Genomic DNA, 72,089 nt, shown 5'->3' on the forward strand with positions numbered 1-72,089 from the left:
TAACAATGAATATCCAAGCAGAGACAACCCCCAGCAAAAACAGAGGACAGTCCTAACATTCGATGAAATAATCGTTATAAGGGCATCTGTACTGACCAAATAATTCAGGTGACTATTAAACTCTACGTAGGGAATGCTCACAGAGATACAGCTTATGATCCTCGTAATACAGTGAATTTTAAGGAGCCAGTATGTTATCAAATGGGCGGTGGGCCTTCCAAAGCTCAGCAAATATCCCCAAACTTCTGACAGCTGTGCAACGTGGAAAGCAGACCCAGCCTTCCACACAATCCGTGATCACACAACCACCTGTGATCACACACAGCAAACGCAAACCAGGAGACAGGGCACACAATGAAAGGGCGAGCAACAGAGGACAAAGGAACTGTGCTGGCTTCATGTGTCCCACGCTGGGAAAGAGCCCCAAGACCAACTGAAGAGACGCACGTTCAGAAACAGACACGCGAGAGAGCGGAGACTTCCTGCTGCCAAAAGGGCAGGCTTTGCTGGCGAGAAATCAAAGTCGGAGATAAAAGTAAGAGGTAGACTGCGGAAACGGAGATGCTGCTGACGTCAGGAACGAGGTTCCTCTGTGGTCACGGAGCCGACCACCACCTGCCTCCGGGCCCCTGCTGGCTGGAGACCCGACACCTGTCCCGGGCGCTGTCCTGAAAACACAGGGGGGCGGGTGCACCCGGCACCTGCAGCGGGAGTGGGCGGGGTCTAAGTGGTGGGTTCCCGGGTCTTCCCTACTCCATCCGGTTCTCGACCACCTCCCACTCGTAATAGGGACCGGGAGCCTCCGAGCCCTGGGCACCCCCTGCGGACGGCAGGCGCCCTGGGCACCCCCTGCGGACGGCAGGCGCCCTGGGCACCCCCTGCGGACGGCAGGCACCGGCTCCCTCCACCTTCCGCCGGGCCGTGGCTGCCTGAGTAACAAGGCTTCGGCTCTGCCAGCTGCTCCTCCGCTGGAAGCCGGCCCCGCCTGCCCGGCCAGCCCACCTTTCCGTGGCGCCCTGCACGGACGTGGCCCGGGAGCGCTGGATCTCCTCCTCCAGGCGCCGCCGCTCCTCCTCCAGCCGCGCCACGTCCTCCGCCGGCCTCCTCTGCTGAATGATGAGCTGCAGCTCCTGAAGCAGGGCCTCCTTCTCCTTGATGAGCTGCAGCCGGTCCCTGTCGGCCTCGGCCATGCCCGGCCAGGACTCGCTCTCAAACTGGGCCAGCTGCTGCTGGATATTTGAGACTCTGCGTGAGAGGGACACAGAAAAATCCATGAACTTGATGAAAAAAACATCGGCTTCACACATCCTCAGCACCATCACACGGATTCTAGAAACTCAGTCCGATAAATACTGGAATGATTGCACTGAGTAAAACCTCACACGACAAAAATAAAGGATCTGGAAATGAGGTGTAACAAAAATGATGTGTAAGTCCTCTGCGACATACGCCCCAGCCTATGAGATTCAGGATGACAGTAACCATATCATGTTTGTTTCAAAGAACTGACCAAAAGGCTGGCAGACCCCAACTCGCCCACGTGCACGGTGCTGTCTCCTCTGTGTACTGTTCTGGAGCGGGATGGAGCCGGCTCATTTCTCTCCGTGCCCCCTCCCTCTGCAGTAGCTAAACACCGTGCTGGACACATGAGAGATGCTTCTGGCCTCCTGCCTTCTCTGCCGTGCCTAACTCCTGAGCCCGCCTTGAGAAAACCCCAGGAGAGAAATGCGCCCATCACTGGATTCTGTATAGTGCCAGAGGCCTTGACCACGCATGAAATTCAAAACGCCTGGCAGAGAGCAGATACTCAACAAAAGCTAAATGCATGAAACGGAGAATAAACACGCCAGCAAGTATATGAAAGAATGGGAGTCAGCCCTGGTGAGAGTAGACGTGGTGTGGGGTAATCTGCGTGGATGCAAACCGGCCAGCTGCACCGTGTCAGCACGGCCATCCTCAAGGTGTAAAACTATGGCTCTCGTCACTCCCCGTGTGCCTAAATGTCCGCGTGCCCGCTTGGCAGACAGACTGGTGCCCTGAGGTGGTGCTGAATGCAGAGTAAGTGAAAGAGATGTGACGTGTTTTCAGAGCATCCTTTCATAGGAGGAGTAGAATGTTTTAAGCCCTTTAAGTTTATATGTGGCTAAGGATGAGGGCTGTTTCCGGGCAGAAACAAGGAACTCCAGACCTGACCAGAACCCACCGCTGTGGAGGACAGATATTGGCACACGGGCCCAAAACCAAAATCCAAAGACTTCTCTGAGGTGACAGAGAGCTGTGAGGCCAGCTAAGTGGCAGGTGCACATAGCCCTCTAGCCTCTAAGGCAGCGGTTCTCAAAGTGGGGTCCCTGACTGGCAGCCTCAGCATCACCTGGGAGCTTGTTACAAATGCAAGCCTCAGGCCCCACCCCAGACCTGCTGAATGCCACACTCTGCGGACTGGGGTTGGGCAACCTGGGTTTTGACAAGCCCTCTAGGAGTTTTGATGCTTGTTTGACACCCTCTGCTTTCAGGCAGTGCAGCCTGGTCTGGAGGATGCTAATTGGCCTTGGAGCTCTTAGAGGCTTGCATTAGGCACGGATGGGATGATCCTCACTAAAACAGGAATGGCAAGAGTGCTTCTGAGACTGCGCCGTCCCATGCCCAGGGCACATGTCACTAATCAAAGCTGGCATCCTTCCTGCTGGGTCCAGACTTCAGAATCCTTCTCAACACTGTGCTTCCTGCAGATACTGCCAGTCAGCTGGCATCGGTCCGCGTGTTAAGGGCCGTCGGCCAGCCCTGCACCAATCCACGCTCCTCCTGAACTAGACATAAGCACGGGACTAGTCAGCCTGGCTGTAGGACTGGGCAAGACTCCTTCTTCAAGTACCAAACCAATCGGATAACCCCCAGTCATGAAGAGAAAAGAATATACAAGTTATAGTTTAAATGCACACATTTTACTCAAGCCCAGTTCCCCAAGAAGGTAAAGAAAATAGCTGAATGTCAGCAGCTTTATTAGGCAAGTTCTTTTCTAACTTAAAACGAATTTCCTGAAAATGTGTTGGAAAATGGTGCCAAATCATGTCACTGAAAAAACTAATGACAGATGCAGCTGAACAGGGTTAGGAATCCAACTGGGCTTAAGCGTCCACCTCTGTCCAATTAGTGTAATTTAAATTTATGGCAGGCATATAACTGAAGCCCAAGGAAACACTCCAAGCAGACTCATAAATTAGCGCCAAATCAGATGTCAGACCCAATGAAATTTCCGGAACATTCTACTGTAGATCAAGCCAAGTCAAAGGTAAGGAATAAATATAAAAGAGATGTACAATGAGCAAATGCACTGGGTCCTCATAATTTTTCATTTCAATGTATCTGATCCACAGGCAAGCCTATTTGAGCCCAACTAAAGTTAGCAGTATTACCTGGTAATATATACTAATAATTCTCATACTACAAGCAGACATGTTTTTAAAAGCACTCCTTTTGAGTTTTCTGAAGTTTACATGTAAGGAGAGCACGATTCCATTTGAGTTGGCCAGCTCCAGGTTAGCTGCCATTTCACGGGCATTCAAGTTGCTGAGGGAGGCTGGAGATCCAGTCCTAGATAATCCTACTCTTTCCAGGAAAATCTCAGGTAATATCCACTACCAGAAAAAAGAATAAGGAAAAAACTGAATTATGAGAGGGAGGAGAGGCAAAGGGCAAATTTCAAAAGGTCTGCCCACTGTGAGCATAAAAGAAATAGTACAGTGGCCAGCATTAAACAGTGTACTGTAACTTTCCAGAGCTCACAAGAAAAACACATAAGGACATATGGTGAGGGATGACTTCTATAGCAGAAACAATCTGGATGAAGTTGACTTCATGTAACCCATCTGGAGAAGTTGTTTGGGCTGTACTGAGTACTAGGCAAGCACACTGTGCTTAAGAACAGTGCTCTTTTAATAATTAAATTTCACAACAATGTGAATGACTGCATACTCATCTCAGAGGTACCTAAGAATCTAGAAGGATATTGGCATATATTGGAAAGTGCAGTTTCTTCCTCTAGATCCATACTCCGGAGGTAGACATTTGGGTTATGCTCTCAGCCAGGTTGAGAGAAGCACGTGTCTGTCTGTCTGTCTGTCTGTACTGGGAGCCAAAAGCTCTAAAAGGATTCCTTCAGCGGTTCCTAGTACAGTTGCCAAGGAATAGGTGGGATGGCTTTACCTTTAAAACAATAAGCCCTGTCTACCGTGCTGCTGGCCGGGAAACGAGCCACCTGCAAGGCGGACCCTTCGTGTGTTAGGGTTACTGCAGGGAACAGACCTTCCGCCTCAGACCACATACAGATGTACAGTTACAATGTTCCTTCTACACCCACGCCCAACAGCTGATGCGTAGTGCAGGTTGGAACCCCACTCCTGCAAGCGCCATCACTCCAATTCTGGGTAACACAGGAAAAACCATTTCCAGAAAGGCTGTCTTCTGAAATATCTTTTCAGGGAAATTAAATACATGGAAACAAAGCAAGGTCACGACTACAGTTTGTTAAAAAAAAAAATCTTTTCCAAGTTCTTTTTTTTTGGGCTGTGCTGCGCGGCTTGCGGGATCTTAGTTCCCCGACCACGGACTGAGCCCAGGGCCACCGGCAGTGAGAGCAGCAAGTCCTAACCACTGGATGCTTAAGAGGTGGACCGCCAGGGAACTCCCCAAGTTCATTTTTAAAGAGAACCGAGATCAATTACCCAGCCATAAAAAGGAATGAAATTGGGTCATTTGTAGAGATGTGGATGGACCTAGAGTCTGTCATACAGAGTGAAGTAAGCCAAAAAGAGAAAAAGAAATATTGTATATTAACACATATATGTGGAATCTAGAAAAATGGTACAGATGAACCTATCTGTAGGGCAGAAATAGAGACGCAGACGTAGAGAACAGACACGTGGACACGGGGAGAAGGGGAGGGTGGCACGAACTGGGAGGTTAGATTTGGCATAAATACACTACCATGTGTAAAATAGATAGCTAATGGGAACCTGCTGTATAGCACAGGGAGCTCAGCTCGGTGCTCTGTGACGACCTAGATGGGTGGGATGGGGGGGAGTGGGAGGGAGGTCCAAGAGGGAAAGGATATAGGTATACATATAGCTGATTCACTTCACCGTACAGCAGAAACTAACACAACATTGTAAAGCAATTTTACTCCAATTAAAAGAAGAGAAAAGTAAATAAATTTAAAAAAATAATAAAGAGAACCGAGATCAATTTAAAACTGGCAAGGGTTTTTTTTTCCCTGCGAGTCAGCTGTATTCTTTACTGATTCTTATTTTTGATAGGTAATCCCTTTTATGGCCTATATATATATCCTCTCACAAATGCCTTTAAAGGCTTTAAAACACATGTCCCTGTGCTCAGGATAGTGAAGAAATGAAAGCAAGTCCTCAATCAAGCATCCTGGTCTCATATTTATTGTGTGATTTCTAAATTCCATCCCCCTGAACAGGCCTAATGTAGACAGAAGTCAAATATGAATCATTTTTCCCTTACTATTTTTGCCCAAACACCTTTTCTGTTACAACCCAGGCACCATTAAACCATGAATGGAAACCTGCATTTATGCCGCAGAAACTGCTCAGACCCTTACAATTCACATGGAAATCTTAAATATGACTTCTTTTTCGAAGAAGAAAATGCACTTTTAACATTACACAGTTTTGAGGCATATTTTACATATCCAGAGTAATCCCCAGGTATTTGAATTTATACCTAAATTCTGTGACCTACAATATAAATTCGCATGTTCCTAAAATACTGCTGCTTTCTGGAATAGAAATGGAACTCCAGGCAAACCACGGCCCTGACTGGTCGTGATGGGACGTGGTGGATCCCAATGCCATGTTCCAGGACACGGTGCCAGCTTGGAGCCTCGTGCCTTCAGATGTCAATTACAGCTACAGATTTGATACTTTTATGTTTTCTCTCCTTAGTTTTCTTTTTTGCAAATATCCATTCAAATGAAAAGCAAAAGTCCACCAAAGTCTCAGCTGAGATCTGAGTCAGATGGATGGTGATATCACTTCAGCTCACTGAACTAAATATCGATAAACCAGTGTCCATTCGGCTCAACTCTTTATCCTACATTGGAGATTCACGGAGTCTGAATCTAGAAGTGTGGCATAAGAAGGGCCTACGAATACCCCCAACATCCCTCCCTGCCCTCACATCTTGTCCCCTCTGAACGAACAGATCTTCAGAGAGCGACTTCTTTAAATGAAAAGCAGATCGTCTCCAGGCTTCTTTCTCTTGGCCTGAATGGAGAAGATGCGTTCCTTTGTTTCTCACAGCCGTGCCCCACTCCCAAACCCAAACACACAGTCACTAGAGAAATGAAGGGAAAATCCAAGGGACTGATCAAATTCAGCTGGAACCCTAATACTACACCAGTGACAACTGAAGAACAGCAGGGCCCATCCTGGCAACAAACACTGAGACACGGAGAAACCGGACGGGCCGAATGTTTTGTTCCTATCAGGAACGCGAGTGTTTCTATGGAAACAGCTAGTTTGTGCGCTGTACAGTTCCAGTTTCTGGAACAAGTGCTCTTAGGTTAAAAATAAGGAGCCATCTGCGTCATCAGGATTGCTTCAAGAAGACTAGCTCCTCCAAACTGGCTTTGAAAAATTCTCAAATTTTTAACCAATAATGTGAAAACATTCCTATCCATAAGGTCTGCCTTGGGAATCCAAAGCCATGTTCCTAAAGGGAAAGGAATACGCAGTTGTTTGGGTACATTTCACATGACCTAGAGTTGAAAACACAAAACTAGTCACCATGATAGTGGTGGTTTGGTCTAGAGAATTCTCTAGAAATCATACCACTGCTTGGAATTATGAGTTCCACTTCCATAAACTTCCTTTAAATCTGAATGTACATGAAACCCTCATTGTCCAGAACATTCATTGCATTTTGACGATTTCCCAACTCTGAGAAACAATCTTGAATCTAGATATACAAGGAAATACATAAGTGCTTCAACTTCTCTCCACTTAGAAGTAGCAAAGCCCAGGAGGTTTTGCAGAGGGTAGGAAAGCTAAACTTCGCAGGATGGAATGATTTCAGAAATGGGAGCTGGGAGACTGACGTCTAAGGGTGGGGCAGCAGAAGGAAAAGACAGAACGCTGAACGTGGCACTAAAATAATGAAAGCCTTGGAGTGGAAGAGCAGGGAAGGATGCGTTTTTCTGGGCTAACACTGCCTTTAGAAGTGACGCCTTCTCTTCCACGCACTGGTGGGTGAACGGGGGGACATGATGCTTTCCTGTATGTGGGACACCCTTCTCCAATGATGCTGGTCATGGAGGTGGCCATGTGGAGAGTCCCTGGACAGAACCTCAAAGCCACTGTGCTTTGACTGTGGTCCTCATTACTCAGGTTTTGGAACATTAACGTTGGTTCTAGATTTAGTTCTTGGCAAAGACCTGCTTGCTGTTGCTCCCTTCCCAAGTCTACGCTGTTCTAATCATGTGTCTCATTTAGAGGCAGTCTGAAAAAACACCCAGAAAAGGCAACTGGAATAAAATCCCTGACCTGGTGCTGGGTGGCTATGCTCCTGACACCTGATGACCTTGACCCTCCCTAACTGTCACATGTATACCAGGAGCGGGGATCGTAGGGTTGTCCTGACCACACTACAAGGGGTATTGAGTCTAGCGTCTTGCCAGATGTGGCTGGCACTTGTAGGACCACAGCTGAGTAGGTTACAAGTCAGGAGCTCACTCACTTTCCAGTTAAGCCTTAACTGTAAGCAATTTCAGTGACTGGAGGCCAAATATGATTACCCCACGGGGACTGGAGCCAGGTACTGCCACCACGTCAGGGGACCAGATCCAGACTGCCAAACACAGGGTGCTGTAATCAACGACTTGGCAACAACAAGAACGCTTCAAGGATGTTTTTAAGCAGGAGAAGGTCCAATGAAAGCACCGAACTGATTATCAAAAATTGAGATCCATCTTCTAAGTGGTCGACCATAAAGCGAGCCCCAGAGAACTCTCTCAGGGGCCGTTCTTCCCTGACCCCTAAGAAACTTGCCATCAGACAACTTTCCGCCCTGCTCCCTGCTCCCCCTGGACTGAGAAAGCCCTTCCTCAACATATGGGCAGCCGGAATTCCAGCATCCCTCAGGGCCCAGCTCCAATGCCATTTTCTCCAACACCCAAGAACAGGACGCATTACAGGGGGGTCCAAGACCACAAGCCCTTTCCAATGACCATGAAGGCCCAGGAAGCATAAGCCGAGCTTGGAATGATGATGTATGAGGTGACTGTGCCCTGCCTCCGTCAGATCCCTAAAGACATGCATGTCTAGATGCCCTTTCTCCTCTTAAGTCAAGGGGAAATATCCCAAGGCTCACACCAGGACGAGGGCCTTGGGGAAGGGAGCCAGGAACACAGCAGTTGGCCTGGAGCTGACTGGGCCCCAGGACTCTGTCCACTCGCCCACTCGCAGGGGTGAAGGCCAAAGATTAAGTGTGACCAAAGCAGACCCCTGTTTACTCATTCAATAAATATTCACCAGGTACTCAGCTGCTGGAATTATAGCAATGACCTAAACAGACAAAAACCCCTGCCCTCATGGGCTTCCCATTCTCGCAGGGAAAGACAGACGATAAAAAAGCAAACACATAAGTACAGAACAGGTTGGGTGATTACATTTGCTGGGAGAATCAGGGTGATGGGGGTGGGGATGGGAGGGCAACTTTATTCAGGATGATCAGAAAAGTGTCTCTGGGCTTCCCTGGTGGCGCAGTGGTTGAGAATCTGCCTGCCAATGCAGGGGACACGGGTTCGAGCCCTGGTCTGGGAAGATCCCACGTGCCGCGGAGCAGCTGGGCCCGTGAGCCACAACTACTGAGCATGCGCATCTGGAGCCTGTGCCCCGCAACGGGAGGGGCCGCGATAGTGAAAGGCCCGCGCACCGCGATGAAGAGCGGTCCCCGCACCGCGATGAACAGTGGTCCCCACTTGCCGCAACTAGAGAAAGCCCTCGCACGAACCGAAGACCCAACACAGCCAAAAATAAATAAATAAATAAATAAAGTAGCTATAAAATTAAAAAAAAAAAAAAAGAAAAGAAAAGTGTCTCTGACACAGTGACCAGAAGGAGAGCAGAGGCCACGTGACCATTTGAGGCAAAGCATTCCATTGCAGGCAGAGGAAACAGCGAGGGCCAAGGGCACTGTATTAGTTTCCTTTTGTTTCTGTAACAAATTACCACAAACTTGGTGGCTTAAAACAACACACACATGATTACCTTACAGTTCCAGATGTCAGAAGTCAAAAATGGGCAAGCAGGGCTGTGATCCTTCTGGAGGCTTCGGGAAGAATCCATTTCGCAGGTGTTTCCAAGGGCTGCCCACATTCCTTGGCTCGAGGCCCTGAATCACTCTGATCTCTGCCACCCTCACATCTCCTTCTCTGCTTCTCCCTCTTATAGGGACCCTTGTGATTACATTGAGCCTATCTAGATAATCCAGGGTCATCTCCCCATCTCAAGATCTCTAGCTTGAGGCCATCTGCAAAATTCCTTCTGCCATGGAAGGCAAAGAGTCACAGGTTTGGGGATTAGGACATCTGGGGCAGCATTATTCTGCCAACTCCAAGCACTAAATCAGGAGCGTGCCTGGCAGGTTTGAGGCCTGGCATGCAAGGGGGCCAACGTGGCTCTGGACGAGGCTAATGCCCTGAGTCAGTGGAAGACCTGCTCCTGAGCCCCTGATGTCCACACACAGTAGGGATTTCGGAGCAAGATACGAAGCTCAAGAGTACGGTTTCTCGAAGGCAAAAAGAGACTCTGGGCCACCCACATGTTTGCTGTGGGGGCCGTCCTGTGCACTGTGGGTTGTTTAGCAGCGTCCTTGGGCCCCCCCCCCCCGGATGCCAGCAGTACCCTCTCTCCAGTCACGAGAACCAAAAACATCCCCCGAGGGGGCGCAAAACCCGCCCCCACCCCTTAGCGGATGATGGGATCTAACATGTTTTGAAAGGAGCACTTGTCTGAAAAAAAATTCAGACCTGGCAATTTAACTAACCAAAAGTCACACAAAATTATGCTGAACTGCACCATCACTGCAAAAGTGCACCATTCTCACCAGGGAAAAAGCACATGACAACTGAGAGAACGTCTTTGCCCATCACTCCAGTAAAATTTACAAAGAATGGTGATATTTAACGATGATGAGGAGACACAGAAATCAGGGCTCTCAATCGCCATCGGTGGCAGTGTAAAGTGTATAAGTTATTTTGGAAGACGATTCACTGGTATCTATCCGAACTTTGAATGTACATGTCTTTAGACCCATACATTTCCTTGCTATGTATCTGTCGAAGGAAACAGCCATCTCTGCAAGGCTGGGGACTGTAAATAGATGTGCACCATTTGTGAAAAGGAAAAACTGGAATCATCTAGATGTCCATCCGTAGAAGATGGCTATAACCATTATAAAAGCTATGCATCATATACTGTATTTGACTATATTGAGCTTAATTTATTTAAATGTTTAGGTAAAAACTGGAAGGTTTCACAGCAAATCATTAATGGTGAGAGGTAGGATTAGAGAGGAGGATAAGATGGGACGTGTCTAGTGATCGCGTCTTTGACAAAAACAATGTATTCATGTATTATTTATGTGTACATAGATGTACAAGCATATATGTGCATGTTTCTGAACCCTGTGTCTATACATATATGTAGTGTGTGTGCACACCGCCCCCCCCCAGATACTGCCTGGGGTATCCCCACCCCCAGGCAGAACCACTGGCATCCTCACATATTTCTGTTAGCTGTGGGGGAGTTTATCTCCCAAACAGGTTAAAGACCATATTTTTTTTATTTTTCTTGGCCGAGCTGCACGGCATGTCGGATGTTAGTTCCCCGACTAGGGATTGAACCCGCACCCCCTGCACTGGAAGCACGGAGTCTTAACCACTGGACCGCCAGGGAAGTCCCAAAGACCATATGTCTTTATGACATCACATAAACCACAGAATTTCTTTGAAATACCTGGAACAGGGCAGGTGCTGGGCAGAAGTATAATCTCCCAGCCTTCCAGCAGCTTCTCTGCCCACTGCTGCGGGGTGTGTGTGAAGCTGCTGGGGTCACCCACACAGATCTGCCATGGGGAAATGAGGCAGAGATGGCCCGGCTAAGACGTCACAGTCCTCCAGCACAGGGCAGGGGTCCTCGGCCTCAGCACTAGTGAATTTGGATGACTCTCTGCTGGGGGCCGTCCTGTGCGCTGTAGGATGTTGAGCAGCGTCCCTGGTCTCCACCCACTAGATGCCAGGAGCGCCCACCCCAGAGCTGTGACAACTAACAACATCTCTAGACATGGCCAGAAGTCCACCGGTGGGGCGGGGGGGGGGGGGGGGGGGGGGTGAAGTCGGGCCGTCGTACCCCTCCCCCATTCCCCACCCCACAATTGGGAACCATTGTGCTAGTGGGAAAAGAACAAGGCAGTGCTTGTGTGAGCCAACCCAGGACGTCTTTACAACGCATCTCTGATTTCTAAATGCGGCCAACGCAGCCCAGAAAGGCGTTTCTGAGAAGCCCCTACTGTCCCACAAAGGTTGAAGCGCTGGGGACAGGACCCTCCTCTGCAGCTGCAGTGCATTTCCTAACAAGGTTCTGGTGACCTCGAAATACTCCTTCCATTTAGAAGATACTGATGAAGTGCAGTGTCCTCCCCTGCATAATTTTCTTAAATAATAGACTTTCCGCCCAAATGTATTATCTCGATATTTAAAAAGTTACTCACTCTGTACCGACATCATCTCTGGAAAACAAAGAAATCACTTGCTGTGGTTGGTAAATGTCACAGCAGAACAGTAACAATGATGTTAAGTGTAGCAACCGTCAATTTTCTGCAGTTTAATACAACACAGCAAATTCCCATACCCACACAATGCAGCAGAAACATGCAGGAAGGAGCCGAGGAATACTGAGGAGAGACAGCAGCGGCTGACAATCGCCAGCCAGCGAGCTCCTGAGAAGGGATGCGTGAGGCCGGGGAAGCAGGTGCGGGGGGAAGCGGTCTGCGTGGAAGTGCAGGGCCCGCCTTGAGCACATCAAGGACATCGTGAAGAACAAGAGCCGGGAGGACCGGGCAGAGGGGCTTTGGGCAGAGGCCGCAGCAGCTCAAGCCGGCCCTCCAGCAGGGAGTCAGATGATCTGCTTCTGTTGCTATTTTTACATTTGCTAAAAAGGTAACAAAGCAGATTTCCAGACATCCCTGAATGATACACCATACTGAGCAGGCCCGACTATTTCGCTTCCAGAACTACGCCCTCACCCTGCTTGGAATTCGCTCCTCCTCCCCCCGCCCCAAGACAGCAGTTCATATGTGACTAAAGAAACGTTTTTGTGAAGCGTTCCATATTTTTAAAAAAGAATTAAAAAAAAAAACTTTTTGAAAAAGATAGGCTTCACAGCTTTCCGAAGCACATATTTTGAAATAATTTGGTTTTAAGACTCTTTCCAGAAGGCACAAAAGAGAGAAAGTCCCTAAAAAAAGAACATGAAAGCTAGGGCAGGGTCAGAATACTGAACACGGTGCACATGGGGAGAAAGGTGACAGGCTGAAAACACTGTGCCTGCGAGGCCGGCAGCCGCCTGGCAGTGCCGCCCATGAATCCCGGATGAGACCAGGAGGGAGGGAAAGACACATTTTGAAAATGCACAGACAAGGTCAAGTCCCGATTTTCAGAAGGCGGCTGATGGACAACACAGGTCAACAGAAGCGACTGACTTTCAATTCTCTCCATCAAAATGATGTAGATTACGTACCGCTATCACCCGTTGACCTAATCCTTTCTAAACTGTCTTTTAACCCAAGATACGTGGCTTTTTCTGTTAACCTATGGAATAAGCAGCCACATATTCAAAAACCAGGTTTGCTTAAGCTGGTCTGAGGGACTGATGCTCAGTCGGAAGGCAGGGAGGGGGTTCTGAGCTACCTGAGAGGATAAGGAGAGCCGGAAAAGTCTCTGTTTTTATTAAATCCCGTCTTCATAACTGTTTGCAATATTGAGAGTTTCACATTTTAATGCACATGAAATTTTGTCACATGTATTCAGAAGCTACACATAAATGAGGAACCTTAATTCTGTACTCTATCAGACACTGCTTTCTGATAAGAAGTGGATAAATCACACATTGGAACTCTGCAAAACCGCTTTCCACAGGAGAAAGGAAGTAAGCAGGAGGCAAGGTTTGAAAAAGGAGCTTCTTACCTCTTTCTGGCTTCCTCATACTGCCAGTTAAGCCTGACTCGGTCCACAAGCCTTGTTTTATCATCAAAGACGAACTTTGTGGAACAGAAGAAAGAAAAAAATGGGGGAGACACATTAAAAACATATTTCCAAAATAGAAAATTCACTTAAACTTCCAGCAACAATGAAGAATATTTTAATTTGCCTCCCAATTTCCATTTTTCAAAGGTCTGGAAGGAAACACACCAAATAACAGCTGCCACCTCTGGTCAGTGGAGGTTGGGAGTGGGGCTGGGAAGACTTTTGCTGTCCCAACACTGGTGGATTTTTTTTAAAAAAACAGGGGAAGTATATTCATCTGTTGTGCGATTCCAAGCAACAACAACAAATTAAGCTTTAAGAGAAATAGGGAATTCCTCAAAGTTGATACAAAAGCAAAAAAATTCATCCCGCCTAGTGTAGTATATGCTCCCATTCCTCAATAAACAAGAAACAATGGTGTTCTCCTAAAAAGTCACAAGATCTGAAGAAGACAGACTAGCTGTGTGAGCTGTTGGCTACGGGACTCCTTCGACTGCTATGCAGTCCGTTAAAGAATCAAAGGTGAAAGGACGGAAGGAAGGCACGGAAAAGCCTGGGACTGGACGCCTCACCTGAGGAGCCAAGAGTTGAAATGAGGAGCTCTGATGCGATCACTAGTTGTACCTAAATATTTTCATACCAATTACACTGAAGTCAACAAATTCCCAAACAAAACAAACAAGACCTGTATGAGAGGTAACTGCAGCTCACCTTGATTACTTCTTCCTTCATTCCTGGAAATATATGACTCTAGTTTCTATAAATCGGTTCCATCTGTAGATCTGGCCTTACTCGGCCATATCTTACGGCCACTAAGTCTTTATTTTTTTAAATGACCTCGTGTCGACAAATATTTGGAAATATTCTACTTGTATGAGTGGCGATGAATTCACTGACACGAGTTTTGAGACAGGTCAATGGGGAATTTCCTTATATCTTTATCGCCTTGAATGGCAAGAAGAAATGCCTTATACGAGACTAAGCATTCGCCAATGAGATGTGTCACGATTTTACACATTTCAGTAGCCTCACCCAAGGCCTCTCTCCACAGTGTCCTCAATATAAATGCATTTAGGCTGCAGCACCGCATCTGCAGAAACTCTCTACAATGGAAATGAGCTACTTGTCACCTTGTTCATTAGAGACCCCTAAAGCTGACTCATCATCAAGACAAATAAATGTCATTTCTTAAACCTCTTCTCAATGCTATTTATGAACCTCTAAGCTCTGATTTTGCACTCTTCTGTGAGAATAAAATGGACATTTTAATTTAAAAAAAAAAAGCCTACAGCCAAACAGATCCAACAGGTTCCTGCTTCATGGATCCTACATAGCCCTACAACATGTACGCCAACTGCTAAATTCCAACGTTAGGCTTGTACTGCTTACAAATCTGTGCTTGCAAAGCCGTGGGCTCCAAAAGCATGTTTGATTCCATCAATGCCCATCCCACAAAACTAACTCAAAGTGATAACTACGTGAGGTAGGCAGACGTCTAAGATGGCCCCCAATGGCCTTCACCTCCTGGGATTCATCCCCTGTGAAATCCCTTCCCTTTGAGAGTGGGCTAGACCCATGACTTGACTCTAACCAACAGAATACAACAAAGATGATGGGAAGTCATCTCTGTGATTAGATTACAAAAGACTGTGACTTCCTTCCTGCTGGAGACTCTCTTGGCTTCCACACTGTGACAAAGCAAGCTGCCGTGCTAGAGAGGTCTATATGGTAAGGAACAGAAGCCCTCAGTCCAACAACCTGTGAGAAACTGAATCCTGCCAACAATCATGTAAGCCTGAAAGTGGACCCTTCCCAGTCAAGCCTTCCGATGAGGCTGCAACCCTGGCTGACACCTTGACTGCAGTTACTTGAGAGCCCCTGAAGCAGAGGACACAGCCCAGTTTCCTGGTCCACAGTATAAATGTGAGATAATAAAAGTGTGCTGTTTTAAAATGCTAGGTTGGGGATGTTTTGTTATGCAGCAATAGCTAACTAATGCAGTTATACCCTTTTGATATATTTTTCTATAACATGATGTAGTAGAAAACACAGAGGTTTAGGGATCAGAGACATTGATTCAAACCCAGACCTGCCTCTTCCTGGCTACATGACCTTAGGTAACCTGGCACCTTGACCCCCTCATCAGTCAAAAGAAGATGGAAACCACTACTTAAGTTGAGGTAACAGCCATGAAGCTGCCAGGGCCAGTCCCAGTAAACTCATAAACAATGATAATTTACTGCTGAAGTTATTATAGCTGTATAACCAGCCACTTCCCACCTGACATTTTTAGAAAGTCTTACCTAAATCATTACAGAACCTTCGATCTTACCTGTTGCTCTCAAACTAGTTAAGAGTCTCTAAAAATTCTAATTCTAACCTTATGTTGAGCAGCAATGAATTATTCATGGCATTCAATAAGTATCATACTTCTTTCCTTCTCTCATGCCAAAATCTTTAGGCAAAACTGCCAGACATTTTTGACTTACAGATTCTTCTCTGTTTTAAACCAAAGATACCTAGTCAAAAAATGTCCAAGTGTACTTTTGAGAACAATGAGGGGAACACAGCAAACAGGGCAGTTCAGGACATCCAAGACACAGAGGCATTATTTCCTATATTATACTCCCCTCAAAGAGGCACTATTTGTCGACATTTTAAAATATCAGCTAATTATTTAAAATCCAGAGTTTTTTAGTCAATGGTTTTCCTTTCTTTTTGTTTCTTTTTATTTATTTAATTTTAGGAAGGCATTCTGCATTCCATTGATATTTCATCTTTATTTAGTAAGCCCTAAGAAAAAGAAGCCATCCAAACTGTTTTTCCATTTGTAACAAATAAATGTAAAACTTCACTCAATGACATTACAACAGTAGTGTCTTTAAGTAGTCACCACCCTGCTTCAAATGATGGTTGCCAATTTTGTTTTTGTGGCTAACTCCAGGCTTTATTAATTATCAAAAGGGGCATTATGAAATTCTTCCAAGTCCCAAACAAAATTAATTTCAATTCAATTCAATTTCCTGACATTCTCTTAGAAGAATAAGAAATAGCATCAAAGTATAACCCAAGAGTGACACAGCCACAAAGCCTCTGAAAATCACTGGTCTAAGCCAAAGCTCAGCAAACTATGGCCCGAAGGCCAAATCCGGCCCGCCACCTCTTTCTGTAAATAAAGTTTTATTGGAATTTTACTGGAACAAGCCCCACCCACCCGTTCACATATGGCCAACGGCTGCTTCTGCACTATGACAACACAGCTGAGTAGCTATGGCAGAGACTGCATGGCCAGCAAAGCCTAAAACACTTATTATCTGGACCTTGGCAGAAAAAGTTAGCTGATCCACGCTCTAAAAAGTCATATGTCTGCCAAGAAACATCTAGACTCAACTCTCAAAAGGATTCTGCCTTTTTTAAGAATCCGAATCACAAGGATAGAGGTAATAAGCCATTCAATTGCCTCCCAGGCCCCTGAACCTTCAAGATGGCTGGATGTGAAAAACAATATTCTTTCTTCAAACTTAATGGCACAAAAGCCAAAACATTTTTGAAGGGAAAGTGGAAAATTTAAAGAAATGGGTGACGGCCACACGAAAGCAGTCCTTTTCTCTCTGGGCACACTCGGTTCCTCCCCCTGCCCAATGAGCGTACCTCGCCGATGACCTCGGTCTGAGACCCAGCATCGCAGAACTGGTGAGGCAAAGACTCGCCCAGCGCGCCTGCACTGGGAGGGAACTCTTGCAGAGGGTCGGTAAGAGAACAGCTATTCCTGAAGCCATCGGTCAGCTTGGCCAGGCTCTGGAACAGAATGAAACAAGAGACTTGAGCAGCGATGGCGACGCTTCTCTCCCCTTTCACAGCGGTCATTTTCTTCCTGTTCCAGGTCGGCAGCTTCATCACTGGAGAGCGGGCCGGCCCCAACTCCATTCTCATGAGATTCAAAAGAAATGTCGATCAGCACATGCACCTTTCATGAAGCTCGTAGTAATTTAAATCAGACGGCAACTGAGTCCTCCTGGCAGCATGTGAATAATATAGAGAACATCTGTGGTACCATTTTTACTGTTTTTTTAAACCTTTGTGTTTCCTAAAGAAAAAATAAGCATTCCCTCCAAAAAAGCCAAATTCAAAATAGAGAGTAGAAAGGCAGTTGCCAGGGGCTGGAGGGCTGGGGGAAATGGGGAGACGCTGGTCAAAGGGTACCAAGTCCCAGCTGTAAGGGGAATAAGTCCCCGGATCTTGTGAACCTCATGTCCGCAGCATGGTGAGTATAGTTAGCAATACTGTAGCGCATATTTGCAAGTTGCTAAGAGAGTAGATCTTACAAGTCCTCACCATGTAAAAGGAAAGGTAACCGTGTGACGTGATGGATGTGTTAACTAATTTTATTGTGGCAATCATTTCACAATAGATGTGTATATCAAACCATCACGTACACCTTAAATTTATACAATTTTATTTGTCAAGTGTACCTCAGTAGAGCAAAGGGGAGGGGGGAAAGTATTTCCATCCAAAATAGTCTATCAATAAATAAGTCCAACAGAGATGAATGCCGCCTTGAGATCTTTAGTACCACACAGAAGGTGAAAACAGCTCCCAGACGATATTTACATATTCTTATAACCTGGCTTTTCAGTCATAATGCTACAGGGTCAAAAGTCATCTTATATGGATGTCAGTTTGCCAAAAATTAGAGTAAGCATAAATTCTGGTACAGGGAACCCTTTTGGGTGAAAGTTAAAGAGAAATCAGATATTCTAAGATTTTTAAAAGACCTGTGAAAAGCAACTATACCCCCATAAAAAGAAATCTTAAAAAAAACAGGAAAACATGAAAAAAAAATTTTTTTAAATAAAAGACTTGGGAATGCATTCACGTTCAGCAGATATTCCTGCAGACACTAGACGCCCACGTGCAGTGTACCCCAGGTAGCTGCCTCTGGATCTAGACAAAGGCGTCTTGGAATGGGCCAAGATTGCTACAGTCATATAAGAAGGATGAAACAACTTATTTGATTTTACTAGATGAAGACGTTGCCTGTGCGTCTCCCTGGAGCGTCTCAGAGAAGATGCTGGGGTCTGAAGCTTCTTCCAGAAATTCTATCTCCAGCCTCCGTGGTGGGGAACCCACTCGAGGCAACGGGGTGGCTTGGCCAGCTCTGCACTCTCAGAAAGAACGGGGCAGGGACACCAGCTCCACGTCCCGGGCGAGGCCTCCGTGTCCCTGGGGTGAAGTACCACCTGGTTCACGCCCGGGTTTGGGCTTGGATCACATGGGTGATGTCCGCAGAGCGCCTCGCCCAGTGCGGCGCACAGAGGCCTCGGCAGACGGCAGCTGTTCTCCTTGCTACCAGGCCTCGGAGAAAATCTAACAATTGACCATTGACCTCTCACGACCTGGACATACAGGGCATCTGAAAATACAGATTTCTGGGTCCCAACCCCAGACAGTCTAAGCCAGGAGACCTGGGGTAGGGTCTGGGACTCTGCAATTGAACGAGCAGCCTAGGGACAGTCCAGCCTCACGCCCGTGACATCAGGAAGCACCGCCGGGCAAGGCAGTCACGTGCGCGCCTGCTGCACTCGGCCTACGAGTCTGAGCTTTGCTCCCATGTCCTTCTGTGTCTTACGTGCTACAGAATCGAGACAAATGCCTCCCAGCACCAGGTGCTCACTCGGTGTGCTGAGCCGAAAAGAGAAGCCACAACAGAGAGCATCAGATGCATTCCGGCACGGAGCAGGAGCCCGGCATAGGAGCCCGGCACGGGTCTCCGCAAAAACTCAGCTTTTTCTAAAAATAACAGAAACTACAGGAGTTCAAGGGGCAAAAAAATAAAGCAATATAAAGCTACAATGAAAAAAAGTCTGTCCTCATGGTGGAATACTGTGCAGCCATATCCAGGAAGGAGGGAACCCTGAGTGCAGAGACGGGAAAAGGTACAGGGCCTAAGAGTTAGGTGCGGAAGCTACCGCGGGGCAGCAGGCACAGGCCCGGCTTTCTGCGAGGGCAGCTGGCCACGTGTTCACACTTTCAAGTGTCTGTATAAACACTGGAAGGGTGTACAAGAAGCTAATAAAAGCAGCTACAGGAGGTGAGAGAACGGGGTGACAGCAAGACTCTTACAACAGACGTTGAATTATTTCGATTATTTAACAATACAAATGTATCACCCATTGTTGTGGCCTGAACTGTGTCCTCCAACAAGATATGTTGAAGTGCTAACCCCCAGAACCTGGAATGTGTGCTTATTTGGAAGGAAGGCCTGCAGATGGAATCAAGTTAACATGAGGTCATGCTGGATTACAGCAGGTTCTAATCCAATGATCGGTGTCCTTATAAGAAGAAAAAAATTCATACACAGAGACACAGGGGAAACCATGTGATGACAAAGGCAGAGACTGGAGTGATACGTCTACAAGCCGAGGAACACCAAGGACTGCCAGCAGCCCCCAGGAGCTGGAAGAGGCAAGGACGGAGCTTCCCCTAGAGCCTTCAGACACAGCGCGGCCCTGCCGCACCTTGCTATCAGACTTCTGTCCTCCAGACTCGGAGGGAATAAACTTCTGTTGTTCTAAGCCACCTGGTTTGTGGTTCTTTGTCATGGCAGCCCTAGGAAACTAATACACATATTTTAAAATATTTATAAATATGTACACACACATATACAGAAGATATCATATATACATATATATTATACATACATGTATGTCTTTAAAATATGTATGATTATATAATAAATACATAATATATATAGTAAATATATACATATATATATATTTTTTAATTTTTAAATAAAGTTAAGAGACAAGCAGGCGGGCAGACAGACGGACGTGGGCTCTGAAGGGCACCCGGGCCTCTTACTTGCATCAGGTCCCGCCTCTCCTTCTCGCCTGTACAAATGGCTTTCTTGATGGTCCTGAGCTCGCTCATTATAGCCTGCGCCTCATCCAGTTTGTAGTTGGTGTGAGCACTTGACATCTTACGATCAATCCTGGTTCGAAAAGAAATATGAGTCATTCTATGCGAGATTACAACATTCTATTAAACAATAACAACCTAAAACTTAAAAGCTTCATAGAAAGGTGGGAAGCAGTTAAAAACAATGTTTTGACAAAGAAAAATAAAGATCCCATGAGAGCTTCCTTGTTTGTGGTGAACACCAGATGAGACTGGTGGTGGATAGCTAGCTTCCTTTGCGCCACGAGCGTGTCCTCTGCAGGTGAGCACGTTCCAGGCAGGGTGCCCGTGTCCTCTACTAGTGCTTAGGCAACGAGTTCACTGGCCTAAAAATTTCCTGAAATTTTAAACTTCCCTCTCTGACAGCAGGATCATGTCTTATTCGTTTATCCCCAGCATCTGGCTTAGCGGTCAAAAATGTCTATCAAATAAACATACAAATGAAATCTGTGTACAAGAAGAATATATGGGAAACAGCAAAAAGTAGTGAACTTTCAACAGGGACACCCTGTACAAAAGCTGGAAACTCTTATGGCTCCTCTGTCTTTCTTTCTTTTATTCTGGTTCTAATTTATCACTCTCTCAATCTACTACTCCCCTTCTATTCAAACATCCATTCATCCTTCCTTCATGCTTCCCGTTCAAGCTAACTTCCTTCCATCCATCCTTCCTTCCAGCCAGCCCACCCCTGGGCGCACACGGCCTGGTTCTGGGTGGTGGAAGCAGAGCGCTGACCGAGACTAGGCTTGGCTCTGGCCTGCAAAGAGCAGGCAGCCTCCTGTAGCTCGTCCTTGGTCACATCGTCCATACCTAAGTCTTAAGCCTTGGAAGCCCTCGGGGCTGAAGGAGAGACTTTGGTCCAGAAACAGAATGAACTCCTTCTCTGGAAAGTCACCAGCTTGCATTTCAGGTTCCAGATCCACCATGACACAGATTCTAGTTCTAAACTGCTTCCCCCACGTTACCCGAAAATCCAGATCCTTAACGGCCAGCCCAAACTCCTTTATGTTCCACTCACAAGAGCATCCTGGCATGCTGGTGAGTACAAGTGACACTCCAGCTCTACAGTGGGACCCTGGGCAAGACACTTCACCTCTTTAAACCTCAGTTTCCTCATGCCTCAAATGAAGACACTAAAAATGTCCCTCCCATTTAATGAGAAATGTAAGAAAAGGGCTTACTTGGCAGAGACCTGGCATATAATGTCTGTGCTGATTATTATTATCAGGATAATGCTCAGTCTACTTACTCATGGGAGAAAAAGTTAAAAATTCACCAACTCCAGGGCTTCCCTGGTGGCGCAGTGGTTGAGAGTCTGCCTGCCAATGCAGGGGACACGGGTTCGAGCCCTGGTCTGGGAAGATCCCACGCGCCGCGGAGCAGCTGGGCCCGTGAGCCACAATTACTGAGCCTGCGCGTCTGGAGCCTGTGCTCCGCAACAAGAGAGGCCGCGATAGTGAAGAGGCCCGCACACCGCGATGAAGAGTGGCCCCCACTTGCCGCAACTGGAGAAAGCCCTCGCACAGGAACCAAGACCCAACACAGCCATAAATTAATTAATTAATTAATTTAAAAAAAAATTCACCAACTCCAGTACTTGATTATCATGAACAAATTCCTGGCCACAAATGTCACAACTCACAGCAAAACTCAGCACCAGAGCTGATCTGAGCTATCAGCACCATTGGAATGAGAGAACAAGCAGGAAATCATTCCCTCCCTTTGGAATAGGGCTTCAGGGCTCAACAGCACTGCTATGATTGCCATCTGCAACAAACAAAATAGTTATGAAAACTGGTCCCGAGTCCTCTTCCTTGGAGAGCGGATACAGATGCACTGGGGGACCCCACACATTGCATGGTGACACCCCTACATCCCAACATGGCCTGGCCATGTGTTTTTCCATTTTAGCTGTTCTATGGAGAACCAGGAGTCTCTAATGCAAGGCAGGAACAAAGGCCATCCATCTCCCAGCACTGCATCTGTCAAGGAAGCGGCCCAGCTTTTCCTGCAGAGAGAATCTAGACTCTTTTATGTAATAATATCTCCTTATATCCATCTTCTGATAAAAGGCTTTCCAATACATCTCATTTAATGTCACAAACCACAACCCACATAGGCTGATGAAGTCTGTAGAAAAGGGTTACATCATTTCCATACAAAAAACCCAAGGCCAAAAAAGTGTGATTTCTCTGTAACAGTTAATGACCAATGCCTTTGCTAACCAGGCCTACTGGCTCCTCCAGAAGGAGAAATACAGCAAATGGATCGTCACCTGACACTGACACCCACGTAGAGAAATGAAACTCTACTGCACTGAACAAAATGTTTTCAATTCCTTAACCATCAATGCGAATCAAATGGTCACAGAGTACAGACACACACCCACTGTTAAGGCCGCAACGTAAGATGCTAACCACATCAGCTCCAGCTTCGTACTTAGGTGTTGTGACTTCCTTATAGCTTTCAGCAGCTACAGAGCCTAAGTGCAGCCATCAGTAAAGCCAGGCACTGCGCCAGCTGCCTGTCAAGGCACCAGCATCTACAACGGGAATGGCCGCTACCTGGAGGAAAACGGGCCCCGATTCCCATCAGGGAGAGGGACCAGCAACCCTGTAATGCCTCTCATCGGCAGACACTGCAAAGCGCCTCGGAGAACGAAAGTTCAACTTTAAGGCCACGGACCTGGGCCCTGACCTCAGCTCCACCCAGGTGGCTCTGAGACCTCGAAAAGGAATGAAGATTGACCGAGAGCAGCTGTTTTCACTCTGCCCCGAGGGTGTCCTGGCGTGGTGAGCTGGAGTAAAGGGAGAACCCACACAGGGCTCGGGGACCCTCACCCCTGCTGCGGCAAGCCCCTCCCTGTGCTCCGTCTCAGACAGTCTGCTTCCACAGAAGGTGTCATTTGAGGGGAAGGAAAGGGGAAAAGACTCCACTGTTAAAAAGTGTGAAAGCTATTAGAGAAGATGATCTCAAAGTTCTAGGAATCTCTGAAACACTATTGTTTAAAAACAGTTATGTATTATTGTAGAATATATAATTATGTAAAAAGTTATTATTACATAAATATAACCTTATATAGCCATATTTTATACAGTGCATATTATTTCCTTAAATTATATAATTATATAAATAGCATATTAAAATAGTTCGGTGTATCAAGCACCCACTACTAGGTGGCAGAGTCTTGTTGCATGCTTTATGTCTGTCATCTCATTTAATCCCCTCAACAGTTTTATGAGATGAGCATAATCTTCTCAGACTTTATAATGTCCCAAGAGGACAAGCTAAGATCTGGCAGAGCCAAGATTCAAACCTACATCTCCCAGTTGTCAAGTCCGAATTGGATCACCAGGTGCAGCGATGGCCCTTGCTACCCCCTGGGTGCACTCCTGCTCAGAGTGGCCAAGATAGGGTCCATAAGCTTCATCATGTAACAAAAACTTCAAAGGACAGGAACCCTCTTCCATTGCATCTGCAAAATTCACTTATTTGAGAGTTTTCTCCCTTTTTCCAAATCCCCTCTAAAACTTTGGTCAAATTCAGAGGATATACTCAATGATTTGGTACTTCCTGAAATATCAATATATTCCATTACATGAAGAAAATCATAACATCTGTGACTGCCAAAGAGCTTTTCCTTTTTTTAATTTTAATTAAGAGCTCAAAACAGTGCTTATACATCTCAAGTAAGATGACGGAAAGTTGACAAGGGCTCAACAAAAGGTGGCATTAGTAAGAACACAAGTTATTACGCAGTGCGACGTGATGTGCATGCTTCTGTCCTCCCAGCACCCACGTGCTGGAATCCTAATGCCCAGGGTGACGGGATCAGGAGGCGGGGCCCTTGGGAGGTGATCAGGTCATGAGGGAGAAGCCCTCATGAATGGGATCAGTGCCCTTATGAAAGAGGCCCCAGGGAGCTCCCCTGCCCCTTCCGCCATGTGAGGACATGGCAAGAAGATGGCCATTCGTGAACTGGGAAGCTGGCTCTCACCAGACACAGAACCTGACCATGCTGGCACCCTGATCTTGGACTTCCAGTCTCCAGAACTATGAGAAATGAATTTTTGTTGTTTATAAGCCAGCCGGTCTATGGCACTTTGTTATAGCAGCCTGAATGGACTAAGACCCAGTGTAAAAAAAAAACCCCAGGACACAGACCACACAGCCTTTACTTTTCACCCCTCAACATTTTGCAGCAGCTTCAGGAAGGTTAAGTGACTTGCTCAAGGTCACACAGCCAGCAAGAGGCACAGTGAGCTTCACACTGAGGCCCCTCACACCACACTCATCCGCTTCTGTTGCCGGGCTAGCAGGACATTCAGGGTCAAGGCCTCCAAACTCACACTGTGTCAAATCTGAGGGCCACCCACATAGCCAGTCAGATGTTGTCCCAAAGTAAACTGGTGCTCTTTACTGGCTGCCTTTGAAAGAAACGGTTAGAGAGAAAAGAAGGCACAGCTTCAAATGCTGACCGCACACCGCTAAGAAGCCATCTTCAAGATGATTCTCATCAACCTCCCCCTCCTACTGCCCTCAAGTGTCCATAATTGTTGTTCAACTTAAGATGTCAAGAGAAGGGCTTCCCTGGTGGCACAGTGATTAAGTATCCACCTGCCAATGCAGGGGACATGGGTTCAAGCCCTGGTCCGGGAAGATCCCACATGCCGCGGAGTAACTAAGCCCGTGCGCCACAACTCCTGAGCCTGCGCTCTAGAGCCCGCGAGCCACGACTACTGAGCCCGCACGCCTAGAGGTCGTGCTCCACAACAAGAGAAGCCACCGCAATGAGAAGCCCACGCACCGCAACCAAGAGTAGCCCCCGCTCGCCGCAACTAGAGAAAGACCGCACGCAGCAACGAAGACCTAACGCAGCCAAAAATAGATATAAATAAAATAAATTAGTTAAAAAAAAAAAAAGATGTCAACAGAACTGGTCTGACAAAAGTAAAACCAAATGGATTCTTAAACCCACATCTTGAAGAAAAGGGCTGCCAGGCCTCGAAAGATATTCCATGTTAATACCACACATTACAACCCCCAAGAATGAGAAGTGTTGTTACAACTCTACCTTTTACATCACCAGCGCTGGCAGGGGGCCTTGGACGAACCTCACAAAGCTTCCGGCAGCTTTCTATCGGCAGCCGGTCCTGCGTGGAACGCCAGACCCGTCCCATGACGGGAACAACGCTCTTTTTGTTTCCGCCCCCATTTCTGTATGTTTTACTGTTATGTGAGGAGCGCTGGCCTTTTAGCACGGGGTGTAGCTTCTGTGCCACGGTAATGGGATACTGCTGGTCTAAGCCTGCGCTAACTGTGAACAATCCCGTTCTCTTCTGAAACCACTAAATCCCCTCGGACAGAAAATGCTAATTCCGAGACCTAATGCTGCCTCGTGTGGTATCGGACGCTCCGCAGAGTGCAGTCACTCTCTCTTATTGCAGGAGACGCACGGGCTTAACTTCATCACAGCATCCCAAAGCGGGAGAATGTCCTCAAGCAATTAAAAGGCTCAAAGCAAAGAGGCTGAGCCAGGGGCTAAGAACACACCTCACGGAAAGCGGGTACTGGCACGTTTAACGAGCACCCCTTTCTGTGATCTGAACAGCAGTGATAGAAATAGGATTTCTTAAAACACAATGTAACACAGTAAGAAGCAGAGAAGGAAACGCTAGAGGGCAGTTAATAAGAAGGCGCCTGGGCCGATGCAGTGACCTCCCCGATGCTCGCAGCCCAGGCCCTGGCCCAGGGGGTCCCGGTGTCCCAGGAGCAGTGCCGCACGGCCCCCGGGCTGGTCCCCTCACCCCGCCAAGCCCTGCCCTGCACCCGGAGCTGTCTGCACCCCGAGGACCGAGTAGGGAACCAGGCCAAGTCCGCATCCTCGCACAGCGTGACACTAGGCGAGGACACAAGACGACAACAAAGAAACCACCGGGTCAGGCAGCAACTGGTGGTTCAAGGAAAACGAAGCCAGGTGCGGGGATAGAGGGTGGGGAGAGGGCTGCTTTTTAGATACAGTGGTGAGCAGGGACCTTGGCGAGATGTCATTCGTCCAGAGAACTATGGAAGGGAGGGGACAGGCACGAGAGACTTGGGGAGAGAGTTCAGGCACAAGGAGCTGCGAGTTCCAGCGCGCGGTGACGCAGGTGAGTGAGGGGGAGACTGGGGGAACGAGGTGAGGACGGGGGCCGACTCATCTGCAGTCTGGATCATACTCTAAGTGAGAGAGCCACCAGGGGCCACACAGCGGAGACACTTTACAAGATCCCCCACGGCTGCTGTGAGGATGAGGAGCCACCACGTCAGCACTCGGGGGCGTTACAGCTGGCACGGCGGGAAGAAGCTCCAGGGGCACATAAGCGTGGGCAACTCAGGGTGAAGTGATGTTAAACGAGCTTCCCGGTTGCAGGACACCTCACAGTCGAACAGGAGGAACATTCCAGACACCCAGGAGGTCTAGCGTCACTAAAGAGGGAGCTCTCCCCCACCCACTGGCGCATCCAGCACGTCCTTGGGCATCACCCATTTCGGAAGCTGCGGACATCCTCATTCTAGCTCCTCCCCCCTTGCCCTGGGTGCTAGCCATGAGTTACATGAAGATAATTTTTCAAAACAAGCTTCAGAAACTTTGGGGTCGCGATACCCAGTAGCTCTCTCACTGGAAAAGTTTGATTTTTCTGAAGACTTTCATGACTTGTAAACGTTGCTCCTGTTTTCTGAGGACGTTTATAAAGGGCTTCAAAAGAAATGCAAATTACAACGACACTGAGACACTATCTCTCACCGATAAGACTGGTAGAAATGCAAAAGCGTGAGTGACAACGCATTCTGCTGGCCACGTGGTTGGAACAGGAACACGCATCTACTACTGGTGGGAATGCAAAATGGTGCCACCCTCCCGAGGAGAACTCGGCAATATCTAAGAATACGACCAGTGCCTTTACCCTGTGACCCAGCAAACCCACCTTCGAGAACTTATCCTGAAACCTCTTGTGTCTACACGTGCACAGCATTAGGTGAAAAGCTGACGGGAAACATTATAAATGGCTGTTGTCAGGCTGACAATGCCAGACCCCACTGATGATCTTCACACCACACAAAAAAAGACACAACCAGAGAGTGTGCACCTCCTGACCAAAGGGAAAAGAAAATGAAACTGAACTTGAGTCAGATCAAGCCTCTCGGATTAATGACACCCGTTTACATAAATAGCAGGGGACGTGTTAAATGACGCCGCGCACGTTCACGCAGCAAAATCCAGTATCAGGGCAATTCTCTGGGACAAGCAAAGTAGCTTCTTCAACAAATAAGATGTCAGCAGGAAGAAAGGGAGGAAAAAAGAAAAAAGGAGAGGAGGGTAGAGATTAAGAGACACACTAATCAAACGTACGGTGTGGACCTTGTCGGAACCCGGACCCAAACAAACCAGGGAGATGGGAACACTTGCTGGAGAAAGGACAACATTAAGAGATTACTACTAAGCGGCACAGGTATTATAGTTATGTTTTCAAAAGGAGTCCGTCACTTTAGGAGAGACATTTATGGATGAAATATGACTCTGGGATTTGCTTCAATAATGCGGTAAGAGCTTGGGCGATGAGGCCGTGTGACAGACAAAACGAGACTGGCCATTGTGTGGTTAGTTGTTGAAGCAGGGTGAGGGGTACAGAAAGGTTCCCTTATACCATTCTCTCTACTTTTGTGAATATTTGACATTTTCCATCATTAAAAGTTTATATACATTATACACACACACACGCATTCTATCATTAACCCAGAGAATGTGTTCACGGCCAGCTCCCATCTACAAAAATTAACAACATGCACAGACTTAAAAAAAAATACAAAAGGTTCTTTTTTCCTCACTTGGACCCAAGCGTAATGATGGATTTCCTTGCTAGCCAGGAAAGTTCACCAAGATAAACAAGTCGAGTTTAAAATGTTATAAGTAGCCAAACTCTCGGTGAGGTGCTCTGGAAAAAAATACATGGGATATTCTGGGAAGCAAGAACAGCAGAAAATTTTCTGGAGGAAAATCTAGGGTCTCTGCCTTAAATCGATGTTGGCAATAATATCTGAGAAGCCCATTTACATGTAACAGCTCACGTATTATCTGTGCTCAGAGTTAGGATTTTACAGTAGGGGTGGGGTAATCACATTATCGATGCTTACCAGAGGTTTTCCAAATTTCTCAATAAATAATACCTATCTGCATGATTTGATCCAAACACAAGAGCCAATCTGCAATACCAGATAAATAAAGAGGCTGTTTTCATCTCACACATGGCCTGTGTAACTCAGAGGAAGGTATCAGTCTACTTTTCACTGGCAAAGCGTTTTAAGCACGGCACAAGCACCCTTGTTTCCTCTCCTTCCCGTGAGCTCGTGTCACAGCACAGAGTGACCGACCATTTGCAGTGACAACACAGCAACCAACCAGAAACTGCCTCTCGAGGCAGCTCCATCTGGAAAGCTGGGCTGGGTCGCCCAGGACCAAGGCCAGGTCCAGAACTTTCCCTCAGGCCACCCCTCAGCCTGCACTGGGGAGGGTGGGTATCCAGCAGGGAGTGAGGACCGTCCCCTTGGCAGGGGGCATGTTTACCATCGCTAAGGATTCTTGCTATGGAAAGCAGAAAGAAGATCAAACAGCACTGGTCCTTCTCTCTGCAAGTGCTCAACTCATACTCCGCTCCGGCTGCAGGTGTAAAGCTATAACTCTTCCCAGACCGGCTTCTGCTTCCCGTCCAATAAACCTGGAGAAACTGAGGCCACCTTTTCCTAGTCTTAAAATGACCTTGACTACAAGAGATGAATTTACTTCCTAGCAATGCTAAGGGGAAGGGGTTTTCTCTGTCACCTGAGCCCTGACATCTCTGATTTCTGAGAGTGTTCAGTCTTAAGCTGACATTGCAATATAACCATGGTCTTCACATAAAGAAATGGAGGTGGCCAGAGTGATGGAGGCCAAGCAGAGGAAAAGGCACCGGGCCCAGCAATCCTGCTACAGAAGCCAGAGCCAGTGGGGAAACGTGCCGGCCGGGGATCCCCTCTGAGGCTCGGGGATCCCGCGTGACCTCAGTGTTCCTGAACCGCCCTGAAACCCCATCATCTGCACCAGAGCTTCAGCGAGTGGGAGTTAAATTAACTGCATGAGGCCCAGCATGAAAAGTCAGTATTATCTAGAGACGCTGGGAAGTCTTGATTCACCCTGGGGAAGAGAGAAAGCTACGGTGTGGCCAAATGAAGGAAGGAAATCAACCTGCAATTCAACTGGACAGTCCAAGCAACTTGTGAAGACCTGCCAAGTTAAATGAGTTGCTTCTGCTTATTTCTGACCCAGCCCTTTAGCAGAAGTGGCACAGGAGGGCACGGCCACAGCGCACAGAGAAGCACCCAGCAGGCATGACAGCATCTGGAGGCGGGCAGGGCTGTGTGGCGTAAAATCACAGAACGGGCATTGCTGCGCCGGGAAGCACCACAGCAGATGGACAAAATGAGCAACAAAACCAGTAGCCGGTACTGAAAATGCAGCTTGATTTGTTTAAGCAAAACTTTTTTAAAAAGCTGTACTGCTTGGGCGGCTGGGTCAACTGACCCGAGGGGACGGTCGAGCCGATTTAGGCCGCTCTCTGCCGCCTTGGAATCGCCGCCATCACGGCCAGTCGGTCGCAGGGCATCCAGCAGCTGCTCCAGGCCGAGAAGCGGGCCGCCAAGGAGGTGGCCGAGGACCACAAGCAAAAGAACTGGAGGCTGAAGCAGGCCAGAGCAGCAGCCCGGCTGAAACTGAACGGTACCGCCTGCAGAGGGAGAAGGAGTTCAAGGCCAAGGAGGCCGCGGCTCTGGGATCCCATGGCAGTTGCAGCACTGAAGTGGAGGACCCCCAGGAGAAGATGACCATCCTCCAGACCTACTTCCGGCAGAACAGGGATGAAGTCCTGGATAACCTCTTGGCCTTTGTCTGCGACATCCAGCCAGAAATCCACAAAAACTACCACAAAAACGGATAAAGGAAGAAAAAAACCCGCCTGTTGTTGCATGGATTGGCATTTTCGATCCCTTCATGGAATATGAAGCTTTAGCAAGGCTTGAGTTATAGTCTTGCGAAAAGTCATTAAATTATTTCTGTATGTTATATAGTAGGTCCCTTCACTTTTTGCAGAACAGCAAATCTAGCTTCTTTGTACAAACTTAGAGCTTATCCAAAGATTTTTATCTTTTTTTTAAAATTTATTTATTTATGTATTTATTTTTGGCTGTGTTGGGTCTTCATTGTTGTGTGCAGGCTTTCTCTAGTTGTGGTGAGCGGGGGCTACTCTTCATTGCGGTGCGCAGGCTTCTCATTGAGGTGGCTTCTCTTGTTGCAGAGCACGGGCTCTAGGCGCACAGGCTTCAGTAGTTGTGGCTCACGGGCTCTAGAGCACAGGCTCAGTAGTTGTGGCGCACGGGCTTAGTTGCTCCGCGGCATGTGGGATCTTCCCGGACCAGGGTTCGAACCCGTGTCCCCTGCATTGGCAGGTGGATTCTTAACCAGTGCGCCACCAGGGAAGTCCCAAGATTTTATCTTTTTACCTCATATTTCTTGGAAATTTAATGGGTATACATTGTCTTCTTTCCTATGCCTTTTCGCTCAAGCAGCATATGTATCAATACTGACTTTTTCTTTCTTAGATGTAGTTAAAAAAAAAATTTCTTAAGAAAGAAAGAGATGAATTATTTTCCCCTAAATCTTTCTTGAAGGTCAGGGGCTTTATCTATGAAAAAGTAGTAAATAGTTATTTGTAACCTATGTGACGCAGCAGCCAGCCTTAAAATAGTCCTTTCCGGCTAACAGTTAGAATAATGGATACTAGTATCATTGTTTGGGCTGCTTTTAGTTTCTCTTAATCAAAATTACTAGATGATAGCCCTACTATATAGCACAGGGAACTATATTCAATATCCTGTGATAAACCATAATGGAAAAGAATCTGAAAAAGAATGTATATATGTGTATAACTGAGTCACTTTGCTGCACAGCAGTCATTAACACAACATTGTAAATCAATTATACGTCAATAAAAAATAAATTTAAAAGATTACTAGATGATGGAATTCAAGAACTTGTTACACGTTACTACTTGGTGTACTGAAAATCATTTAAGAGTAAAGACTCTCTGTCATGCAAAAAGAAAAAGAAAAAAAAAGCTGTACTGACTAGGGATAATTAAAGGAACTCCCATTGTAGATCCAAATCACCAGAGAATGCACGCACATGTGCACACACACACATGCTGCTACAGGTAGTGGTAGAGAAAGCAAAAAGCTGACTGTAAGGTTAAAAGCCTGCAGCTCATGCTAAGCACATGGACAGCTTACCAAACCCTGCCGCATGGGGGACCTGCAGGGGGCATGGCAGTGTCTCAGGGCCAGAAAAGCCAAGCTCCTCCAGGCAAGACCCAGCTCACCTTTCTATTGTGTCTCCCTTGGTGTCTATAATATGTCCTTAATAAAAAGAGGACAAACGAATCGTCAACCAAACTAATCCTGGGTGATTAACAAAGTGAATCTCAACCTCGTGTTAAACAACAGGGTTTGACGTGCCCGTTAATTACCCTTTATATGAGGTGGGATCATTACCTCTGTCAAATACATTCTGTGTTACCTCCCTATAAAGAGTAATACTGCAATCACATTTGACACACTGTCATTGTGTCTGCACACAGGATGAGAGAGAGTGGCACGCTGCCCACATTTACCGAGAAATCGTAGCCACTCGGATTCCTGCCATTTGCTGAAGGCTGACTATGTAGCAGGCACTGGTGCTGCCCTCGGACAATTTAGCCCAATGATCACTGCTATGGACTGAATGTTCATGTCCCCCAAACTTCATATGGTGAGCCCTAACCCCCAATAGGATGGTATTTGGAAATGGGGCCTTTGGGGGTGATTAGATTTAGACGAGGTCATGAGGGTGGGGCCTCATGAAGGGATTAGTGTCCTTAAAGAAACAGAAGAGACACCAGAGACCAGAGCCCCCCACCCAAAAACAGCACCATGTCAAGACACAGCAAAAAGGCAGTCATCTGATAATGAATTTGCCAGCGCCGTGACCTTGGACTTCCAGCCTCCAGAACTGTGAGAAGTAAATGTCTGCTCTTTAAGTCACTCAGTCTACAGTATTTTGTCAGAGCAACCGAGCTACGACAGTCCCCACTGACACATGAGAAGAGTCAACACAGAAGGTATGAAGCACAAGCCCAAGTTCAGCAAGTGAAACCAGGCTCTGAATCAAAAGGGAATATACTTTGGACCAACAAGCATACAATGCCCTTCCTTAGGAAAATTAATTCTTTCAGACCACCAATATCACCATTTATAAAATAACTTCTGTTCATTGAATTTGCTCACTTCATATAACTCACAAATGATAAGAACTTCATCCCCAAACTCTTAGTAGGGATAAAGTTCTAATTGTAAAGATGTCAATTTTATAGGAGGAAGACCCATAGATCAGGCTGCCTAACGGAACGTACTGTGAGGATGGAAATGTTATCTGTGCTGCCCAATGCAGTGGCCACTAGCCCAGTGGTCCTCAACCTGGGACAAACGTGCCCTCCAGGAAACACTTGGCAATATCTGGAGACATTTTTGGCTGTCACAACTGGGTGAGAGGGTGCTACCGGCATCTAGGGGGTCAAGGCCAGGGGTGCTGCTAAACAACCTCTGGTGCACAGGACAGCTCCACCACAAACAGTTATCTGGTCCAAAATGTCACGAGCACTGAGGTGGAGAAAACCTGCACTAGTCACATGTGACTACTGAGCATTTCAGATGTGGCTACTGAGACTGGGGACTCAAATTTTAATTTTATTTAACTTCAATTAATTTAAATTTTAGAATTAAAAAATTTAAGAGACTAAAACTAACGAAACAGGAATTCAAATGTAAATAGCCATGTGTGTTTCAGACAGCACAGCTATCAAGAATGTGCGTAAATATAAAATAAAGGTCTTATTTCCCAAGGAAACAAGAACAAAGTATCTTCAGGGAAAAGAGAGATCTGATCCTTAGGATTGGCAAATAATAAGCATAAATAAAAGCATAAAAGTGAACACCCAAGAAGCTTTTAGGACGCATGTCCCGGCACCAAACAGGAAATCGCAGGGAAACTCTCCCTCTGTCACTGCAGGCCACTCACTCTTGCAGGGTCTCCACCCCCTTTTCTTTGTACTGCAGTTCTTGCTTCATCTGGGTCAGCTCTCGCTTTAATCTGGAAAGCTAAAGACAAATTACATTTTTTTTTCCACATAAAGAAGCTGTGAAAAATGATTTCTACAGTTGTTAGCACTGTCATCTAAGTTTCTGACTAGCTTGCAATTCACGGGGTCACCCATTCTCTCCATGGCCTTCCATCCCTGGCATATCAAACAGCCCAGGCATATCAAACAGCCCTGGCAGAGGGGCCGGCTCGCTTAGACCCACAAGGCCCGGGTCACGAACAGCTTTCTACCACGTGGAGCCCTGGAACCAGCAATGATTTTCTTTTTCAAGGTATTGATTTACACATTGCAATGAGCAAACTTTGTCATCCTTTTTTCATCCTCTCTTCTGCTTACTACCCACAGATCCCACCTAGGAAACCCTGTTGCTCAAAGCATGGCTCCCCACTACCTGGAAGTCAGTCGTCTGCAGTGCTTATTTAAACAGGTGCTAGGACCCACTCCAGGCCTTGTTAAAACTCGGTGGGGGCGAGGCAGGGGGTGTCCGGAGCTCACACTTTGAACTGATGCCCCAGGTGTTTTTCGTTGGTGTACTAGAATGTGAGAACCAGGGCACTAAAAGAGACACTCTGGTTTAGGGACTGAGACACCAGGACGGGAGGCTTGGCCTCTAAGATGTCCCCCGTCCCCCCTCCCAGACACCCAAGACAAGGGGCTGAAGGGATGGAACGTGGTGGCACACAAAGAACCCGGCACCACTGGCAAGGAGCACCGGCACCTTCTGGTCAAACGCCATCGTAGGCAAGATTTCTCTGGGAATACAGCCACCAGGGAAGAACAGCAGATGCTAAAGCTGCTGAGGGACAGGGCTGGCAGCCCACTAATACAGGGAAGCGGCCCTCTGAGGTCGGGCCCCGATGTCACCAAATCTATCCAAACGGGGGGTGAATCTAGCCCCATGAAACACACTGAGGGATACAGGTGATTTTTTGTTAGATGGGCTGAGGCTTTAAAATGAAACTTTTCCCTTCCTATCGGAAAAAAAAAGTGGAAAGTAAAACCAAATGTGGTAATAATTCATGAAATGGAAAATCTTACTAAAATATGGGTGTTATACACACTGGCCACCATAAAATGAACCATGATAAGTGATGTTACATAAAAAGACATACGGGGCTTCTAGTTGTGAAAATATTCGTTTTACTCACCCTATCCCGACGACTTGCTATTTCTGCTTTAATTTGGTATGGGTCGTACTTTGTATTTGTTGAATATCCAAAGAAGGCTAAACAGAAGGAAAATATTTTATTTTATGATGGATCCTTTAAAGTAAATAAATACACATAGATACGAACTTCTGATTCACCATATTAAGTAGTTAATTCTCAGTCTCAGACTTCCAAGTTGGCGCTGGCTCCTGAAGAATTAACATTTTACAACCTTGAATCTTGATGTTTGATTTTTGCATGAGGCCCTTCTGCGTGATTCCACATAATAAAATATATGGCTATAGGTAAATCAAAACTCTGTTTACTTCAACTGCAAAACTACTAGGGTTAAAAACCATATATACACGGGGGGAGGGGTACGGTTATGGTACAGAAAACTATTCTATGTAAACAGTACATACAGTATGAACCCATTTTTACTTCCTTTTAAAATGCACGCACCCATGGAAGTCACTGGAAGAAAAGAACCCAAAAGTTGACTGCTATTCTCAATGGTTTCATTGCAAAAGATTTTATATTCACTCTCTTCATATCTATAGTCTCCACATGAACGATTTTTGACATAAGAAAGAAAAAAAAACCCACAGATTTGTAAAATGAAAAAGACAACTTTCTAGTCACGTATCAGTATCTGGCAGGCTTGAGGAAAAGCTATTCTTCCACGTTGTTGGTTCCCCAAAAGCTGAAGCAAAGCACCCACGCTGTTATTCTAAGCAGCTTGGTTTTTTTGTTTTTTGTTTTTTTAAAATTTATTTATTTTATTTATTTATTTTTGGCTGTGTTGGGTCTTCGTTGCTGCGCGTGGGCTTTCTCTTGTTGCGGCAAGTGGGGGCTACTCTTCGTTGCGGTGCGCGGGCTTCTCATTGCGGTGGCTTCTCTTGTCGCGGAGCATGGGCTCTAGGCACGCGGGCTTCAGTAGTTGTGGCTCGCAGGCTCTAGAGCGCAGGCTCAGTAGTTGTGGTGCATGGGCTTAGCTGCTCCGCGGCATGTGGGATCTTCCCGGACCAGGGCTCAAACCCGTGTCCCCTGCATTGGCAGGCAGACTCCTAATCACTGCGCCACCAGGGAAGCCCAGCAGCTTGTTTTTGAGGGATGTTCAGCTAAATCACATCGCATAGATAAATGCTTTCTTCAGCGGTGCAGCACACATGATTTAAAGCCTTTTGACAGACGCAGCATCGTGATCACAGACGGCTAATACCTGGGGGTGAATGAGGTGCGCTCAGCCATCCAGCCGTGTGCTAAGCACAGTCAGCCAAGCCCTCTCCACTGTCTCAGCGACTGGGGCAGCTCGCGGCTGTTTCTTTCTCTCTTTTTTTTCTTTCTTTTTCTTTATTTTTTTAAATTAATTTTTATTGGAGTATAGTTGATTTACAATGTTGTGTTAGTTTCTACTGTACAGCAAAATGAATCAGCTATACATATACATATATCCCCTTTTTTTTGGATTTCCTTCCCATTTCCGCCATGTCTAATTTCTATCACCCCATCCACCTCTCTGCATCCCTTTTTCTTGATGCTTCTGTCTCCTTTCTCTTAGGCCTTGGAGCTGCAGTGACTTGGTTCCCGTCCCTTCCTGAGTTGTGGAGGCTCCTCTTTCTTCATCTGAGAGTCACCCCACACTGGTGTAATCTGCCTCCGGGTCATTTTCATTAGTTTCACCTGCTCAGAAGACCCATCAGCAGGGCCAGCATCCATTCTTTTACTCCTTTGATCTGGGTACCAAAGGCTGTCATACAGGTAACTTACATGTCAACACCTCGAAACTAGTTTATAATCATCTCCTGATTTCATATTGGAGAAGTTGGCTCAAAGCCATCAAGTGGGGCTTCCCTGGTGGCACAGTGGTTAAGAATCCGCCTGCCAAGGCAGGGGACACGGGTTCGAGCCCTGGTCCGAGAAGATCCCACATGCTTCGGAGCAACTAAGCCCTTTCACCACAACTACTGAGCCTGCGCTCTAGAGCCCGCGAGCCACAACTACTGAGCCCACGTGCCACAACTACTGAAGCCCGCGCGCCTAGAGCCCATGCTCCGCAGCAAGAGAAGCCACCGCAATGAGAAGCCCACACACCGTAACGAAGAGTAGCCCCTGCTCGCTGCAACTAGAGAAAGCCCGCGTGCAGCAATGAAGACCCAACGCAGCCAAAAATAAATAAATAAATTTATTTTAGAAAGCCATCAAGTGGTTTAAACAGCAAGAGCATTTAATATCCTCAAATAGAACCACATCCCAACTTAATTTGAGCTGTTCAGATATCTCCTGTTTTTAAAAAAATACAGTTCTATGGAAAATCTACTATTCTAAGCCCCAGTCAGAATTTCAAATTACTAGAATCTACTGGAAATAAATATCTGGAGGAGCTGTTTGCCAAATTTATCTCAAATGTTCTTATATTTAGAATTCTAATCTCTCAAAAACACAGAGTAAAATGTTTTTTAAATAGAATTCTTTCTAAGACGAAGAATGTTTATTTCCAAATCCTAGAACCTCCATCTTGCCTGACTCTTTGGTCTTATTTAAGACCAGTAATGAAAGCAACACCTCAAACAACGCCCTTAAGAGGCAGAAGTTGAAATAACTTATAAAATCTCCACATTAAACTCCTGGGACTTAAGTTTCCCAAGCCTGAGCTTAAGGGGCTTCCACTGGGGCCCAGACAACATGCAAATAAGCCTAGGGCTTGCTGACTCCTTCCACGTGGGGCCACTTGTCACCTTGCAGCTGAGGAAGACAATGCCAACAGTTACCACCTGGGATCTTTCCCATTCCGGGTAGAATGTAACCCCACCACCAAAGTCCAGGGAAGTTAACTGCAACGTTAAACATCAGTAACAATGATCTGAAATCGTTGCCAAAACTTTCTGTCTGTGCAGTTTCATAGGGAAAATGAGCAAAGAGCCTTGAAGTGCACGCTGGAGGTGTAGTGGGTACAGATGGACAGATACATGGCAACCCGCCCCCAGTTCTCCTGCGTAACTAACAGAGCCCTGAGGCACTTGGGCACCCGCCGCTCCCCCAGGACACTCAGCCTGGACCAGTCCTGGAGGGGGATCCCGATAAACCACGACATCACTGAGCTGCCCAGTCCACCAATGGGGAGGCCCACCACCCCCTGGAGGACGCTGCTAGTGACAATGACAGCCTTATTGTCCAGGCCGAGGGGAGTTAGTCTTCTCTGCTACTTATAGCTGAAAACATCCTAAATGGTAAAAGGTTTTACTTATTGATACCATTCATGTTACCTTTGCCACGGTCTCTAAAGCTATAAAATTCCAGGACTGGGATGAGGGAAAAGGCAACTCAAGTACCTAAGATGGTGAGTACATTTTATCTTCAAATGCTAAGGAGAGTGATAAACACTGGCAGAACTTCTAATGACATAATTCAATTTATAAAGACAAATTCTCAGTTCCTGATGTCTGCCAGTAAGTCTAATGGAACCCATTTGTGGAGTCCAAGGAAAAGCTCAAGACTCTGGACCCCATTTTTAATGGCACGTACACCACAACACTTAGAAAAAGAAACATCTTCCTCTGTTAAGACACGTCTCCAATCTCAAGGTTTAGGATAAATACGAGACTTTCACCTCTGAAGCTTTCTTCTCACTTGAAGAGTTTGAGTGGGCAGAGCTATTAAACAGCTTAAGGAGGCCGCTCAGGCATACAGCATTGCTTTGGATGATATAATAAGAAGGTCATAGCTTAACTGGACCTCACCAATGTAAATTACTATACCTTGCTATTATAGGGTAACTGTCACATTTATTTCATCTATCCTCATAAAATCTTTGTGAGAGATGACGATTATGTTTCCCCACTTTATAAATGAAGGCTGAGTGTGTAGTGACTTGACCTACATTGTGCCATCAGTCAAAGAGGGACTTCTGTCTAGAACTTGGGCTCCTGTGGGTCAGATTAGCTTTTCCAACTTAAGAAGAAATGGCCCTCCGGCTCCCCGGTGCACAACAGGAGAACTCAATCTGTGTTATTTAGCACTCAAAATGCTGCAGACCCCAGTAATTACTTTGGATTTCGATTTTATGGGTTATTAAAAGGGGGAAATGTGTCCATGTCTGTCCCTGTCTCCGTCTCCTCTTACACACAGGCCTCCTCTGGACCGTGAGAACCCAAGATCGCCCCAGGCGGATGACATGCTTTAAAAGAGGGTAGTCCTTCTCCAAAGGCATCCTCTGGGCAGGCAGACGGCTCCTTGGGACCAGGTGTGCGCCTTCCAGGCGTCGGCACCGCACGGAGCTGCTCGAGGGAGTGCAGGAGGACTCCGGCACAGAGGACAGCAAGCCTGGACAGTTCCGTGCTGACAGGTACTAATTACCAGAGCCGACCAAGGCATGCCTGTAAACAACCGAGGCCAACTAAAGAGGGCATGACCTCTTTTTTAAAGGCACCAGAAGCAAAGAAACAAAAAAATCTAACTAGCCCACTGAGAGGTAACCTACAGAAGTAACACAAGAGCCCACCAAATGCAAACCAAGAAGTCCCTCTCTAGGGCAGACGAGGAGATCTGGTAAACACATGTGCTCTGCGACAACCTTCGAGATTGAGTCCTGCCAACTAATACCTGGGAAGATGCTGCGTGAGCCATTTTTTTCCTGCCTGCTCCAACATGCCTGTGTGCAGGAAAACGAAGGGCTGAATGGATGGACTGTGGCCCTTATCCTCAGCTAGGCAGGAGATGAGAAACCTTCACCAGGGAAACAAGGGAAGATAGTCTTTGTGGGATGGGCCTGGAGCCTCAGAAAGAATTCGGCCGGACAGAGGACTGATAAGGTCAAGCTTCCCCACCGCCGGAGCCAGCCCGAGCCAGGAATGCAGGGCGGGTCAGCGCTTTCTCACCGGAGATAAGGCTGACTCTTTCCCAGGCACCCGAAGAGACTTTGGCTGTAGGCTTCTGGGAGCTCCCAGGAGCCAGGGTAACAAACAAAGTCATACTCCTGCTGCTGGAAGAAAGGATCACAATCGGTGGATCTCAACTCTGGGAATCCCCTGGGGAGCTTTAAAAAAAAAAGTGTCTGGCCCCACCCAAGGCCAATTAAACCCAAATCTCCAGGGGTGGCAGTGGGGCCCAGACAGAAGAGTTTTCGAAAGCCCTTCGGGAGATTCCTCCAGTGCAGCCAGGGTTGAGAACCACTGGTGCAGATTCTTCTGCAAAGGACCAAATAGTAAATATTTCTGGCTCTGTGGGCCATACACTCTCTGTCTCAGTTCCTCGACTCTGCCACCGTAGCTGCTACAGACAATGGGTAAGTGAATGGACCTCGCTAGGTCCCAATAAAACTTTATTTACAAAACACCCAGAGTGGACAGGATTCAGCCTGCGGGCCAAAATTTGCTGACCTGTGGTTCAGACTATAATTTACCCCAAGCAAGAATTCCTTCTAAAAGGTCCTGCAACTGGTCATATACTTCATCTGAACGCATCTGGAGGCCAGAGTTTCTCAGGAACAATGAAAAAAAAGTTTCTGAAATAACGAATGTATTCAGTGTTTAAAGAGAAGGCAAACAGAAGAACATATTGCAGTGAAGAAAGTAGGAGAAAACTCTACAAAATGGAGCTGCAGAGAAAGTACTGGGTGTGTCTTAGAGACTGAGTCCTTTGTAGTGAAGAGTTCCATGCCAGGGTTCTACAGAGCATTGGACAGGACTGGGCCCCAGGCAGCTAGCTCATAAGCGAACAGAACTAAAGCAGAGTTGGGGTCTTAGTCTCATGGGGATGTGTGTGCTCAAATCCAGCAAAGCATGACTTTGTTTTGGTCAGAGACAAAAAAGTTAAGGCTTGGATATTCCCAGGCACCAGATGGCCCAATACTGACACAAAATCTTTCCTCTCCAATGAACAGAGTTTTATTCTGATGACTTCCATAACTCAGGGGGAACTCTGTGAAAGGTGTGGAAGAGAGCACTTCCCCTCCCCTTGCCCTCCCCCATGCCCTTCTGCTCCCATATTGGAAATGACTTTCTAGTGAATTCCTCTGTTTACAATTATTGCCTCATTTTCCCCTACAATCAGCCGTTCAGGATAAATCGTGTCCCCAACACCAGGCGCTAAGGAAATATCTGTTGAAAACTAAATGACTAGTTTAGTGATCCCACTATGGGCCACGAGAAAATCAAGAAGCACAAGGCGTTCTGCCTTCCACGTGCCCCTTCAAGTGTTGTAAAATTGCCAGACAACTTGTCAATTTATAATGGGTCCTTATTTCCAGGTAACTTGAACAATGGGAGGGCAGGCTGTTCCAAAGCCACGATCAGTTCTTCTGAGCTGACTCTTCCATGTCTCGGAAATACTTCACAGCACTGAAGGCTAGCTACACAAAAAGATCTGGGTTCAAATCCAAGGTCTACCGTTTACTAGGGATGTAACCTTCAAGGAGTAACTTAGCCTACCCAATATTGTTTCTGTGTGTACACCGAAAATAACATTACCATGTTACAATGCTTCACGATGCTGCAATCACAACAATGCAGGAAAACACTAGCCCATTCGATGTTGGCTCCTTTCACTCGGAGTCACTGGCAATGAAGGAAGTAATGGGAAATAAGTCCAAATCTCCCTCTGTTGCCAGTACCCGAGCAAGGAGCCCTGCTTTAGATGCCTAACAACGTGAGCGATCTGGGTTGTGCCAGACCCACGTGGCCAACTGGAGCCCAGGTGTGCCATGGATCCTGCCACCAGCAGCTCCTGATGTGGGCCCGGACCTCCGTAGGAGACATCTGTTAGAGCACAAGCCACCAGGATCACTGTCTTGAACTTCAGCCTGTGGCCAGAAATAGTTCATTTGAGTCATATCTAACAGAATGATCCTCGATGAAGTTCAGGTTAAATGGCAAATTGAAAGAGCTTGATCAAAAACCCCGGGGATAGCAGCAACTTGATAAAATGCTTGAATTAGTTCCTAGCTTCCATTCGTAGTCTTTCTCCCTGAGGAGACAGGCTCCAGCAAGAGCCACTGGCATCTCCAGCCCTTCATGAAAACGGCCTAAGCTAGCCTCCAATGCCACCTGCACGAGTAGAGGCAGAGATCGCGTCTATGCACGGACCTCTCACGGGTTGGGGAGTGGAGTCTCATGGTAGGATCTCAGGTCAACACCACAGAGTCATCACCTTCCTTGACTCAAGGTTTCCTCATACATGACTTCAAAGACAGCATCTCAAGTGTTTCTTTTTTACTGGGCCTTAATAAAATTCTACAGAGCACAGGAAGAATGAAATTGAGTGCAATTCCCTACTTGCCCAAATGTCAATGGAGTGAAAAGCCCGTGGAAATACAAAAACTGACGCTGAGGGAAGTCCCAGCTCCAGGGGACTATAAGTTCTGGATGCCCTTACCCTCTAGGCTCCACGTTGCTATGGGACTCCTCCCCTCGGGCTGGGCATAGAATCCGATAGGCTGCAACTACGTCCTCCTATATTTGCATCCTCAAGGGCTCCAGTCCCGAGTCCCCACACTCACTGCAACTTGAAGTCCTGGCTGCACCAGTACAGTAACCAGTACATAAGACACACCTTCTCTTGATGAAATTGGTCCTTTCAATGACTGGCAAGAAACTTCCTGCCAGGTTTTTCTGATATGTGCTTCTCCCATCTTAGAAAGACTGACTGGAAAGCCTCTTTGGAGACCTAACCAAACCTGACCATGGAACAGATGAGGTGCCTACAGGCTACTGGGAAGAAATACTCTATTAGGTTGAATCATATGAAATTGCCAATATTTGGGCCTTTTTAAGCTACAAAAATGACAATTTTATATGGTTCAATCTACTTCTACCAAGTAACTTTTGGAAAGGTTTAGAATCGCTAACTATATGCTTTCAGAAACAGTTATAAGCCAAAGCTTTAGCCAAGTGTGACCTCGAGGCACCAAGTCCATGAGATCACTTAAAAGAGACCATATGCTGAGCCATGAAAGTCATCTGAATAGATATCAAAAGATCGAAATCTTATACGTCTAGCCTCTGACCACAATGGAATTAAATTAGAAATCAACAACATGATACCTTTAAAAAGTTCCAACAACTTACTTTTTTTTTTGGCCATGCCACTCGGCTTGCAGGATCTTAGTTCCCCGACCAGGAACTGAACCCGGGCCCTCAGCAGTGAAATCGAGGAGTCCTAACCACTGGACCACCAGGGAATTCCCCCAACAACTTACTTTTCAAAAAACCCATGGGTCAAGAGAGAAATCACAAAGAAAATGAGAAAATATTATGAACTGACTGAAAATGAAAATACCAAAATTTGTGGGATGCAGTTCAAGTAGTACTTAGAGGAGAATTTATACCTTTAGAGGCTATGTGAGAAAAAAGAGAGGCCTGAAATCAACGGTGTAAGCTCTCAATTTAGGAAGGTAGAAAAAGAACAAATTAAAGCCAAACTAAGTAGAAAGAAGGAAATAATAAAGAGGACAAACCAATAAAGTAGAAAACAGACAAGAAATAGGGGGAAAAAAAAGAAAACCAAAAGCCAGTTCGCTGTAATGCTACACACAATCGATAAACATTGAGCTGTGGTGATTAAGACACAAATTATTAGTATCACAAATAAGAGAAAGGACACCAGCTCAGCGTCCAGACATTGAAAGAATCATGCAGGAATTCTACGAAGAACTTCATAAATTTGACAGCTTGGATCAGCGTTCAGCGGATTCCCCGTGGGCCAAATCCAACTTGCTACTGTTTTTATACTTTTCTCAGAACAAGCCACACACATCACTTAGGTATCATCTCTGGCTGCTTTTGCAGTCTAACAACAGGGTTGAGTAGCTGCATCTAAGATCATATGACCTACAGAGCCTAAAACACTATCTGATCCTTTACAGAAAAGCTTACTGATTTTTGGATTAGATGAAAGAGACGAATTCCTTGAAGCACACAAATACCAAAACTGATTCAAGAAGAAACAGGAAAATCTGACTAGCCCTGTATCTATTAGAGGTATTGAATTTGTAGTTACAAACATTCCCACAAAGACCTCCAGGTCCAGATGGCTTTTCTGGTGAATTCTATCAAACTGTTAAGAAAACATTAATACCAATCCCACACGAACTTTCCAAAGCCTGGGGAGAAGGGAACACGTCCCAATTCATTCTGTAAGGCCAGTATTATCCTGATACCAAAATCAGAGAAAGACATTACAAGTAAAGAAAACTAGGAAGAGACCAGACTTTTCTAAAAACTAGCACTGAGCTGACCCATCACATTCTGATGGACAGTTAAAAAGAAACAAACAAGAAAAAAACCTAGTACATACCAATAGCTGAAGAACAAGAGATGAAGCAGCCTGGAAACAACATACCATCATACCTGAGCCTGCATTCTCTCATGGCACATGGAGACACAGCTATCTCAATTCCTGCTACAGGGGGCAAAGCCCACCCCCACTGCTCTCTTCTTCACAGCTTGTATGCTGCAGTGAAAAAGATGTTTGGCCCCTTGGCCTCAACTCCATTCTGACCTGCAAAACGGGATAAAGCTTTGACCACATCTTTAACGTTCAAAGCTGTGTCACCAGAGCCAAATACCCTGCAACAACATGGCAGTCACGTCACAGGTAAGTCCCTCCATGTCTCAACCAGACTTAGGTTTTTATACAATAAAACCTAGCAGTACCAACTTCATACGCTCTCCCCAAGCTCACCGGCACACGGGACAGTCGTGGCCGCAAGCACCTGCGGTGGGCGGTTAAGCGTGACAACTCTGTTGGGAAAGGACCGGCTCAGGCAGTGACTGACTGGGTCAGTAACCAGAGGCTTTGGCTTCTGCGACTGCACCTGATTCCTTCAATTCCTGAGCATCTGCTGAGTCCTCCTGAAACAGGAGGCCACGTGTGGCAGGCTCCAAAACTCGGAGGGGTTCCCTTTGCAAGACGTCAGCGTGCACCCATCTCACTTGAAGGGTAGACAGTGAGTTCTGAGTTCCCCTGATTCCCCGCGTTATACTGAGTTCCCCCACCTTCAGTGTCTTGCCCAAGAAAGTATGCTACAAAGAGACAGGGGCTTGACATGTGTGGAGGCTCCTGAATCTTTCCATCCAGGACCAACAAAACCAGCGTATGGACTTCCCAGGGATCACCCCAGACAAGCAGGAATAACGGCAGAGATCTCTGGGTGAAGCCCTTTTCCACGCTGACAAACAGAAGTCAGGAGGTTGTTCTGTGTGACTATCTGAAACGTGCTTGTTTATTTTCTCCCTTCCCCACCCTCACGGAAGCCTCTCCTTTCTTGGGCTCCCCCGTGTCGCAGTGCCTGGGCACAAGGTGGGCAGTTGATCAACATTTGCTGAAGTAGCGGTAGTGAATGACCATCGGATCCCAGCATGGAAGGCTGACTACCTAACAGTTTGCGATTAGAAAATTTAGGAAGCTGTCTTGCCCGACTCAAGCTCAGTGTCTGCAGAAAGCCTAGCAGAGAGACGGCTTTGGAAGCCACGCGTGTTAACCGCGGGGGACAGTCAACTCACAGCTGGTGTACGAGCGGCCGTCGTCCTCGCACATCTTGTGCAGCTGCTGGTATTCCTCCTGGGCCAGCTCGAAACGCTGCTGCTTAATCTGGTAGATTTCTTTCTTGGCATTGAGGGCCTCCTGGGCTACAATTAAATACTCCTTCAGCATCCGTTCCTGCTCCCGCCGCCACTGTTCTCTGGGATCCTCAATCTGGGTAAGCTCTGAAATTGGAAGGGTAAGAACATAGGGGACTTCAAAGTAAAATCTTTACGTTGACCAATAATCATGCAGTTAGGTGACTCGTCGATAAGAAAACTAATTAACTACCAGGAGATACAGTATGGAAGCGTCTATATAACGAACCTCCCAGAATGTGGATCACCTCCTATTTACACACCCACGCTTGGGACGAGAAGAAAGCTCTGTAGACATGCAATAGCTCCATGGAGGGGAAGACGGTACCAGGCAACTTTTCACACTCTAAGTAAAGGTTGGTGGACATGAACCCAAAGGAGCTCATCCCTGTCCAACTAAGACACATGTCCAACCTTCCTCTCCCTGCCTTCTTCACGCCGGGCTGCTGTGGGCTCTGCTGTCCCCGTGACTGGCTCGCTCCCCTTCTCCCACCTCCCACGCCAGACGGCGTCCTTCTGCATTCTTCGTGGACTTCCCAGAAATCCCCCGTTTTCCGCTCTGGCTCTCTCACTCTACCAGCTCCCGTAGGGGCTCACGCCCACCTCCGGCTCCAACCTCTCCCCTGAGCGCCCATCCTGTCTCTCCTCCTCCCTCCTAGAGGCACCTCCACCTGGACGGACGCAAAGTAATTCTGAGTCATTCGTCCAAAGCAGAACTCACTCTCACACAGCGCCCTTTCACTACACAAACCAAAGCAAACCAAAGGAAGCCACGCTGACGAGCGCCTGCTTCTCCCGCCTGCCCCTCGGAGTAAGCGCCTTCATCTGGATCTACCCACTGAGCCAACCTGGGACTCGCCCTCAGAGAACTCCTGCTCCTTTCCCCACGCAGAATATTCCATGGGTCATCCAGAACTGGCAATTCCTGCCCCTGCGTATAATAGTGGCTGACGTACGCCTTCTCTCCTTCTCCCCTTAGTTCAATCAGACCCTCACGATCTCTCTCCAAAAACACGCAGGCTGCCTGCCTCGTCCCACCAAAAGCCATCCTCCGTGCGCTCACCAAAGTGACCTTCCCAACTCTGCCTCCGATTCTCTAACACGTGGCCTTTTTTAAAGCACAAGGTTGTACCTTGGCGTGATGAAATGTTCTGGAACTAGATAAAAGTGGTAGCTGGACAACACTGTGAATGCACCAAATGCCACTGAACTGCACACTTTTAAACGGTGAGTTTTACGTTCTGTGCATCTCAATGGTTCTGTGCATCAAAATGGTTAAAAATGTAAATTTTAGGTCATCTTTGCCCCATACACACAAGAGCACCTGCTAGGATGTTTCAAGTAAGTCCTTCCTTTTTAAACCCCCTCCCAGCAACATCCCCTACCCCGCTTCACACTGCTACCCCAGGGCCCCTCCTAGAAAGCCTCTCTGGGCCTTAAAAGCTCCCATGGGGAAATAAGAAACAAAGACAACAAAAATCGGGGTCCTGGCCTAGCCCGGGAGTCCAGATTCAGTGGGCTGAGGGGGCGCGGGCAGAGTGACAGCTGTTATAAGTGCCCGGATGTCTCTGACGTTGACTCAGCCACGAGACTCGCCCCAGCCGACAGGCATCGTTCGCACTCTGTCCAGTGCACCCGAGAGTCTTGGGAACCTTGAAGGTGATCCACGCAGGGCCCCTCTGGTCCCTCACCTCACCGTCAATCTGCACAGTTCCAACTTAATATTTGACTCCTCAGGTTCTGTGCCCTTAGAGAGCTTTAAAGCTGTGCTATCAAGAGTTAGATTCTCAGGAGCAAGTTTTCTGGAATGGGGTCTCTGGCCCATGTACAAATTGTTACAATAATAATCTTTTTTGTTCCTGGGGAAAAAAAAAAAGAGTTGGGTTCCCTGAAGGTCTCAGAGGCAGGAGGTGGTATGACCCTGGAGCTGATGTCTTCAGCCACATCCCCCACGGTGCTGGGTCATCCGTTATGCTCAAGGTGGCCGGAAGAAAGTCCGTGGTGATTATTCGGTTTTCGGGTTCATGGCCAAGTCTAGCGTGTCATGTCGAATCCTTAGGGTGGAGCCTGGGTCTCACTTTCCTGTGTCCCCAGGGCCTCAAGAGTGGCCAGCACACAGAGGTGCTCTGTGACACTTGCTGTGACTCAGCCAGCAGGAGAGCAAGGCACACCAGCGGCAAAGAAGGGGACACAGAGGGAGGAGCAAGCGGGGTTTACGAGAGACGAGCCAGAACGGGTCAGTCCTGGGCCTCGGCGGCAGGCAGGCGGCTTCCAAAAAGGTTGTGTGAGGCGGATGCCTGTGCCGTTCAGCGCTGCCGCCCGGGCCCAGAGAGGCCCACAGCACGGGGAAGGTGGCCCAGAAGGCCAGACAGCCCGGCCGCACGCAGCCCAGGGGCACCGGGCCAGCCAGGCCAGAGGGAGGGCGGTGGACACACCCGGAAGCCCTCCTGCCACTGGTATAACCGCCGGGGAGGGCAGCAGGGCCAGGGCGGCACTCACCCCCCTGCCCAATCCCTGGGTAAGAGCCGCAGTCACGTGAAGGCTGAGTGTACGGATCGGAAACTCCCCTGCCCCAGGACCCAGCCAGGACGCCTCGCCATTCAGGGTTCCAAATGCTGAACTCCGGAGGCCGGCTGGCAAGTGACAATGCAGGAATCAGCCCTAGGGATACCAGCCCGGGTCGATCACACTAAGGGGACAGGAGGAGCCGTGGGACTGAGCGTGGAAGGAGCTTCGTCACTCACATGCTGGGCACCCCGCCCCCGGCCTCCCCCGCACTCAACAAACTGAAGGACAGAAAGCACACCAAGGGGAACTTCGTATCCCCAGCAGTAATGACAATGACAGAAACACTAGGCAGCTAGAACGAAAAGGGGGGAGTGAAGGAATGTGAATCTGAGAGAGAAATGGGTCCCCAGCTGGTCCTCGATGGAGGAAGGCTGAGGAGGCGGCAGAAAGCAAGGAGCGCGGGGCAGAGAAGGCCTGGAGCCAAATGCTGCACGTGAAGCAGTGCGTCAGCTCGGCACCACTGACACTCCAGGTGGCTCAGCCTCGTCGGGGGGCCATCCTGGGCGCGGCACGAGGGTGAGCGGCGTCCCTGGCCGCCACCCACCAGATGCCGGGAGCACCTCTCCCAGGCGTGACCATGAAAAATGCCCCAGACACGACCATGTGTCCCTGGGAGGCAAAACCGGCCCCAGATGAGAACCACTGCTCCCAACAATTCTACCAAGAAGGCTGGCATGGTCAAGGACCCATTATTTTAGCTGTGGTCTTTACATCATTTTCTCCCTTCACAAAGCTCCAAAAGGTTTGGTATATTAAAGTTAAAATCAAAGCGATAAGACAAAATGAAGTTAAGGTAACCACTTGGGCATTTATTGTTCCAAGAACTTGCAAACTTCACTCTGCAAGAAACACCCTTCCCATTTTGAGAGAGATTTCTATTACTGAAACTGCCTGGGAAATTTATTCCTTCTATTAGGTATTCAAACTCTGCATTCCACATATTCCATGCAGGCCTGAGCAACACACAAGCCAGGTAGCTACACAACTGCTTCACTTTTTGAAGAACTCAGCTAATGAACACTGCCGATGACATTTATAAAAACCCAGTTTAATGCCGCATTGGAGAGTAACAATTGTTTCACTCTACAAAAAGAGTTCCTAGCATCCCTGGGATCAATATGAAAAGTCATTCATATGTAACAACTCAAGTGTGGCACTCTACTTACTATTTATGTGGTCCATGTAATAAATTCCAATTTGTTTATCATATACAGTTTCCCATCCTAAAGGAAGTTCATCCCCAACACAATCGGCAAAGGTCAATGGCTTTGTTATCCTGCAAAATAAAATTATGAAAGCAAATTTGAAAGTGAGGTCAATTTCATGTAAGTTTGCTGAATCGACTCTAGAATTCAGTTTCAATACAAGATTATTATCTAATTGACTGCTTTTGCTCCAACTATTTGGTTGGAAAACTAACTCACTGGCTTTGCCTAAATAATCATCAGTAACAATATCAGTACACTCACAGTTAAAAGCATTACTATCTCACAGTGCAACTTTAAATACCAGCAAAAACAGATATTGACAGTTACAAAACAGGTAAAACAAGCATCTTCTTCCAAGCTGTATGTTTAATGAGGTGATGACAATGGAATGTCGCTCTGCCACAACAACCGGAGAGCACCTATGTTCTCATTCCCTGACAAATGTTCCCCCCTCACAACTTTCAGTTTCTGTACATTACAGCTTAAATGTATCTAAAATGTATTTGTAAGTTTCATCTACCAGTGGTCATAAGTGAAGGAGTTAAATGTTAACCACTGACCAAAGGCAAAAAGCCAAACAAGCATGGTGACAATACAAGGAGATGCCTACTAAATACTGCCTGTGTTCTTTACACAGTAGGAATCAGAAACTGCAAAGGATCCTCTTTGTTTTCTGGAGAAAAACAACAAAAGCACATTGTCTACAGACATTTCTCCTTGAAGTAAATCTGATCAAGGAAAGCTTGGCTTGACACAGATAGATAAAGGAAAGGTTTTCCAGATGGGTTTAAGTGGAACCTCCCCCGCCCCTATACCCCATGATCACGCTGATTGACAAGACAGCTGTGGCATGAAACAAGCCGCCCCTATAATCGTCTGAGCCCAGGCAGCTATCTATTCAGTTGTCTCTATAAATGCACACTGACTGGTATGCATGGGAATCTGATAACCTAAGTTTCACTACCTCAGTCTTCCCACATCTCTGTTCCAGCCTCTGGCCCCAGGAAAGTGAGACACCACAACCAACGCCAAGCCCCACAAGACCAGTATGAATTTTGAACATGTTATTTCCCCAAACTGGTTCGACAACAAAGCTGTCTCTCCCAGTAGCTTTTAGAAATTGATAAACACTATCAGAACGGCACTGATTGAACTCATCCTCGTTTTAAACATAATGGTTTTAAGAAGTTAGAGTCAATATCAAAACAGAAATACATATACAGAAGGTAAAACACACCATGCAAATCCTCTCAAATACGATGTGCTCAAAACCCCACGACATCACAAGATGAGCCTACTGCACAGTGTCGGTCCCAGCCCCAAACACCAGCGTCCACAGCACGGTTCCTTTACAGGTCAGGAATGGTGTGGTGGCGGCGTGGTTCCAAGTCAAACAGCTAGCGGCAGGCTGCTGTGCGCGGCTCAAGTCCTGAATGGGACCAAGCCACAACAAATGCTACCCAAAGATAAACTGAGTCCCGAGCACAACTCTGCTATTCTAGATTCACGTATGAGCCTAGAGAAAGATGCCCAAGCACAGGCACGTTCTAAGCATCTTGACATACATGATCTCATTTACTAGACAAATATAGGTGGGAAGGGCTTCCCTGGTGGCACAGTGGTTAGGAATCCGCCTGCCAATGCAGGGGACACGGGTTCGAGCCCTGGTCCGGGACGATCACACATGCCGCAGAGCAACTAAGCCCCGTGCGCCACAACTACTGAGCCCGCGCACCTAGAGCCCGTGCTCCGCAACAAGAGAAGCCACCGCAATGAGAAGTCTACGCACCGCAGTGAAGAGTAGCCCCCGCTCACCACAACTAGAGAAAGCCCGTGTGCAGCAATGAAGACCCAACGCAGCTAAAAATAAAATAAATTAATTAAAAATATGTATATATATATATGTGGGAAGCCTGACCTTCTAGCGCTGCTGAGCCCAATTCATTTACTTTACAACTCACAACTGTTATAAAACTATTGCAAGTTCATAGTTTTCAATTTTCTATCCAATAAACAACGCAAGTAAGTAAAGTAACACTTCCATACTCTTTCTTCTAAAAATAAACTGACACATCTACCATTTTGGTAAACTTTACTTTGGCCTGATATAGAATCCGTATGTCTCTGATTCCACTTCTCTAAGCAGAGCATGGACTTCGCATGATCACCCACAGAATCAGTACTTCGAAGCAAGCAGATGAGGAGTCACGCCTCCCGGAGTCCAGCTCGCACCACGAGCAAGAAGTTATCAAGTCCTTGCTAGTGATCTCCTCTGTCCACAGGGCTCACACTTGGAGACCATTTACTCACTTGACAGCAGTTCGAACAGGCTCAGTGAAGAAGTTTTCCAGCTCCCAAAAGACAGAAGTGGTAAACTAGAAGGCAAGGACAGGGGGCCCTTGGGCAGGAAGAAGGCAGCAAAGGAAGCAGCTGACAGCAGGGAGAAACACCCACTCCCTGGCTTCATCCATTACACCGTGAAACATCTATGCTGCGCTTCTGCTTCAGCCACCTATTTATCAGGATGACACACCCTCCAGACTTCCAGATAGCTGTAACTTCATTGTATGTAGACAAATTTTGGCATGATTTTCAGTAAGAGCATCGAGGATATCTAAATTTACTGTCCTGTCACCCACAGGCACGCCAGTCCAGGCTCTTGAGTTCTCATCTGCCCAAAAACTTGATGCTAGATTTTTCCCACCAACTCCTTCCCATGGCCACCACACACAGACCCCGGGGTGTTTTTGTTTCTATTACACAAAGTTTAGGAAATACACCTAAATAGGAGAGAAATGTCCATGCACACCACCACTCAAAAACAACCATTATTCCTATTTTGATGTGTCTTCCTCCATCTTTTTTCTGTATGTTCTCTTTATTCGTCTTTTTCTGACATAGTCATGATCATACAGTATACACAATCTTCTCCCTTGCCTTTTCCACTTAACTTTGTAACATGTTTACTTATTAATTCATACCTTGAATCTCTCCAAAAATTACTCAAGATGGCCTAACACTATAGCCTAAGTATTCTGTCCCCGCTTGTTATAAATTATTTGTAAACATCACCTGGAACAACTGAATAGATAAAGCTCCTTGAGAACAATTACCCTGTCTCAGCTGCCTTTGAACCCCCAGCACCCGGTCTAGGAATAAATAACTTGCATTTTTACAAACAGTTCGTTAAGGGGATTAATATGTTTTACCTAAGCACTCTCCTACTATTGATAGCTACACTATTTCCTAATTTCCACTAGTGTAAACATTCATGAGAGCTGCTTTGGAAAACAGTTCAGCAATTTCTCAAATATATAGTTAAACACAGAGTTTCCATATGGGTCAGTAACTCTACACCTAGGTGTATACCTAAGAGAAACGAAAACATATGTCCACACAAAAGAATGTCCACAGCAGCATTAGTCGCCATAGCCAAAACGTGAAAACAACTAAGGGCCATCAACTGATGAATGGACAAATAAAACATGGTCTATCCATACGATGGAATATTACTCAGCCATAAAAAAAGAATGACGTCCTGGCACATGCTACAATACGGATGGACCTTGAAGTCACTGTGCTGGGTGACAGAAGCCAGACACAGTGGCTACGAGCTGTGTGCATCCATGTACAAGAAATGTCCAGACCAGGCAAATTCACAGAGACAGAGGGTAGATCAGCGGTTGTCAGGGGTTGGAGATAAAGAGAGAATGGGGAGTGATTGCTAAGGGGTTAGGCTTCCTTTAGGGGGTGATAAAAATGTTCTGGAATTAGATAGTGGATGATGGTTGCACAACTTTGTGATTATACTAAAAACTAGTAAACAGCATGCTTTAAATGGTGACTTTTATGGTATATGTGAATTACATCTCAATTTAAAAAACTATGATGAAAGGAACATCTCTGTGCATATAGCTCGTAATCTGTATTTACAATTATTTTCTTTGAAAGATTCCCAGAAGTAAATTTATGGGGTTGAAGGATGTGAAGGTCTTTTCTCCTTATTGCGAAGTCAACGTACAAAATTCATACAGTAAAGTATAAAGCATAGGAAATAAAATCACCTATAATCCAGAAGCCCTGGATTCATGGTTTAGCTTATTTTCCTACATTTTTCCACAGCTGATATCATACTAGATACAATTTCACACACTAATTTTTTTCATTTGTGTATTTCCTCATGTCCTTTAAGTCTCTGTCACCATCGCTTTCTATCACTTTAGAGCCTTCCGTCATATGCAGTAACCCATAACTTTTTTACCAGGCACCTCAAGTCATCTATTTAGGTACGTTCCAATTTTCTGCTCTCTCTTGTAAATGACGGACACGAGCTCACAGCAAACACCTGATGTGTATACTGCCAAGGTGCTTTAGCATCAGCACACACTCCTACCAGTGAAGTGAGAGACGGCCTTTCTCATCACCCTCTGGGGATATCTTGATGCATTTGTTCAAGGGCTCGGGACAAATCTGGACGGCACGAGCGGGCTTCACTTTCACAGAACAAGCAGGCAGGGAGCGCAGCGTAAGCGCCCCGGCGTTTTCAGGCTGTGGGGGAAGGAGGGTGCGGTGAGCTGAGAAGCCGGGCACCAGTGTCCTCCCGCAGCAAAGGCCGCTCTGCAGCGGGACGTGAAGGCCCCCACGCGGCCAGTCCTCACCGGTCTCCTCCTATCTGAGCAACACCAAGCCGGAGCTGCCAGCTCTCCCTGCCCGCAACCGCCCCGCACAGATCTTCCCACCGTAGATTCCCCGCTTCACAAACGGCTCTTCTTGGCCTCAGCAGAGGACGTGAATATGGTTTGCTGGCCGTTCTTACCAGAATTGGTCCACAAGAAGGGAGAGAATGCTGGAGGACACAGACACGGGCTTCTTTTTGTTCCCTTTTGCCTGCTGCATCCTGCGGGGCTCTTTAAGAAGTGGCACTGGGCCATCTCAGCCAGTACCGGTTCCCAGAGAGCCATTTACTTCCATGAGACCTTGCATGAGTCATTCCTTCTCTCTCTGGGCCTGCCTCAGTTTCCTAATCTGTAAAATGGGGGTGGGGACTTCCCTGGTGGTCCAGTGGCTAAGACTCCGCACTCCCAGTGCAGGGGGCCCAGGTTCGATCCCTGGTCAGGGAACTAGATCCCACATGCATGCCACAACTAAAGATCCCACACGCCGCAACTAAGACCCGGTGCAGCCAAATAAATAAATAAACATTTAAAAAAAAAAAATGGGGGTGATCCGACCAACCTCACGGGGTCATGCTGACTGGGTGCAGCCTCTTTAGTTACAGCACGGAGACCAGCTCCATCCACTCCCCTTCCTGCTTCCCCCTCAACCTCCAACAGACTTGCTTCAGACCCTATTAGTTTCCTTATGCTGCTGTGACAAATTGCCACAAACTTGGTGGCGTTAAACAACACATTTGTCATCTTACAACTCCGGAGGTCAGAACTCCGATTGATTTCACTGAACTAAAACCAGTGTCTGTGATAGACTACTGGCATCCGCGGCGGCTTCTTGCACCCTCAAAGCCAGCCACGGCCGGTAGAGTCTTTCTCAGGATGCCATCTCTCTGGTTCTCCCTCTTCCACTCAGAAAGACCCTTGAGATTACACTGGGCCCACCCAGATCATCCAGGATCACCTCCCCGTTGCAAGATCCTTTATTTAGTCACACCTGCAAAGTCCCTTTTGCCATGGAAGGTAACATATTCACAGGTTCCAGGGAGTAGGACGTGGACACCTGGGGAGGCCGTCACTCTGCCGAGCAGACAGCCACCGAGAGGCTGCAGGGCTGAGAGCGGGTGGAGCCGGCGGCAGTGGCCCGGTGCCTCAGAACCCATGTCCTCCGTCCCGGCCACGCTCAGGGGGCTGGAATATCTGACACTGACTACCCTGAACTGCAGAAAAGTAAACGTGGGCAGCAGAAGGCGAGAGCAGAGAGAAGAGAGCAAAGTATGAGCACTGATTCTTTTTATTCAATCCATGAAGGCAAATGAATTTATTTGGATGATACACAATCTTTCTAATGGTGAGACTTGTTTTTTAATTGAGGTAACACTGGCTTATAACACTACGTTTCCTGTGTACAACGTATTTCGACTTCTGCATACACTACGGCGTGCTCACCACCAAAAATTTAGTTTCCAGCCGTCACCATACAGTTGACATCCTTTGATTTAGCCCTTCCCCCCCACACCCTCCCCCTCTGGTAACCAGTACTCTGTTCTCTGTGTCTACGGGTAAACACTGGTTCTGAACACATTTTCTTTATCAAAAGGAGGCCAGGGTAATCCTATGGTGCCTGTACTATACTTTCCAGTCTCCTGGAACAAGATAATCTCTATATTTCCCATTCACGCTTATTTTTAATATGCAATTCAGAGAGGATACTATTCATCTCAATTTCATTCCAAACTAATCCTCAAGAAATTATGATGACTCCCTCACCTTTTCTGACACACCTGGTTCACAGCGAGTTTCAGAGCCCGCCAGAACACGGACCCCAGGCTGTTTGTGGTTATTTACGTGGTGAATTAGACCCTGTTTGCTGCGCTAGTGCTTCTCCAACTTCAGTGGTGTAACACTGACACCCAAGAGCTGGGTTCTCACTTAGCAGTGAGTGGGTCCCTGAACTCCCTGAAATTACACAAAAACAGCAAGGTTAAAACAGCAACGAATACACCACAAGCCTGCCACATTAGTCCTGAAAAGTCACTCAAATAATCACATTTATTGTTTATAGAACACGCATATACTTGATTTGGCAATTGTCATCTAGTCTCAATTCTAGAATTTAGGGTAAAGAGTAATCACACCTAGAACTCAGTCTAAACATTGCCATTGACATTTCAGTGTATTACTGTAGCATGAGTGACCGATTTTAGTGTTGAGTCTTAGAATTGTTCTTGAATTACATTTGTGGTTTCCGTGGGAAAAGACTGTCTTCTTAGGAATTTTTTTTTTTTAATTACATATTATCAGTCTGGGGGCTTCCCTGGTGATGCAGTGGTTAAGAATCCGCCTGCCAATGCAGGGGACACGGGTTTGAGCCCTGGTCCGGGAAGATCCCACATGCCGCAGAGCAACTAAGCCCGTGCGCCGTAACTACTGAGCCTGCGCTCTAGAGCCCACGAGCCACAACTACTGAAGCCCGTGCACCTAGAGCCCAAGCTCCGCAACAAGAGAAGCCACCACAATGAGAAGTCCGCGCACTTATCACTTTGTAATAAGTGACAGCACTTATCACTCTGTAATCATTATTTGATATGGCTGCCTTCCCTATTGGTCTGTGAGTTCCTTGAGAAAAAGGATGCCGTTTCTCTAATTCATCTTTTTAGAGAGCCAGAGCCCTCACATACAACAGGCCTTCATTAAACTGTCTGATAAACTAATCAGGCCAATTTCAGAAACTTATACCATATAAAAACCACAACGGAGCCAATTAGTAGTCAAGGAACAACTGGAAGAGGGCAGACTAGAATTTGACTGAGCTTTCAAAGCCTAAATTGTAAGAAAAACAGGGCTCAGGAGGCCAAGGTGCTACGGGATCATCCCTCCCTCGAACAGCTCTCCTTAGGCAGATACATCCTAGCAAGGGAGAAAGGTGGTTCACAGAGCGTGATGAAATGTCCCTGAAGACCTCCCACATCCTCTGTTCTGATCCTCTACCGACCAAGCCCACTTTTCATCTACACTATGGTTTCCTGAGTGTGGGCCTTTCCACCAGGAAGGGAGAGACCAGGGTGGACAGGGGCGAGATCCTGGCAAGATGTTCTTTCCTCCAGCAAAGAATAAAGTGTCCAAAGGTAAACCAATCTAGGAGGTATTTCGGATGACCAGCAAACTTCCTGGGGGCTCCACCTCACCAGCAATCCTACCGGGTCTCACACGGGTTCAGACACTGGTGAACCGAAGTCACAACACCTGACAAAGACCACGAGCTGGTGACTGAATAAGTGTAAAGTCCTACAGTGTATGTTTTGTTGAATCATGCTGACAATGGACAGACACTGCAACAACTTGTAAAAACGTCATGGGAGGAAAAACTTGCAACTGAGGCAACTATACTTTAAGCACTTACTAGTGAGGAGGAGCCTGGGCAAATGACTGTCTGGCTGTGCCTCAGTTTTCTCATCTTTACTATGGGGTGGTGGGGCTGAAAGGCTGTAACCAATATCAAGGTTTTGGGGACTTATTACATACTCCATAAACATGCATTTTCCTTCCACGCTATTTTTTCCTCTAAAAACTGGGGGAATGTCAGTATTATTCTGATGTAGCAGTAAAATACTGCACGAGTGGAACACAGTTTAAAAGCCTGGGATTGAGATGCTAGAATGCAGGGCTGAGCAAGCTGCCCACAGGCCAAGATGCAAGTCTACCACCCAAAGGAAACCACAGCCAGAGGGGCACCCGATCGCAGTCACCTGCCTGAGCACCTCATCCAGGACGGTCTTCCACCTTGAAAATGACAGAAAAAGAATTTTTCATCAAGCCCATCAAGTGCACAATCCTGAGATAAGTGAACACACTTTGTTCACCTCAAATATAGGCTCTAATGATACAACTTAGACTGAAATAAAAACAAACTTCAGCCCAGTTAGTAAAAGGAATTCTCTAGGGCAGTGCTGTCCAATAGAAGTATTTGCAATGAGGACCACATACTTAACTAAAAAATTTCTAGGGCTTCCCTGGTGGCGCAGTGGTTGAGAATCCGCCTGCCAATGCAGGGGACACGGGTTCGAGCCCTGGTCCGGGAAGATCCCACATGCCGCGGAGCAACTAAGCCCGTGCACCACAACTACTGAGCCTGCGCTCTAGAGCCCGCGAGCCACAACTACTGAGCCCACGTGCCACAACTACTGAAGCCTGCACCCTAGAGCCCGTGCTCTGCAACAAGAGAAGCCACCGCAATGAGAGAAGCCCGCGCTCCGCAACGAAGAGTAGCCCCCGCTCATGGCAACTAAAAAAAGAAAGCCGGCGTGCAGCAACGAAGACCCAACGCGGCCAAAACTTAATTAATTAATTAAAAAAAAATTTCCAGTAGCCACATTTAAAAGGGTAAAAATAAGCAGGTGAGATTATTTTAATAATATTTTCTATTTAACACAGTGCATCCAAACTACTATCAACTTGACATGTAATGATTATAAAAATTATAAATGAGATATTTGACATCCTTTTTTGGTATGAAGTCTCTGAAAGCCGGTGTGTGTTTTACGCTGCGAGCATATCTCAAGCGCCCAGTTGCCCATCTGGCTGTGGCTACCGCGCTGGACAGCACAGCTCCGGGACCTCACCTCGTTCTCTGATTCTACGAAGGACCACGGCAAAGTCCACTGGCTGAGGCTGAGACCGCTTAAGAAACATCCAGCCTGAGACACCGCCTTCTACAAGCCCCTGGTGGGGATCTGGAAAGAGTCAGGTTTCTAAGACCACAAAACATCCCGCAGGGAACTGTTTCCCTTCCCTCCGCCCCTGGCTGCCCATCCGCCTTCCCAGCAAGCCCCGCGGGAACAGCTATTCCCAAACTTGGAGCTTTCTTTCCCTTTCCCATGCTTCCCTCCCGCCCCCTTCCTGTTCAAATCCTGATGCGTCTTCCCAGATTTGGCCCAGATTCCTCCTGTCCAGACCCAGCCCACCCCAGCAGGAAGTAGGCTGTCCTTTCTTGGGCCAGCCTCAGCACTTTCTCTCTCCTCCTGGGACAGTTATTAAAACTCTAAGCAGAACGTGGTTATTTGTTCACATCGCATCTCCCGTAGCATTTGCTCCTTCCGGGCAAGAATGGCACCTCCTCCCACTCTGACCTGCCCCCACAGAGCTCCAGGGCGCACCCCAGTAGGTGCTCAGCTGCACACACAGGGTGAGTCACAGACACGACCCGATTAAGGGCGAATGGAGCCTGCCACCAAATACGTGTCTATGGCAGTTCTAGAGCTGTTCTCACACGTCTCTGCCTCGACAGAATATGCTCGTGAGCAGGTGTGCAGGTCTGAGGCTTGAGAGACTGCATCCAAGAAAGTGGGCTGCTGCGTGACGGATGCATCGCTTCCTCTTCGGGGACGGGAGGAACAGGTGCTCGAGATCTGTTTACCAGCGCCATAGGAAAGGCGGGCTTGTCGCATGACGAATGGCATCCTGGATGCACAGCGCTGAGGAAGGAGAGCCAGTGCAGGCTGGAGGGCCCTCGCAAGGAGACCCAGAGTCAGCTCTGGGCCTCCCAATACTCCGCAGCTGCCCTCCAAGCCCCCGCGCCCACCCAAGCATGCACAGACCAGCCCTCAGAACCTAGCCCCCTCCCGATGGACCCCAACGGCTCCTCCTCCCTGGTCTCCCGACCAGGCCGACTGGCCACCAGGGAGAACCCCAGCCAATGCGGTTCTCAGCAGGGGTGGGTGGAGAAACGGCAACTCCCAGGAGAGTCTGACTTCTGGAACCCGCCTTTTACAAAGACGAACCAGAAAAGCAGGCATTCCAAAATACACAGGCAGAAAGCAGATCAGCAGATCAGTGGCTGTCAGGGACCAGAGTGGGAAAGTGGGGGATGGGAGGTGGAAATGTTCTAAAACCGAACATTGTGGTGATGGTCGTCCAGCTGTATAGTTACTAAAACTCATTGAACTACACTAAAATGGTGAATTTTGTGGGATGTAAATTACACCTTACTAAAAGCTGTGTTAAAAAACATGCACACACGCATTGAGATTCCTCATAAGTACTTCACTTACAGTAGGAAGAAACAATGTCAGGACTCCAAGTCATATGAAACACTGGGGAGAAGAAAACAAAATCCAAGGACGTAAGATGACTGTCATCTCACTCACGTTAAACTGTTAAACACACATCTGGCGATTCTGCTCCACAAATTCTAAGTCATGGCTGATCAATGTCCCGGACGTCTTCCAAATAGCTGGACACATATTGAAACATTCTCTAAACCATCATTCCCAACCCTCTGCATTCATCTGTCACATTACTCTACGTCACGCTCTCATGCTACAGCCACAGCCCATTAGTGGGCGGTGAAATTGATTGAGTAGGTCCCAATCAGTGGTTTGGTTTAAAAAGAAAATACTGGAGCACATCACACCTCACAAGGGTAGGACGTACATCCTATGTCATGACACTTTTCTTTCCATTGCACGTGTGATGCAGAATGGTCTCCTGCTTTCCGGAGCAGCACTGGGCAAGGCAACGCCCCAGGGTATACCTGTAGGTGGCTGCATCCAGTCACACAAGGACCACCGTGCTTACTGCACAGGGCTGCCGCCTACCACCTGTAGGCTTTGCAGACACCGCTGAAAGTGTGCAGTCACAGCCGCCAGCCCCCAGGGCAAAGCCCGCATTGTGCTCAGAGGGACGGGAGAAACTTCTTTAATCATCATGACAATTTTAAAAAGGTGGGTCCCTCATAACCACCCCCACTTTACCTAAGGAGGAAACTGAGTTCAGGGACGGGCACCTAAGAAGTGGCAAGACCAGAGGGGAAAAGCCTGCTCGGGTCACCAGCGGCTCTCTGCACTCCCATCGAGCTCGGAGGAGGGATTCCAGGCAAAAATGAAAGGGTTCCTGCCACCATCCCTGAGGAAAAGAGTGGAAATAAAGATGCTGTATTACTGCTATAAGAATACTCATATACGTACCATATTCCGCTTTTAAATAATTTTTATCCTCCTTACTCTCCTGACAAATTGCTAATGATGATTACTCAGAGGAGACTACAGTTTGGGAAGTTACTGACCATCTTCTTATTTTTAATATGGCCAAAACAATAGAAGAGGGACTTAAAATACTCCTTTAAGAATAAAATACAGTGTCATAAAAATTTGGTTCTTAACTTACTACTGAATACCACAGACAGGAAGGGATATTTAAAAATTAAAAGGGGAGGTTTTAAGGAAGGATTTGGGGAAAAAAAAAAAAGAAATAGTAACAATTGACGGAAGAAGAAAGTTCAACTGAAATAGGAGAGGAAAACCCCACTGGCCAAGGAGAGCAAAGAGGCCCAACAATAACATTCTTTAGAAATGGCATCACAGGGGGAGGCGACCCGGAACAGTCCGGCCATCCTTTCAGCCAAGCGGCACACAGGCATACAGCGGCAGAGACGGCACAGAACTCTGGGCTCTGTGATCTCAATTTCAGCTTTGCAAATACTGCCGAGGTCGAGCTCTCCCCTGCGTACTGCTCCCAGCTGCAGAAGTCCTGTGCCAGGCTTCTAAGAGTAAGAGCTAAAGGATTTCATCACCCGCCCTTTTTTGTATTAATTACCTCCCCCCACCAAAAAAACCCAGACATACACACAACTTTTTAGCAGTCACTTAATCTGTTTTAATCTTTGGGGCACGAGAATTCCATTCTTTACAGATGCCTCTTTGCATATATCGCCATCTGAATCCATGAACAAAAGCAGAGGGGAAAATACCTGAACATCTAAGACATTCAGACACCCCTCAAGCTCTGATGAAGAAGCGTGTGCCAGGAAAGGACGCAGGGAATGGCAAAAGTGCTCGCGGTTCTTTTAGGTCTTGGATCTCTCTGGGAATCTGAGATAAGCCACCGATCTCCTCCCTAGAAAAACATGTTTACACATATACCCAAAATGCTGCCCGCATATATACACGAAATGCTGCCTGTCCGGGAAGTCCAGTTTCGGGAACCCTGTTCCCAAAGCTCCCTGCCCAGGGCAAGAGGCACCAGGGAGAGAGCACACACAGCCCCTGGAGGAAGGACCGGTTTCACTGGCGGTGGGTTCAAGGCCCAAGAGAGAGGAGCACCAAGGCCGCTTCTGACCTGCCCAGGGAGGACAGGGGACCTGCCCAGGCCTCACGCAGGGGGGGTGAGAACAGATGAGGCGAAAAGAAGCCTCTCCCCACCGCCGCGCCCCCTGAAGGCACGGGCCGGCCTGACAAAAGGCAAGGCTGCAGTTTGCAGGCGGCAGGGAGGCCTGCGGAATGGAGGCGGGCGCGCGGGCATCAGATCTGTTTCGGAGGAAGGTCCCTCGGGCTACAGAGAAAGTGGACAGCAGGACGGGGTAGCAGAGGCTGGGCAGGAAAGGTCGAGGCCCGAGGAGCGCTGGGCCTCAGTGACGGGGGCAGGTCCTTGAGTCGCGGTGAAGCCACTCACCAGGCCCGTGCTGATGGCGAGGGGACACCTGAGCTGAACGCTCTGGGAAGGGTAACAGGAGTAACCACTTCTGCCGTTTCCGGGACCCTGCTGGGTTCCCTTCTATGTGACATCAGGAAGGCGGTGAGCTTAAGGTCTTGGGGGGCACCTCTGCACTAACGTGGGCCCGCCCGACGGGAAACTCATTCTCACTGTAAAGGCTCTACAACGCAGGGCTCCCCTGAGACTGTCCAAGGAGGCAGGACAGGCCATCGCTGCCTCTGCGGCAGCCTCCCTACCGGGCCAGCTCGGGCGGGGACCACAGGCACGAGCGAGGCAGGCTGGGTGTTACTGGCTCGAGTGAGGATGTCCCGTAACGTAGGAAGCTGCCCTCCAAACTGCAGGCACTGGAGCAGGGACTCTGTCATTTTGCTCAATATCAAGTCATAAGAATTGTTTAAAAACTCCTCAGAGCGGAACTGTGGGTAACAATACTTGGGCAGCCTCCTGAAGTGGCTTAAGAGTGAGCTCCAAACTCTCCTTCAGAACTGAAAAGAAGCCAGGTTCCCACCTGGAGGAGCTGAGTAAATACACTGCGTGACAACAGTGACTCGAAATTTCCCACCGCGTGGCCACAAGCCGGAGCGGTCAGCATCCGCACGCCAGCGCCAGGGCTCCTTCCTCGCATGCCCCCGCCACTCTGGCTAAACATTCTGGACCCTAAAGCCTCTAGAAGGCCATTAACATCCATACCGAGCCTCTCAAGTGCCCTCACTGAAACGTACGTGCAGGCCCCCAGGCCGGCCGCGGGCTGGGTTCCAGCTCATTCCCTCAGAACCCACGCTCCAGCCCTCTCCCGAGGTTCCTCCCACCACCAGGAAGCCCGTGGGACCGTCCCCTCAGCCCTGCTGACAGGGACACCGACAGCTGCTGCACGCGCCCCCCTGGAGCCCTGGCCGGGGGAGCAGGGGTCGTCGGGCTGGGCTGGACCGCTGGCTGCTGTGTCCAAAATGGAAAGCAACACCTAGAACAAGCAACCTGCGATTTTTCTGAAATACATCTGTTCTGTCAAACTTGTCGGTGCACATCCCCAAGACCAAGCCACCAGCACTCGGCACCTGAGCCCACCTGGGCAGAGCTCAGAACTGTCACCAAAGAGCGCCGTTAAGGTAAACGGGACTGGCCCCTCGATCGCTGGAACACTGCTCCCCTCATGTGCCTGGGGTCTGCTTCATGATGGCAGAGGGGACACAAGTGAAGGAAGGAGTTCTCCCCAGGACCAGAAACCAAGGAAGACTAAAGGGCTCTGCCTGGCCGGCTTTGGGACATCATGGCCCAGCAATCCAATCGCAGAGAATGACCTGCAATGACGCAGGCCTTCTGTCTTTGTTATCCTTCCCCAAACCAGCCCAGTGCTCTCAATCCTGAAGTGACCTTGACTCATCTCACTCCAAGCGTCCACAGCCCCCTTTCCCTGCAGAGACTACCTCACCGCCAGCCCAGGCAATCCTGCTCCCAAGACTCTGCTCTGAATCTTCATCGAAGGGCAAGTGTCTTCAGACGCCCCAACTAGTCTGTGCACATCACGAAGTCAAGGATCCTAGAGGTCTTGCCTCCCCAGTACCTGGCACAGACCCTGACCCTACAGCAGGAGTGCACTGTGCTCAGATGGATGGAAGGAGGGGTGGAGTGATAGGGAGAGCCGGAAGGATGGAGGGAAGAATGACAGAGAGAAGGATGGATGGAGGAAGGGATGCATGGACTGAAGGATGGACAAAGGGATCGATGAAGGGATGGATAGACGGATAAACAGTTGGATCAGTAGATGGGTCAATGGAAGGAAGGAAGGAAGGAAGGGAGGGAGGGAGGGAGGGAGGGAGGGAGGGAGAAGGGAGGGAGGAGGGAGGGGGGAGAGAAGATATACAGAGGGATGGATGGATGAAGGATGAACAGAAGAATGGAGGGATGGACAGGTGGACAGAGGGATGGATGAAGGACGGACAGAAGGATGGAGGGCGAAAGGGAGGGATAAAGAGGTGAAGAATTCATCTATATAGGCCAGTGGGGAAGAAACTTCTAGAAAAGTAGGAAGCAAACAGATTGAGTTATGGGAAAACTCCAGCCTCCTGTCAGGTCTCTCCTGCAAGTCAGAATTCCCAAATCAGGTCCCTTAGGATTTATAGGCAAACACATTCCAGGCAGGCTTAGGGGGCCAGAGGGCAGCCTGGTTCCTTCATATCTCAATTAGGCTTTACTTCCTTAGATTGCTTTCCTAACTAACTGGGATGCTGGAAGGTAACAAAAGAAGGAGCTGAACTCAACAGTAACCAAACACCAACCAAGGAGAAGGCACCTCAAAACTTGCTATTGATCTGATTCTCATCAGGGCCACTTTGAGAAAGGGTGGGTGATTTGGGGGTACCACAGAGAGGGGCTTTCCTGCACTGTCCACTGAGGAAGCCACTAGTCACATGTGGCTATTTAAAGTTAAATTAACTAAAATTAAAAGTTCATTCTTCAGTTGCACTAGCCACATTTCAAATACTCAAGAAATGTTATGTGGCTCGTGGCTGCCATACTGGACAGGGCAGACATGGACCATGTCCATCATCACGGAATGTTCTATCGGACAGCACTGCTCCAGAGAGTCACAGGGAAGTGGGAGGATGCTGATCTCCCAGGGGAAGGAGGCTGGGTGAAATGGGGTAGAGAGAGGCAGCGGACAACAGCTCACTGAAGTACTTTCTCCGAGCAGCATATATTTTAAGGTTCAAAATCTTAAAATACATTGACACTTTGGTTCACTAATCCCACTAATAAAGTGGTTCTCAACCAAGGGCCACTGTGCCTCCCGGGGACACGTGGCAGTATCTGGAGACATTTCTGGTTGTCACGAGGGTGGAGGGGAGGTGCTGCTGGGTCTGGTAAGCGGAGGCCAGGGACGCTGCTAAACATCCTACAGTGCCCAGGACAGCCCACCACGAAGAAGCACCCACGCCCAAACGTCAAGAGCAACACCTATGAAAAATGATCTAAAATAGGTGAAGAGCTTAATGTATAAAGAGGGGCATCACAGTACTAGGTACAATAACAGGAAAAAGGAAGCAAGCCAAATGGCCAACAATAACGATGGGACCCAATACATTACTGCCCACCAACAATCATGCAAGAGTTAGTCCCTGAGGACCTACCACATGCCAGGCTCTGCACAGGCACTGTGGACGAGGGAGCAAACAGCAAAACAGAACTCCCCTCCTTGTGAGGTCTACCTGGGATAATGTTTAAAGTGTGTTTAATAAGACACTGGAATAACTTGGAAGTGCTTTGGTTACTGGTCAGGGAGAAAGGGTGGCTATAAAATTACTTGATATATCACCACATTTTGGTTTCTTTACTTACAAAAAGAAAAAAGACTAGATACAGAAGACACTCAAACACAACAGTAACGGTAGGTAGAGAGCTGGAGGGGGCTGTGGTATGTCTATACAAATAAAATAAGCCATTTTGTATGAGAGAGCGTTTACCCAGAACCCAAAGTGGCCTCCTCTCCTCTCCTCTCCCCATGATCCCATCGGACAAGTGCGGCCATCACTGAATTCTTCCCGGGTTCCTGCTTCTCTCTGTCTAGAAGAAGGGCAAACCAGACAGCGAGAGCTGGAAGCACATGACTCCAAGGCCGTCCCAGGGCCAACTCAGCCTGCAGCTGTGTTCTATCTGGTTTGCAGTGTTGGCCCTCGGATATTCTACCGAAACCCCAGTGGATTTCCAACATTTAACCTCAGCAGATTTCATTTCAAATACCTGAATTTCTAACTCCCTTAGAAATCGGAAGAGCTGGCACATGGGGATAAGAGTCCCCAAAGACAAAAATGGCTAAAGCTGATGAGGGCCATCCCCTTAGGAAGGGCCACTCACTAGCATGCCACAGTCCCCACCACTCCCTGTGACCTCTGACATCTGGCAGTTTGGTTGGGGGCTCAGCCCCGGTGGGTGTTTGAGGCTGTAGTCACCACGCCAAGGTGAGGTGCAGAGGTGGGCAAACCCTTCCTGGAGCGTGGCCCAGCCAACAGACGGGACGCACAGGGAGCTCCTGCCACGCAGAGCTAGGCACGAGGCTTGGTATAAATGATGCCCGTGGTCGCAGGCAGGTAATCTTGGCTAAGGATAAGAGAGCTTGGGGACCCCGCCACAGGAGAAGCTCTATGAAATTTGTAAAGGGCTATTCATCTGTTTCAATGCTCACTACAGGAAAGCTATCTGAGATGCCAAGTGCCAGGAGCTAACCTCCAGGAATTCAGCTCAGCCAGGGAGCAAATAAGTAACAAACTGCCACTACCTGACAAGCTCCCTCAATGGTAGGGGCACGCAGAGGGCGATGGAAGCTCAGAGCAGGGAGCGATGCAGCATAAACGTAAGTGATTTTTAGGTTCAGCAGAACATCAAACCCTGAGGCCCCGTCACTGCTCCAAAGCAATAATACAACGGCATTTATAGCTAGCTATTCGACCTTTCGTTCCCCTTTACAAACCTCAATGTTTCTGGTTTCTAACGTCAAGGCTTATCTGCCCGAGTTTTATGATGGGATTGAAATCATCAACAAATATCATTCATTACCGTGAACAAGATGGGGTCCGTACGACAGCGGATTTCCACACTGGCCGCAAGGAGAATCACCAGGGACGTCTGGATTCACCCCGGAAGTTGGACCTCATTGATTTGTGGGGGAGCACGAGCAGCAGTAGTTTTTAAATGCTCTTTAGATCATTATAACGTGAAGTCTGGCTTGAGCCAACTTGTATAAGTGAAGCTCTCACAGGTAAATAGTCATCCGGCTCCTGGGGGGCGGGGGCATCTCCACAGAGAGGGAAGATGGGAGGTGAGCGGAGTCAGGAACTATATACGGGAAGCACACGATCAGTTACTTTAAGCAGCATCTGCTTTTCAAACTGAGAATTCCACGTAGAATATTGAAAATATCTTTAGAACTCTATTTATTCAGCCCAGGGGTGGGTGATGGCATTGCCACTTGGCAAGTGCAAGAAAAGCTCCGGGAAACACGAGGGATGAGGGCAGGCCCCAGACAGTGTACAGTCTGGCAAAGAGGAGAGAACGGAAAACTACCAGCCAAGTACATGCACTAAAAACATTTCACGACGATATGCTTCTGCATGTGGTAAAGAGTAAAATGCCACGCTCATCCCAGGGTCAGTTTCTCCTTTTTCGGAGGGAGACGGTGGTTCTAAAATAGTCATCAATTTTTAAAACTGGTACACAGAGCACGTGCTAAGCATGAGACATACAGCTGACCAGGAGATTATTCGAAACAGACTTTCCTTTGCCTTCTTTCTAAGGGTGAATGTGATGCAGCACTTAAGTAAAATGATCCTATAGGAACTGCCCAGCAAAATATACCACGTGCCCTAACTTGGAATTTAATAAAACATGCGCACTTCTATGGAACTGAATCCCTTTGAGGTGACCTTTTTCTTCTGCTTTTCTGCCCATCAAAACCTGCTCTTAGGAGTCCCTACGCTGTTCCCAAAGTGTGTATGGAAGTAAGTCACTTTCGACCAGCTGGAGACATGGGCGGGGGAGGCCAGGGGGCGAAATGGAGAAGGTGCAGGAAGGAAGAACATGGCGGGGCCTCGGCCCCCAGGAACCCAGGGGCGAGAAGGGACCCGCCAGAGTGATACAGGATGCTGTGGGAAACAATGCCAGGTCAGCGGAAGAAGAGATTCCTATGACGCAGAGAACCCTAGGGAGCACACCCTCTCCTGCCCCCAGGCCCAGCCTCCTATCAGATGAGAACTTCGACTAGAAAGCTCCACCAACCACCCCACGACCATCCCACCTTCTCAGTTTTGAGCCAAGCCCTCAGCCTCCTTTGGAATTAAGGGTCAGGAGGTAGGGGGAAAACAGACCGACGATATCTTTCTTCAGAGTGGAAAACTGCAACATTCCACAGTACCGTGATTAAAGCGGAAACACCGCATGCAAGCACCAATCGTGCTCTCTCCGTCAGAAGAAACCAGAAAGAAACAGTAAGCGCACAGCTCAGCATCTTACACACGAATGCTGAGGTGCCCTTACCGTGGGCACAGGAGAAACAGGCGGATGACATGTCACCTCCTGAGAGGCCTGACGACATGGCAAGTCTTGGTGGTACTCCAGGCAGGCCAGGCCATCCTGTAATGTGAGTGAGCGTGATGCTCTGCACAGAACATTCTGGAGAAAGGGGAGCAGGGAGCTGATGCCGGCTGATCCTTTATGGAGCTGCTGGATTCTCTGTTTTGATGACGCCTAACCATTCAGTCAGGTCGTCAGTCACCTTAGCTAAACTACTGCTTCACCGGGTAGTTGTCTGTTTGCGGAGGAAAGGGGGCTTATCAGAACCCCATGGTTAGGGGGCAAGGGGCTGCATTTGTTTGTTTGTTTGTTTTCAGAAAGCTTCCCAGGTGTTTTGCAGGAAGCCCCAAGAATCACTGGTCCAGATCAGTGGTTCCTGAGCTTGGTTGCTATTGAACTCACCAGGAGAACGTCTCAAAAATGGACACCAGTTGCAAATCATATACCTGACAAGGGTCCAGTATTCGTTATATATAAATAAATCCTAAAATTCAACAACAAAAAGGCAAACAACCCAATGAAAAAATGGGCAAAGGAACTGAACAGATATCTCTCCAAGATATACAGACAGCCAAAAAGCACATGGAAAGAGGCTTAACATCATCAGCCATTAGGGAAATGCACACCAAAACCACAATGAGATACCACTTCACACCCACGAGGATGGTCGTTTTTTCAAAAAAGCAAACAGACAAAAAACAACAACAACAGAAAATAGCAAGTGTTGGTAAGGATGTGGAGAAACTAACCCTCATGCATTGCTAGTGGGAATGTAAAATGGTACAGCTGCTGTGGAAAAAAACAATTTGATGGTTCCTCAAAAAGTGAAACATGAAATTACCATATAACCCAACAATTCCACTCCTAGGTATATACCCAAGAATACTGAAAGCAGATACTCGAACAGACACTTGTACACGCGTGTCATAGCAGCCCTACTCACAAGAGCCAAAAGGTGGAAACAACCCAAATGCCCATCAACAAAGGAAGGGATAAACACAATGTGCTCTGTCCATACAATGAAATGGGATTCAGCCCTGAAAAGGAATGAAGTCCTGATACGTGCTACCACATGGGTGAGCCTTAAAACATTATGCTAGACACAAAAGACCATACATTCTATGATTCTATTTATAAGAAATGTCCAGAATCAGCAAACCAGAGAGACAGAAAGCAGATCAGTGGTTGCCTGGGGCTGGAAAGAGGGAGGAATGGGGAGTGACTGCTTAATGGGTATAAGGTTTTCTTTTCGGTGATGGAAATATCTTGGAACTAGACAGAGGTAGTAGTTGCACAACACTGTGAATGTACTAAATGCCACTGAATTAACCATTTTAAATGGTTAGTGGTTAATTTCACGTTATGTGAATTTTACCTCAATCTTTAAAAATGGGAAGAAAATGGATATCAGGGGGCTTCCTGGGCCCTGCTGATCAGAATCTCCTAGGGTGGGGAGATATATATATATACCACCTTAAATTAATATAAAACCGAGAGCATTTCCGTGGCTAAGACCTCAGGGTTTTACCTGATGTTATACTCATCATGGGTAAAGAGTATGACATGCTGCCCTCCCTCTCTCTGAAAAAAACTATGCATTTTAGAAATTTTTTTTTAAATTTATTTTTGGCTGCGTTGGGTCTTCGTTGCTGCGTGCGGGCTTTCTCTAGTTGCAGCGAGCGGGGGCTACTCTCCGTTGCGGTGCGCGGACTTCTCATTGCGGTGGCTTCTCTTGTTGTGGAGCACGGGTTCTAGGCGCGCGGGCTTCAGTAGTTGTGGCGCACAGACTTAGTTGCTCTGTGGCATGTGGGATCTTCCCAGACCAGGGCTCAAACCTGTGTCCCCTGCATTGGCAGGCAGATTCTCAACCACTGCACCACCAGGGAAGTTCCAAAACTATGCCTTTTAAAACAGCATAAATAGGGCTTCCCTGGTGGCGCAGTGGTTGAGAATCTGCCTGCCAATGCAGGGGACACGGGTTCGAGCCCTGGTCCGGGAAGATCCCACATGCCGCAGAGCAACTGGGCCCGTAAGCCACAATTACTGAGCCTGCGCGTCTGGAGCCTGTGCTCCGCAACAAGAGAGGCCGCGACAGTGAGAGGCCCGCGCACCACGATGAAGAGTGGCTCCTGCTCGCCGCAACTAGAGAAAGCCCTCGCACAGGAACGAAGACCCAACACAGCTAAAAATAAAATTAATTAATTAATTAATTTTAAAAAAAAAATATATATATATATATATATTTTAAAAAACAGCATAAATAGATGTGTAACATTCAGAAAACGAAAATAATGACAAAATCATGGCAACGAGGCACTCAAGAGCAACGGAACCAGGACGGTGTGCGGATTCAAAATCACGCCCCCAAAATGATGGACGGACCCAGAGTGTAGTTCGCAGAGATGAACACAAAACAAACTGGAGAGGTGACCTCAACATCACCGGACTGTGGTGTGCTCATTATGGACACCCAAATAAGGGCAAATGTTAATGGACCCTAATGAGAGCTGACAAGGACCAGAGGGAAAGGTGAAACTGAAGCTGCCCCCCAGGCCAGCTCAACAAAAGAAAGAACGATCTGACTCTGAGCTGGCTGGCACTCCGTGGTCAGAGATGTCATCAGGCAGAAGGGACCCGGCCGCCTGACTGCTGACGGCCCACGTTCAGGCTGCAATGCTTGCGGGAGCGTGAGGTGCAAGACCCCCCTCGGAACAGGCATGGTGCCTGTGGCTTCAAGCCTCTGATGTTCCAACGCTGTTCACTGTGACAGTTCCTGGAGGTGTTTCGGAAATCTGGCTTCAGGGACCTCCCTGGTGGTCCAGTGGCTAAGACTCCATGCTCCCAATGCAGGGGGCCCGGATTCGATCCCTGGTCAGGGAACTAGATCCCACATGCCGCAACTAAGGAGCCCGCAGGCCACAACTAAAAGATCCCGCAGCTAAGATCCAATGCAGCCAAAATAAATAAATAAATATTTTAAAAAAAGAAAGAAATCTGGCTTCAGTAATCCTGACTGGAGATGGTGACGTTTTGTGTCGTTGCACAATTCCACCGGAGTGGAGGTAGTTACCATGGAGGGACCACCATACGTAGTATTCATTTGCTCCTTTATAAACAAACTGTGCTACAATTAACACTCTCCAGCACCTTCCTTTCCCTGCTTCTGGAAAGTTCTGACTTTGATCCATCTTTCCAGTAAGTCTAAGACCTGACTATCAAAAGAACAATGGCCTAAAAAGGTCACACTTCTGTTTCACCTTTACTTTCAAGGGAGGAAAAAAGAACTTAATACGGGAACAATTAACTTTACGTAGGGCTACCTTTTTGGTGAGAAAAAAAACCCAGCTTTGCAAACAGTACCAGCCAACTGTTTCACAAAACCAATTCCAGTAACTCGTATGCCTGCGGTACCGTTATGTCATTGGTTTGCTTCTCGGAAAATTTCCCAATTTTTGTTTATTTTAGTAATTTGGAATAGGTCAAGGCACCTTCTTTAACTCCAGGTGGAGAGGTAAAGCAACCAAACACCAGTGAAACATAAAAAAGATCACGGGAGAGAGAGGAAAGACGCAAAGGCATGCTTCTGTTTTCTGGTCCACAATCAGTGAGGAGCTCCTGTGGAATCCAAGTTGACTTTGAACTACCCACAAGTCTGGAGAGTAGGCCACAAACTAACCTCGCAGCTCAGGACAGTGGAAAAACCAGGAAGAACTTAGCTCCTCCTCCTACCCCACAACCTGGTTGGGATTAATCCACATGGTTTTACTGAAAATGATAAAAGTAGCA

At 47.5% G+C, this 72,089-nt stretch overlaps 1 protein-coding gene and 1 pseudogene across 1 annotated transcript; one reads left to right on the forward strand and one right to left on the reverse strand.

Moving 5' to 3' along the window:
* Positions 1–734: 734 nt before the first annotated feature.
* On the reverse strand, positions 735–49,147 carry LOC132358927 (protein WWC3-like). Its single transcript, XM_059912171.1, has 8 exons — positions 49,042–49,147; positions 45,191–45,394; positions 34,692–34,768; positions 33,462–33,541; positions 20,186–20,315; positions 16,976–17,122; positions 13,265–13,338; positions 735–1,245 (listed from the first exon to the last, which is right to left on the reverse strand). The coding sequence occupies exons 1-8, from the start codon at positions 49,055–49,057 to the stop codon at positions 750–752; spliced, it is 1,224 nt and encodes a 407-aa protein (XP_059768154.1). The 5' UTR covers positions 49,058–49,147; the 3' UTR covers positions 735–749.
* LOC132358928 (V-type proton ATPase subunit G 1-like) lies at positions 26,007–30,291 on the forward strand (annotated as a pseudogene).
* Positions 49,148–72,089: the final 22,942 nt, after the last annotated feature.

Source organism: Balaenoptera ricei, unplaced genomic scaffold (assembly GCF_028023285.1).
Source record: "Balaenoptera ricei isolate mBalRic1 unplaced genomic scaffold, mBalRic1.hap2 scaffold_713, whole genome shotgun sequence".
NCBI lineage: Eukaryota > Metazoa > Chordata > Mammalia > Artiodactyla > Balaenopteridae > Balaenoptera > Balaenoptera ricei.

Bases quoted from the DNA above. Each gene is read 5' to 3' on its own strand.
- LOC132358927 (XM_059912171.1), bottom strand. The intron at 13,339-16,975 runs GTACGCTCATTG...TGTTCCACAAAG, and splicing joins AGACCGAGGTCATCGGCGAG to TTCGTCTTTGATGATAAAAC. The intron at 1,246-13,264 runs GTAAGAAGCTCC...CCTCTCACGCAG, and splicing joins TATGAGGAAGCCAGAAAGAG to AGTCTCAAATATCCAGCAGC.